General features: G+C 32.8%; 6 protein-coding genes and 1 pseudogene across 17 annotated transcripts; 2 read left to right on the top strand and 5 right to left on the bottom strand.

Annotated features, from left to right (window-relative positions):
* Positions 1 to 3,150: 3,150 nt before the first annotated feature.
* On the bottom strand, positions 3,151 to 4,050 carry LOC113862218 (annotated as a pseudogene).
* A 14,940-nt stretch (positions 4,051 to 18,990) lies between these two features.
* On the top strand, positions 18,991 to 22,283 carry LOC113861802. Of its 2 annotated transcripts, none has more exons than XM_027494832.1 (5): positions 18,991 to 19,182; positions 19,301 to 19,648; positions 20,613 to 20,702; positions 21,161 to 21,277; positions 21,928 to 22,283. In XM_027494832.1, exons 1-5 carry the CDS (start codon positions 18,997 to 18,999, stop codon positions 21,970 to 21,972), a joined length of 786 nt encoding a protein of 261 aa, XP_027350633.1. In that variant the 5' UTR covers positions 18,991 to 18,996; the 3' UTR covers positions 21,973 to 22,283. The 2 variants fall into 2 exon arrangements, with proteins under 2 accessions (XP_027350633.1, XP_027350634.1); XM_027494833.1 differs by having other exon boundaries at positions 18,997 to 19,182; positions 20,616 to 20,702; positions 21,928 to 22,062.
* LOC113861800 lies at positions 22,149 to 29,193 on the bottom strand. Of its 3 annotated transcripts, XM_027494831.1 has the most exons (5): positions 28,940 to 29,191; positions 28,773 to 28,824; positions 26,110 to 28,644; positions 25,438 to 26,022; positions 22,149 to 24,482 (listed from the first exon to the last, which is right to left on the bottom strand). In XM_027494831.1, the coding sequence occupies exons 3-5, from the start codon at positions 28,579 to 28,581 to the stop codon at positions 23,571 to 23,573; spliced, it is 3,969 nt and encodes a 1,322-aa protein (XP_027350632.1). In that variant the 5' UTR covers positions 28,582 to 28,644; positions 28,773 to 28,824; positions 28,940 to 29,191; the 3' UTR covers positions 22,149 to 23,570. The 3 variants fall into 3 exon arrangements, with proteins under 3 accessions (XP_027350632.1, XP_027350631.1, XP_027350630.1); XM_027494830.1 differs by having other exon boundaries at positions 22,149 to 24,500; positions 25,438 to 28,644; positions 28,940 to 29,193; XM_027494829.1 differs by having other exon boundaries at positions 25,438 to 28,644.
* Positions 29,194 to 33,019: 3,826 nt separating this feature from the next.
* On the bottom strand, positions 33,020 to 37,794 carry LOC113861559 (phosphatidylinositol transfer protein 3-like). 7 transcript variants are annotated; one of them, XM_027494463.1, is made up of 7 exons: positions 37,320 to 37,794; positions 36,494 to 36,576; positions 35,836 to 35,934; positions 35,324 to 35,500; positions 34,805 to 34,903; positions 34,434 to 34,676; positions 33,020 to 34,153 (listed from the first exon to the last, which is right to left on the bottom strand). In XM_027494463.1, the coding sequence occupies exons 3-7, from the start codon at positions 35,902 to 35,904 to the stop codon at positions 33,737 to 33,739; spliced, it is 1,005 nt and encodes a 334-aa protein (XP_027350264.1). In that variant the 5' UTR covers positions 35,905 to 35,934; positions 36,494 to 36,576; positions 37,320 to 37,794; the 3' UTR covers positions 33,020 to 33,736. The 7 variants fall into 7 exon arrangements, with proteins under 7 accessions (XP_027350264.1, XP_027350262.1, XP_027350261.1 ...); XM_027494461.1 differs by having other exon boundaries at positions 33,052 to 34,153; positions 35,836 to 36,293; positions 37,544 to 37,732; XM_027494460.1 differs by having other exon boundaries at positions 33,052 to 34,153; positions 35,836 to 36,293; positions 37,549 to 37,732.
* Positions 37,795 to 39,220: 1,426 nt separating this feature from the next.
* On the bottom strand, positions 39,221 to 47,190 carry LOC113861972. 2 transcript variants are annotated; one of them, XM_027495103.1, is made up of 3 exons: positions 46,795 to 47,063; positions 41,821 to 42,195; positions 39,221 to 41,583 (listed from the first exon to the last, which is right to left on the bottom strand). In XM_027495103.1, exons 1-3 carry the CDS (start codon positions 46,799 to 46,801, stop codon positions 40,106 to 40,108), a joined length of 1,860 nt encoding a protein of 619 aa, XP_027350904.1. In that variant the 5' UTR covers positions 46,802 to 47,063; the 3' UTR covers positions 39,221 to 40,105. The 2 variants fall into 2 exon arrangements, with proteins under 2 accessions (XP_027350904.1, XP_027350903.1); XM_027495102.1 differs by having other exon boundaries at positions 39,221 to 42,195; positions 46,795 to 47,190.
* Positions 47,191 to 60,773: 13,583 nt separating this feature from the next.
* Positions 60,774 to 65,888, top strand: LOC113862821 (COP9 signalosome complex subunit 2). 2 transcript variants are annotated; one of them, XM_027496049.1, is made up of 13 exons: positions 60,774 to 61,001; positions 61,508 to 61,702; positions 61,976 to 62,068; positions 62,738 to 62,816; positions 63,158 to 63,398; positions 63,486 to 63,560; positions 63,671 to 63,805; positions 63,980 to 64,167; positions 64,462 to 64,530; positions 64,662 to 64,752; positions 64,870 to 65,004; positions 65,402 to 65,514; positions 65,618 to 65,888. In XM_027496049.1, exons 3-13 carry the CDS (start codon positions 61,984 to 61,986, stop codon positions 65,706 to 65,708), a joined length of 1,302 nt encoding a protein of 433 aa, XP_027351850.1. In that variant the 5' UTR covers positions 60,774 to 61,001; positions 61,508 to 61,702; positions 61,976 to 61,983; the 3' UTR covers positions 65,709 to 65,888. The 2 variants fall into 2 exon arrangements, with proteins under 2 accessions (XP_027351850.1, XP_027351849.1); XM_027496048.1 differs by lacking the exon at positions 61,508 to 61,702 and having other exon boundaries at positions 65,618 to 65,887.
* A 106-nt stretch (positions 65,889 to 65,994) lies between these two features.
* Positions 65,995 to 68,076, bottom strand: LOC113863329 (dihydrofolate reductase-like). Its single transcript, XM_027496880.1, has 6 exons — positions 67,860 to 68,076; positions 67,033 to 67,125; positions 66,800 to 66,898; positions 66,639 to 66,680; positions 66,331 to 66,562; positions 65,995 to 66,254 (listed from the first exon to the last, which is right to left on the bottom strand). The coding sequence occupies exons 1-6, from the start codon at positions 68,073 to 68,075 to the stop codon at positions 66,040 to 66,042; spliced, it is 897 nt and encodes a 298-aa protein (XP_027352681.1). The 5' UTR covers position 68,076; the 3' UTR covers positions 65,995 to 66,039.
* Positions 68,077 to 71,306: the final 3,230 nt, after the last annotated feature.

Here is a 71,306-nt window from a genome sequence, read left to right as displayed (position 1 = left end):
ATGCAGCAAACCGCTTTACTAAAACAAAAACATAACCACATTATTTGTTTTGCCCTTTTGCATGATCTGGTTCTCCAGTAATATTTTTTGGCCGCTGCAATCCAATACAAATATGTGACCATATTTTTATTATTTTTTATTTTCAACTTTAATCTAAACATCATGCGGCATTTCAAGTTAGTATTGTAATTGGTGTTAAACCTCGCAAACAACCAACCACTTGACGGCAACTCGTTTCAATATTCCAATGCATAATTTAAGCAATATTTCGGGCGAGTGGTCACTTCATTTAAAAGAACTAACAAATGTACTTCGGAGGAAAGCGGGTCCACTCAAAGCGAACCACAAAGATCTCTAAAAGCCTTTGCATGTGGGAAAAAAAAGCCTTCGAATAAATAATGACCCTAACACACCACCCACATACTACCAGGAAACAACAAAAATGTCAACATCTGTTATTGGTATTAGTTTATGCTAACATTAACCTCCAGGATAATATACAGTGAGCAAGGTGAAACTCTGAAAAGCCATGTATGAAGTGAATAATACCATCGGCTAAATGCTATGTTTATTCCCATTGGCAGCTTCGTAGAAATAAGATATCCACATATAGCACAACAAGGGCTTTGTAATGTTACAGAACAATAAGAGCCCAACGAGGTGTTTTCTTTTTCAAAATAGTTGAATGGTGAAGTAGACCTCAAGAATCGCTAATATGTCAAAGCCTACCACTGCTCACACTTCAAGCAGTACGCAAAAGAAAAGGAGGGAGGTATGTGTAAGGCTACAGATGAATTTGGCCACATCTAATTATCTAATGATTTACATTATTACACAGTCTCTCGGAAAATCCTTAGCATATACAGCAATTTCCCAGAGGATTTGGTACAAGTTTTGCAGTAATGTTGATGATGATCTTCAAATAATGCTCACTGCCTAGGTGTTGTTGGTGGTGTTGATGGGTGGCTTTGCCCATAGAACCCTGTGCCACAGGGATCTGGATTCTCTCCAGTTCATGCGGGAACTGGACGTTCAGTTATTTTTTGGCTTAAGCAGATCTCATTCGCTTAAGCGAAAATAGCTGATTTTCATTTAATTATGTCAAAAAATAGCTTGGGCGAATTTTGATATTTTCTATTAGCTTAAGCTAAAAAAAAGGGCTTAAGCAAATGTTAGCTTAAGCGAAAATAAACAGCTTAAGCAAAAAATGGACAGAGAGCACCAGTTTTAGAGTTCAAAATAGCTTAAGCCACCAAAATTAGCTTAAGCGAATTAAGAATAGCTTAAGCGAATATAAAATAGCTTAAGCGAAAAATGGACAGAGAGCACCAGTTTTCAGAGTTGATATTCGCTTAGGCGTGATTAGAATAGCTTAAGTTATTACAAAATAGCTTAAGTAAAATTATAATAGCTTAAGCGAATAAGAATAGCTTAAGCGAAGGTGTAATAGCTTAAGCAAATATTGCAGAAACTGGAAAAAAAAAAAAAGTATCAGAACATAACAATAGCAGATGTAATATACTATATTCATCAGATAATGTTAGAAATTGCATTTACAATGGCAATTACACATAATTACAATTAACATTGTACAAAATACAGAAAAGCTACAAAATTTCTTAAAGTTGATCAAGGATTCAACGAGTTGTGTCATCCACAGGTTCCTACAAAAAGAAATGAAATTGGATAAAATATCAATCATCTTAGTAAGAAAAATAAGTTTGGTATTTAGGTAAATTTTGGATTTATATGTTTTTGAACATACCGTTAATAATGTAGTAAAATTGAAAGTATTGCTGAAAGTGTGTGGAGAATGATAAGATGGAGGTGCCGAATAATGGACATCACATGGTTCAGAAGGGATGGGTTGATATTCCTAAAAGCATTAACAAATTATTATACACAAGACAAATAATAATGGACAAATTTTAAATTTTGATAGGTGCATTAATACATGTACCTCAACATTTTACCTTTGGGATTGTCCTCTTAATGGACCAATTTTTTTTCCTTTTTCCTTGTAGCTCAACCCAACTTTTGAATCGTTTATACCTATTCCTCTTCATGCTTGGGCGGTGCTTGAAACCCTTTGGTTGTATACCATCATTGATGACTGATGTAGGGACCTCATCATTGTGACTTTCACCATGTTGCTCTTTTAATCGAAGTTGTGTGATTTGATGAGACACAACTTTTACACATTCATCCACCAATTGAGAGTATTGTTCTGAACTAGATACCTCTAATGCAAGTCTAATCATTTTATAAGCTAGTTGTCAGTATCGTCTTGTGATAGCAAGTTTAGGATCCTCCTGATCCTCTATACCTTTGATATTGTGTATAATTTCAGAACGACCCTCTCTTGTCCATCTCTTAATGATGTATTTTTCAGGCACAACCTTGACATCATTTGCTTCAAAAACCTTCAATGCATGGGAACAAAGGATGCCAAATGTTTCAAATTTTCTACAAGTGCAACATATAGAATTTGAGGTATGATTAAATGATACTATCCATGATCCATTTTCATTGACTGTAGTTATGACATATTCAAACAAAGGGGGAGATTCATTCCTTTTTGATATGCAGCATGCCAAAAATGAAGCAAACTCTTGTTGAAATAGGTTGAAAATAGTATGTGTGTAAATTTTACCCATTTGTAATAGGATGAGAGACATCTCATATCTCAACATTGCTAGTTTATGACGAGACTCGTACTCATATATTAGCTCATTGTAACGCTTGTCTTCTACCACACGTTTAAAGTATGCAAAGAACTGTTTAATGTTTACACTAGGCTTCATACAAGCCTTAAAATCAGAATTTATACTCTCACTTAGTTAAGTACTTCGCATCTCAAGTGTGAACACTTCCTTCATGTAGCACGCCGCCCATTTTTTCTTTTATTCCATATATTGATTTCATCCAATTATTCTCAAAAACATTGTATTCCTCAAGGATACTTCTCCAAGCTTGCTCAAACTCACCCACTATGTCAATGTCATACATGCATCTTTTAAAATCTCTTAAGAAATGACTTCTGCCTTTCATCAAATTACCAAGGTGTTTGATTCCATTTTGCATCAAGTGCCATGTGCACAAAGCATGATGTGTCTTAGGCATCACTTCCACAAGAGCTTTAGCCATTGCTTAATCTTGGTCAGTAAATATTGTTAATGGCTTTTTTTGATTATGTGCTTCCAAGAAAGTATCAAATAACCATTTAAAAGATTGAATCATCTCATCATACAATAAAGCTGCACCAAAGATTACTGCACCCCTAAAATGATTAAAACTAGAGAACAATGCAAGAGGCCTATTTGCGCGGTTGGTGCAATATGTTGTGTCCAAGGAAACAACTTCACCAAAACATTGGTAATCTAAGCACATCTTTACATCAGTCTAGAAGACATTTGTTATTTGCTCATTCGCATCCATTTGGTATGCATGAAAGAATGACGAATTGTCTAATAATTGTCGCTGAAAATATTGCATCAAACAACCAACTTCTCCATACACCATACTTCGTTGTCTTCTTACATTTAGGTAATTTTTGGCATCCAACCTAGTGTAACCCACATTCGCCCTATTTCCTGCAAGTGTTGTAGCAAGTTGATATGATGACTTTTGTTGTAAACTAGAACTCTCAGCAATATCAGTCTTAAATGCTTGAACCGGGGTTATCTTACGATGTAAAGCTAACATGTGAGTTGTCTCTGGAACTTGTAAAAGGTGATTATGTTCTTCTACAAACTCATGTATAATAAATTTTTTGTTCTTTCCCAAGGACACTCCAATTCGGGCATAACAATCTATCCTAGTCTCAGCTCTATGTTTTGCAACTTGTGAATCTCTTTTATCTCCTTTTCAAAGTTCTTCTTTACAACAAACATATCTACAACTTGTGATAACACCATCTTCTTTTCGCTTATTGAAGTATTGCTTTCTAATGCCAAAACCCTTCCTCCTACCATATTCACTCCAAAACTCCCATGCTTCATTAACACTTTCGAACTCTAAGCCAACTCTTGGCTTCCATCTTTCACACATTGTTGCCATATTTTTTGAAACAAAAATGTAAACCAATAGTTTTTTAAAATAACAAAATGTTCTGTCTCATCATTTTATGATATAATAAAAGAATTAGTTGAAGATGGAAAAACACACCTGACATGAATGAGTTGTTATGTATAGTGGAGAAGAAGATGTTAATGCTTGGTGGAAGTGTGCAAAATGGCCCCTAAGTTGTGTATGCAAATGAAGTTTTATATCCCAACTCTGCGTTTTATTTTTAATAAAGAGAAATGAGCGTGATTTGGCTTTTCTTAGATTATATGTGAAGCCTACTCTGTTTGCGCGCCAAAATATCAATAATTTAGCTTAACCGATTATATTTCGCTTAAGCTAATATAATTGGACAATAATATCAATGGCTTAAGCTAATATTTTCACTTAAGCCTTTTTTTTCAGCTTAAGCTATTATCAAAAGCTTAAGCGAATTGGGAAACGCTGACCATTAACTCAGGATTTAAAAAAAGTCACTTGCTCTTCCACATTTCATAACACCCAAGTGTTATTTCAGAAATCCCCCCCATTCCCCACGCCACTATCTTCACTTGCATTTCTAAAACCTCATCCTCTCCTTCATCCTTCCTCTCTTATTGAGGTATTGTTCAGGTACCATCTCCTTCATCTTCGGACCATTGTGCTTTTTTGAAAGTGGACATGCAGTACCTCTATCCTAGGTTTTTCGCTTAAGCCTTTTAATAGAGTTTTAGGTTTTGTGGTTAGGGTTTAAAAATATGATAGGCCTATGCTTTAAGCGATTATAATGGTATAAAAATGAAAATGGGTGCTCTCTGTGTTAGGGTTTTTCTATGCTTTATTGATTAAGGTTTTAGGTTTTCTTCTTCACTCCAAAACTATGTTACTCTATGTGTTATTCTGGATTACAATGGTGTAAAAATTGGGGTTGAGATTTGTTATTTGTGATTTCTTGTCTTCTATGGATTTTTCAATCTCTGTAAAAAAAGGCTTAAGCCCTATTTTTTGGCTTAAGCGAATAATAGTTGCTTAATCTAAATTATTTGATTTTGAAAAATTTGCAGATGCATTTTGTTTTATTTATTTTATGTAACTTTTTAGAAATGGCACCAAAGAAGATCCTTCCTCAAAGGAAGAGGCAACATCCTGAAGTGGTAGGGTCTGCCTCAGAGGATAATGAAGGCATGAGTACTCATCAACAAATACCAAGCAGTCCCATTTCTAGTGCTGGGTTTGACAGATTCAAGTTCAAGACCCGTGCCAAATATGAAAGATTCCTTCAATTAAAGCCTAGGGAATTGTTGGCAGAAAGAAATGTGCAGTTGCAAGAGAGAGAATTCACAGAGTTCAGCCAAGAAATTGGTAGAAGGAAATGGGATATATTGGCTAACATTCCTAATAGGATTGATGAAGACATAGTGAAAGAATTCTATGCCAATGCATGGCCACTGAAACCAGATCAAACTAACAGGATTTCCTGGGTTCGTAGGTGTTCAATCTCATATGATAGGGAGGCAATCAACAACTTACTGGGAATCCCCTTCCTTACAAGAAGGGGAGTTGTGCCATTACCAGCAAACAAAAAATAGCAAAACTGGATTCTTAAATCACAAGGTAGTTGAAACATTATGTATTCTGGGCAAATCCTATGAGACAAATCATGAAGGCAAGCCGCTGAGGTTCAAAAGGGGGAATTTGAAGACTTTAGCACAGATTTGGGCCTTCTTTCTGTTTGCCAATATTGCCCCGACCACTCACACATCAGACCTCCGCATGGCTCGAGTCTACCTTATATACAACATCATGGAAAAGATGACTGTGGATATTGCCACCATTATATCTGACGAGATTTATCAATTTGTCGTCTCAACTCCCTCTCATATAGCAATTGCCACAAAACCCTTGGAATTTTCAGCACTTATCACTGCTCTTTGTGCTGTCCAAGGTGTTCAAATACCTTACCGGACTTCATTGACTCATAGACTAAAAAAACCCATCAACGCCCAATTCATCAACAATTATTGCATCAACCAATTGGAACAGGGAAATGCAGCTTCTCAACCTTCTTCATCAGTACCACCAACAACATCACCGCTCATTCATAACATGACACCTATGGAATGTCGCCTCACATAACATCTAACTGAAATACAACATCATATGGAGGCCAATTGTCAAGCTTATACTCACATTTATCACCAGTTAACAACAAACCATCGAGCATATACACATCTCAATGAGTCATTCTATCATTTTACCCTACACCAACACCAACACCAACAAGACATTTCAACATTTCCATGGCCAACACCTGAAGAGTTTGCAACACGTGTCTCATGGCCTGGAGACACCCCTCCATTCCCAAATCAGCCCAACCAATGTGAAGTGTCTCTTACACATGAACAAGGGCAACCGGGAGCTGATGAAGGGGTCATACAAGAGCCTCAAGAGGAAGAACAAGGTGAAGAGGTAGAGGGTCATCAAAAGCAGCATAACATGGAGCAAGGAGATCAAATGCATGATGATGTTATTGTTGAAGAATAATTAAGCCTTTTATTTTCTATTTTCCTTGTTTCATTAGGAATATTTAACTTGATGTTTAATTTTAGTTTCTTTCCCAATGTTTTTTGTTTCAAGGCATGTAATGTGAACAACTTGATGTTAGAAATTTCTATTTATAATATAAAGATATCATTATCTCTTAAATTTGATTACATTTGATTACATTAGAATAACTTATGTTATGGAGCTGATGACCAGTTCCTAATATGCATTGTTATCTAATTTTTGCATTTGCTTAAGCATTCCAAATATAAAAATATGATTACATCTGCTACTGTTATGTTCTGATGCGTTTTTTTTCCAGCTTCTACAATATTCGCTTAAGTTATTACACCTTCACTTAAGCTATCCTTATTCGCTTAAGCTATTATAATTTCACTTAAGCTATTTTGTAATAGCTTAAGCTATTCTAATCACGCCTAAGCGAATATTAACTCTGGTGCTCTCTGTCCATTTTTCCCTTAAGCTACTATGAATCGCTTAAGCTAATAAAATAATCACTTAAGCTATTTTACATTCGCTTAAGCTATTCTAAATTCGCTTAAGCTAATTTTGGTGGCTTAAGCTATTTTGAACTCTGAAAACCAGTGCTCTTTGTCCATTTCTCGCTTAAGCTACTATGAATCGCTTAAGCTAATAAAACAATCACTTAAGCTATTTTACATTCGCTTAAGCTATTTTGAACTTTGAAAACTGGTGCTCTCTATCTATTTTTCGCTTAAGCCTTTTTTTTTTAGCTTAAGCTAATAAAAAATATCAAAATTCGTCCAAGCCATTTTTTGACATAATTAAGCAAAAATAAGCTATTTTTGCTTAAGCAAATAGGATTCGCTTAAGCGAAAAAATGACTGGACGTCCAGTTTCCGCGTGAACTGGAGAGAATCTGGATCCGTGCCAGAGTTCCTGTGAAATCCTCATGGGGAAGACTGTTGTTGCTGTTATGCTAATTGAGTGCTAGACATTGATAAACCCATTGCTACATGTGGAGGCAAAGGAGGTGGTGGTGGCAGGTTGTTTGATCCGTATCCATGAGGAATTCCCCAACCATTAAACCAGTTGATTGGACATATTGGTTTGATGTTTGATTTGCTGAAGAATAAGGTGGGGGAGGAGGTGCTGAATCAAATGCAGCTTGTAGCTGATTAGCTTGAGACATGATTTGCATGCTGACTGATGGTGTAAGTGGTATGTTAGCCAAAGATGGCTGTTGCATAGTGGCAAAAAAGGAATAGTTTGCCATATTAGAACTGTTAACATCAAGAATAGGCATTGGTTTTTCAAGTTTGGGTCTTTTCTCTGGGTTGAAAACAGGTAATCTCGATGAAAATTCCATAGAATTTAAACTACCATTTATAGAGGCAGCTTCTTCAGCTACAAGAGAAGAAAGAACAAATGTAAACATCTGGGCAGAGGATATAGAGGCTGCAAGCTTAGCAGCAACGACAACTGGTGCTGCCTTCTTGTTATCATCTTCATTAGTTTAGAGAGTAAATGATATAGAAGGTTAAGTAAAACTAGGTTGAGATGGATCTGTGTCTTCTGCAGCTTGGTTAAGCCTCTTCCTGATATTGACTGCTTTCTCAATCTGATCTCGTGCAACCTTCACAACATTAAAACAACTAATTAATATACATATAATACATGTGGAATCAATTGATGCTGATGAAAATCTTACACATTTAACCATTCAATATAAGCAGGATCTGGGGTTTCTCCTATCTATTAACTCATATACATGTATATTAAATTAGAATACTCTTTTGAGGGTAATTTGATCTTGTAGTATGTCTTAGGAGAATGATATGTGTCATTCTTCACTTCTTTTTAATTTTAGATTTAAATTCTTATAAATTAATTATACATATTGTAACATATGGAAATATAGTCTTATCATATTTTAAATTATTTGTTGGGATTAATTTTCTTATTTCCTTGTTATTCAAAGAATTGGTTATAATAGGTGTATTTTGGTAAATAAATTAAATATTTATTCAATAAGCTTTTACCATATATGAGGGCTTATGCCATAAATTTGACTATTTATTGGAACATGATGGAAACTAAGATGCAAATATTATTGAATATCAACAAGGAAATGTGACTACACATAACCAGAATCTATGGCTCCTATAGAAAATTCGATAGCACCAGAATTCTATCTTGTTACCCTCTCCAACAGAATTATAACCACTTCCATTTCTCTTCCTCTCCCTTTACTCTTATTATGTCTCTTTTGACTAACTCATACATTAAATTCCTTTTTTGCCCCCATTGCTTTTTTTTCTTTCTCACATACACCCTGCACACTTTAGGCCTCTCAGAAGGATCTAATAACTGATCCCCTTCCCTTAATTCATCACTTGGGTCAATAGCCCCAACAATACCTCCTGCTGAAACAGTAGCCTTGTCCTCAAGGTTGAAATGAGAAAATTGACTCTTCATAAAAAATTCTTCCTCCCACGTAGAGTCTTTAGCTGTAAGTCCTTTCCATTGAATTAGATACACCTTGAATAGGTTATTCGCCTCCATTTTGTCTCATACTGCCTAAACCTTTTCTAGTTCTATCACACTATCTACTGCCATATCCTTTGGCAAGTCAGGAGTAGCTGAATATTGGCCAACAGCCTTTTTGAGCAGTGATACATGGAATACTAGATAAACTCTAGAAGTGGGAGGCAATTGAAGCTTGTATGCCACTGCTTCAATTTTTTCCAAGATCTGAAAAGGGCCAAAATATCGTGGTGACAGTTTTGAATAAATCTGTTGGGACACTAAGGACTGTTTAAGGAAAACCCAATCACCAATAGCAAAAGTTAAATCTCTCCACCACTTGTCTGCATAATGTTTCATTTGCTCTTATGCTTTATTGAGATTGAATTTTAACTGTTTCAAGGTCTCATCTCTATCTTTAAGGTCTCTTACTACCACCTCTACTTTAGTTTCTCCATCTAAGTACCTCATCACTAATGGAGGCTTATGCCCATACACTATCTTAAAAGGAGTGACACTAGTAGTTATATGGAATGTGGTATTATACCACAATTTTGTCCAAGGCAGCCACAAATACTAATTTTGGGTTGTTCAAAAACAAAGCATCGTAGGTAAGATTCCAAAAAGCAATAGATCACTTTTGTTTGGTCATCAATTTTAGGGTGATAGGCTGTGCTCATTGTGAGGAATGTACCTTGTAATTTAAAAAGCTCCCGCCAAAACACTCTGAACAAAAATAGGATCTCTGTCACTAAGAATGGACAAAGGAAACCTATGTAGTCTAACAATTTCCTTCACAAACAATGTTGCAATAATTTGCGTCGAGTAAGGATGCTTAAGTTAGATGAAGTGGGCATACTTAGAGAGCCTATCAACTACCTCCAAAATGGTATCATTTCCTTTGGATCAAGGAAGCCTTGTAATGAAATCCATTGATATCTCCTCCAACACTTGATTCGAAATTGATAAGGGCTACAATAATCCACTTGGAAGGGTATCAACATACTTCATCTTTTGGCACACATCAGAAGATCTTATGAACTCCAAGACAGATTTTTTCATTCCCAACCAATAAAGATTGCCAACTAATCTGCGACACGTTCGATGATAACCAGAATGTCCCCCAATAACTATAGCATGAAACTCCTGCAATAAAGTAAGAATAAAAGTAGACTTGCAGAACGACCAATCTATTTTTGAAGAAAAGCACCCTTTTATGAAAAGAAAAATGAGGTCGGCTTTTTGCGTCCTTAGTGAGATCAGAAATGATGCGTTGTAGCTCAGGATCCATATCCGCCTCCTTTTAAAGTTTTGTGATTTGTTGCCAAATTGGGAAAGACATTAAGCTAGCCAATTCTTCTATTGACAAACAAGAAAGTACATTAGCAACTTTGTTTTTAGGCCCTGGTTTATAAATCACCTCAAATTGGAAGCCAAGTAATTTGGCCAACCAATTTTGCTGATCTGCCAAAATTACTCGTTGGTGCAATAAGTCCTTGAGACTTTTCTGATCTGAATATACAATAAACACTCTCTCCAACAAGTAATGGCGCCAATGCAGAACTGATAGGGCTACTACTATGAGCTCTTTCTCATAAATTGATTTTGAGAGGTGATTGGTAGAGAGTGATTTGCTAAAATAAGTCAAGAGTTTACCATTTTGCATTTAGACAGCACCCAAGCCCATGCCTGACGCATCACATTCCAAAGTAAAAGGCTAAGAAAAGTTGAGTAAGGATAACATCAGAGCAGTTGTAATTACCTTTTTTAGGATTTCAAATTCTTGTGAGCTACTGGTCCCCAATTAAAAGCTTCCGATAGTAACCCATCAATCCCAAAAATCCTCTAACACCCTTTACATCTCTAGGCTCTGGCCAATTTAGAACACTCTACACCTTAGCTGGATCCACAAACACCCATTCATTTGACAAAATGTGGCCCAAATACTCCACTTGAGTTTTCCTAAAGCTACATTTCTTTTTATTTGCAACAAATTGATTTTCTTTGAGCACCTAGACGACAAGGCATAAGTGTGATAGGCTGTAGGCATAATTCAGTTGTAATTGATTAATTTTCTATTAGAACTAAAATTATATCCTACAGTCATATGTAATCTATTCTATATAAAACATAAGTAATGATAAATTTAAACTTACTTAAAAAGTTTTTTCTAATACTTAGCAATTCAATTTATTTCTTCTCTTCATCATTATTTCATTTTCCTTTATTAACTTGATCTCTAGTACCGACATGGTATCAAAGCTTCAACTGATTTATGGGACCTGAAATCATTTCTTTCGTAAGCATAGTAATGACTACAGGCAGTTCAACCTTTGTGCCAAAGACCTTCACAAGTCCGATCTCGATCAAGCTTTATGAGGAAAATTACCTCACATGGAAGCACCACGCCTTATTCACTATCAAGGCCAACAAGTTGTAGAAGCATCTAGACAAAGAAAAGATACTAAGGAAGTATGCTTCAGAGCAAAATGCAGAAGCAGAACGAGAAACTACATAATATATGGAGTGGGAGCAGCAAGATCACCATTTGGCAGCATGGTTGCTAGCTTCCATGGACAACAACTTCACAAATAGAATGATGGGATGTGATTTTGCATATCAAGTGTGGAACAAAGTAGAGGTGTTCTTTGCCTCCAAGACTCATGCAAAGGTGAAGCAACTGAAGATGTAATTAAAGTTCATCAAGAAGTAAGGAGATAATGCTTTAGAATATCTTCTCAAAATAAAGAAAGTAGTAGATTCACTTGCATTTGTGGGAGCCCCTATAACAATAGAAAAACACATTGAAGTGATCTTGGAAGGGCTGAACAAAGAGTACAACTCATTCATTACTATGGTAATATTAAGAGCTGGCCTTTTTTTTGTTGATGAACTCAAAGCTCTATTAATGGCTCAGAATGATATCCTTGAAAGATTCAAGAAAGATGTCAATCTGGTACAAGCCAATGTTACACAAATGAATCTAAAAGAACAGAAACCATATCAGCCAACAAGCTTTGGCAGAGGCAATGGAGGAAGAAGAGGTCGTGACAAGATCAACAAAGAAAATAGAACGAAGTGGTAGTAGAACCAAAAACCCTAATGCCAATTATGTGGCAAAATAAGTCATATTGTTTGGTAGTGCTATCATTGATTTGATCAAGCATTCCAAAATCCAAATAAGATGGCAGCAAATGGACCACCTCCTCCTTCATCTTCCTTCCACAATCCACACGCTCTTCTTTCAACTTCTGCAACTCCCACAGACAATGCTTGGTATACTAACTCGAGAGTCACTCACCACTTAACCTTTGATCAAAGTAACTTGCTCACAAGCTCTGAATTTGATGAAGCTAACAATGTACAAGTTAGAAACAGCTCAAGTATACCCATTAAATACATTGGCAATTTTTCTTTACTTTCCACAAAGTCAAATACTGGATTCTGTCTTAAAAATCTGATGCATATGCCTAAAATTACTAAAAATCTCATTAGTGTATCCAAGTTTACAAAAGACAACAATGTTTATTTTGAATTCTAGCCTGATTCTTTCTATGTAGATTCTGAAATTTTTAGGGAAACTTTACTTCAAGGCAAACTTAAAAGACTATACATGTTTGATAATGTGCAAATTTCTAAAAATCACACTCTTGTTTTCTAGTACTATAGAATCTTATAATCTTACTCCTCTTCTTTTCTAGTTTCAAGTACTACCAATGCTATACAAGGATCTATCACTGTCTCAGAACCTACAAACATAGCTCCACTCCCTGAGACTATACCCTGTCATCCAAATGATTCACAAGTTTCTGATTTAGTGGCCATACTGACTCAACACTAATTAAATTATGTACAACAGCCATCTCCTCCTGTCATCATTCCTCTTAATAATCACCCTATGCAACCCAGGGCAAAATTAGGAATTCACAAACCAAAACTCTTATGTTGTTGTTGTACGTAATGACAATCTTGACCTCACTCAAACTGAACTTAGGATAGTCTCACAAGCTCTGCAAAGTCCATATTGGTATAAAGCTATAGAAGAGGAGCACAATGCACTAATGGCTACTAACACTTGGCATCTTACTACATCCCCTTCAAATGTGAAGCCTATAAGGTGCAAGTCGGTGTTTAGAATAAAAAGAAACCTTGATAGAAGTATACAAAAGTATAAAGCAAGACTTATAGTAAAGGATTTTCATTAAAGAGAAAGTTTTGATTATGCTGAAGTTTTTAGCCCAGTTATCAAACCCTCCATAGTCAAGGTTGTATTGTCTATTGCACTCTCTAAGGGTTAGGATATCAGGCAATTTGATTTTAATAATGCATTCTTAAGTGGGAACCTAGAAGAAGTTTTCATGGTGCAACCTGAAGGCTTTGTCCAAGCTTTTTCCAACAGTATTTGTAAATTTACTAAGGCCTTGTATGGCCTCAAGCAAGCACCCCGGGCTTGGTTCACAAAACTCAACTCTACTATTCTCAAGTTTGGCTTCACAAATGCCAAATCAGATGCATCCCTCTTCATCAAATTCACTACAACCTCAATCCTATATCTACTTGCATATGTCGATGACATACTTGTCACTAGTTCAAATCCAAATGAAGTTGCAACACTCATATCCCAACTAAATAATGTATTTGCTCTGAAGGACCTTGGTCAAATGGGCTTCTTTTTGGTATTGAAGTTCACAGATCTCTCACTGCCAAGTCTATGCAACTCACCTAAACCAAATATATTAAAGATCTACTTATTAAGGCAGGAATGAAGGATGCTAAACCCATGCGTACTCCCATGCTAACTGGCAAAAAACTCTCAACACATAGAGACACAACTTGTCCTATCCTATCTCTCTACAGGTCCATTGTTGAAAGACTCCAATATACAACCATAATAAGACATGACATATCCTTTGTTGTCAACAAGGTTAGTCAATTTATGCATAGTCCACTTGAGATTCATTGGAATGTTGTAGAAAGGATCCTTCAATATCTAGTAGGGATAGTTGATCATGGCCTGGTCTTCCATCCCTACAAGGAGTTGAGACTGCTTGCCTTCTGTGATTCAAATTGGGGGTCTAATGTTGATGATAGGAAGTTAACTTCAAGGTTTTGTATCTTCCTAGGTCACAATCTAATTTTCTAGTCAAGTAAGAAGCAGTAATCTCTAGATCAAGCACAAAGGACGAATTTAGAAGTCTAGCAGCTATAATAGCAGACTTGTCTTGGATCAAAACTCTACTGCTAGAACTAAAAGTCCCTTGTTCACTACCACCTACCATTTTCTGTAACAATTTAAGTATTGTTCTCATGTCAGCCAACCCCATCTTTCATCAAAGGTCCAAACATTTTAAGTTATACCTTCACTTTGTGCGAGACATAGTCATTTAGAAGCAAGTGTGTGTTTCTCATCTTCCCTCAATAGAACAAGTAGCAGATGTCCTCACAAAGTTCCTGTCATCTGCTATTTTTTTTCAATTTCTGAAGCAAATTCAAAGTTCTTCCTTCCTTATCACTCGGGAGTTTGAGGGGAGATGATAAGTTGTAGGTATAATTCAGTTGTAACTGATTAATTTTCTATTAGAACTAACAACTAGTTTTAGTTATTAGTTGCAAATAGTTAAGGAACTCTATCCTATAGTCGTATATAATCTATGCTATATAAAGCATAAGTAATAGTCAATTTAAACTTACTTAAAAAGTTTTTCCCAATATTCAGCAATCCAATTTCTTTCTTCTCCGCATCTTTGTTTCTGTTTTCCTTTATCAGCTTGATCTCTGGTACCAACAAGGTGTTGTACGTGGATCTTCCAATCCTTGCTATACACTAATATATCATTAAAAAAATACAAGCACGAAGTTTTTATTTGTATCCAAATCATTCGTAAATGCATTGTTAACACCATTACTTCTTCAACTTGAGTCAAGTTTTTATTTGTATCTACATATAATATTAGCTCATTCTCCTCCTCCAGAATTCAATTACCATAAAAAAAAACATCTTCAATGTCAAAGTTAGATTTTTTTCCTCGTCTTGAACTCTTAGTCCAATTTTGAGTTAGTGATTATAAACCCAATATCATTTATCAGCTTTTACTTTAAACTATTTTTTCATTGGTGTGAACATAAATAACAATAAAATTAATTAATAGTTTAACATAATAATAAAGTAGTCTATTTCATAATTTTAAGAAATTACTTATCATTCCAAAAGCATTTCAATCCCAATTAGATAAGTTACATGTTAAGTTCAATACATAAATAACAAACCTTTGCAATTCTTGATGTTGTCCATCATAAGATTTTCATCACTATATTGGAGTTTTGACTTTCAGTTCTGTAATTGCTATTTTTGTACCAAAAAAAACTCTTTTTTAGTTTTAAAATACTCCAGTTGACCATCAATCTTATTCACTATATTCATGACTTCTATCATTCTTTTTTAAACACTCATGTAATCTATGTTTAACTTCAAAATCATCTTTAAAATAAAGAGCATAATGCAAAATTAGATTAATATAGTAGTCTACAGCACGCAAAAGTTTGCAATTGCTTGTTTTATCTTTCATCAATTATCTCCTATAGTGACATGAAATTAGATATTAAAGAATAACAAAAAAATGAATTTTCAAACTAAAGTTATAAATTATTAAATTGAACTAATATTTTATATATATATATATATATATATATATATATATATATATATATTTTAACTCAATTGAAGTTGATTTAAATCTCTTCCTTGACTTGATCTATGTCCTCATAAATGAAATGAAACACATGTATGACATGTATTTTGAATCTACCATACACAATACTTTAATTAAAGGATAAACACTCCTCAAATAATTTATTATATTTTTCCAAAATTTGCTTTTTGTAAGTAGATTTTCAACCATTATTTCATCCTTAATTTTTGTAAAGTATTTTCTTTCTATTTTTTTGGATGTAAACATTCTCAATAATAATTATTTATTATCATTTAGACATCTTAAAGTCAAGTAAAAAATTACAAAACATTATTATCTAAAAGCTTAATAAAAAAGTTTCAATTAACAAAAGAATAAAATCATTTCCCCTGCATGTTAATTGAATATACAGTATAATAAAAACAATCAACTTTAAGGATGATAACATTTTTCTATTTTTCAGTAGATCCACTTGCAGCCTAAAAGTTTACCGCTACTCCTTGGTTATGCAATTGCCAAAGACCCTTTTCCGCAATCAACTCAAACCCTCCAACACAGGTGGAGCCTAACAAAATTAACGCAAGTCTTTAAAGCAATATAGTTGATTTCAAGTACCTTTACATGTGGGCGGATTCTAATATCCTCCCTTCTTTTGTAAAAAATAAAAAAAAAAGAAATATTTTGCAAAAGTTATCATGTATTATGGACCGTTGATTTTAATCGAATGGTTAAGAATGAATTACAGGATACCGATTATTCAAGTTAGATTTTTGAAAGGATACATTGGTAATTTCATACTTTTATTTTTTCTTCGTGTTTTATTCTTCTTTTTCTTCTTCTTGGTGTTGGTCATCTTGTTCTCTTCAGCGTTATGTTAAAAATTATATTTACAGAACAACAGGTAGGTGTGGAGCGTTTACAATGTTAAAAACATGAAATTTTAAATATTAAGTATGTATAAAGTTAAGATAAAAAGAACATCAAGTTGTGGAGACTCAATATAAAAAGTAGGGGATAACTGTATTACTACAATGAAATTGGTTGTGCAGGTCAGAGACAGTGAAAAAAGCAATGAATATTTGATAATTTTTGCAAGGGATCGAGAGTTAAAAGATGAACAATGGTTTGTGCGACCTTTACATTTGCATCGGTTGTGTTATAAAATCAATATGATTAGATGAACACCTTTTATATTTGCGCATGGATTCAATTTGCATCGAGTCTGTGGCAAGTCTGATGTTATTAAGCAACCACTTTATACATTTTCTGCATGGACTGTATTTACATCGGTTGTGTTGGATTTATGTCGCTAATTTTTACATCAGTTATCTGAGAAAACTCATGTAGAAATTACGTTTTAATTTTTTAAATATATTTTGTAAAAAATTATTGCTTCGCTCATCCAATTCAACTAATGTAGAAGTGACTTTTCCCAACCACGTTTCATGTTCTTCTAGCCATGTCTCATTGGAATCCAGATTAATAGGCCAATGCATGTAATTCAGAAGAAATTATAAAGGAAGTCATAGAGGAGAAATTTCATTTATGTTAATTTTATCCAACAAATTTCAAAGTTTAGATGGAAAAAAAAATTTAGGAATGAAGGAGGTTGAGAAAAAACAAGAGAGATGAAAATGGAGGAGTTGTAGAGGAAATTATGAAGGAAGTCACAGAGGAAAAATCTCATCTTAGTTAATTTTGTTCAACAAATTTCAAAGTTTAAATGAAAAAAAAAATTGGAAATGAAGAAGGTTGAGAAGAAATAAGAGAGATAAAAATGGAGTTGTCGTATAGATGAAGAGAAAAGAGATAAAGGAGAAGTAGTTATTTACATCGGTTATCCATGTAAAACTTACGTTTTAATTTTTTAAATATGCTTTGTAAAGAATTATTGCTTCGGTCATCCAATTCAACTGATGTAGAAGTGACTTTTCCCAACCACGTTTCATATTCTTTCAGCCATGTCTCATTGGAATCCAGATTGATAGGCCAGTGCATGTAATTCAAAGGAAATAATGAAGGAAGTCACAGAAGAGAAATCTTATCTTAGTTAATTTTATCTAACAAATTTCAAAGTTTAGATGAAAAAAAATCTGGGAATGAAGGAGGTTGAGAAGAAACAAAAGAGATGAAAATGAAGGAGTTGTCGTAGAGATGAAGAGGAAAGAGATAAAAGAGAAGTAACAATTTACTTATTTACTCTTCATTAACATTTTATTATCCAATGTAGTCATCTGTTCCTTTTGATTTTTAACCTTTTCATCAATTAATCTTAGTCATTCATTTTATATCTACAAATATCAATAGTTCAAAGTTAATTTCTTTTTACTTATTGAAAAGTATTGTATTTACTTTTTACAAAAGAAAGGAAGATATTAGAACCTACCTTACATGTGGGAGCAAATTTCCTGCTCTATAGCTTTTTTCAATCTTGAATGTCACTTCATTTTATATTTGTGTCTTACCAAAGAGCCCTAAAACATGTACTTTTCACAAGCTATATATGAATTGACAATTAGTATGCTACATAGATAACTTATAGTAAGGCTATATGGAGTAGTTTCGTTTGCTTTGTACTTAACTCATCTAACATATCTATTAAAGGGAGGAACGAAGATTAGTACTTTAACAAATTGTTAAAGAAAATAATCTTTCACCTATTAAACATAATAATATTTTAGGAAGATCTTAAAACTAATATAATGCAAATTATTTTAAAAATTAAACATGAAGCATGAAAAAGAAATTTAAGAAAATATAATATAATTATAATTTTAATTTTTATATATTTATTCTAAATATTTTATTTTAAAATATAATTTAATTCTTATCACATCAATTTTTAATGTCAGTAAAATAAATAAAAAACAAAAAATTAAATCAAAATTAAAAAATAAAGAATTTAATAAAAAAGATAGAAACAATATATTAATGAACAACAAGAATAGTTGTTTTATTTAATTTTTAATTATAACATTACCATTTTATTTTTAAAAATTATAAAATAACTTTATACAAATCATTAAAAATAAAGAATAAAATAAAAGTAAGGTAATAATAGTTTTATAATTAAAAAAAAGTTTATTGAAATTAAATAATTCTTATTGCATTCAAACGACCCGCAAACCCGAGAGATCTCGGGTCGAATCTTCCCTCATGGTTTCACTTTCAAAATGGAGGTACAGCCACAGAAGGTCGAAAATGCCGAAAAATGGAAGAGATTGGAGTGGTGCAGCTTCAAGATGAACTACACAAGCTATCGTGCATTAAATCGGAGGAAACACTGGAGCGCGTGCTGTGCACTCTCTGGATCACTCGAAAAACTGGTCTTCGCCCCTCCGACAAGTCCGATTTCCAGTCGCTCCTCCACCTCCCTTCCCCCTCGCAACTCGAACCCGTAAGTTTTCGTGCTCTGCACGCGTTCGTTTGAATTCAGATAATTTTTTAAAATTAATTATAATAATTATTATTATAATATTCTGACTAACGGTGCCAATAGTCAACGTCAAATTTAGGTGTTGGCGTGTCTTCGTTCCCTCATCAGGAAATGCGCTTATCAGAATCTCACCGGCGATGAACTTCTGAAGCTTTTTCCGCCGGATCTGCCGCTCGAACTTCAAAGCAATCTCGTTTTGTTGTTACAGAAGAACCGAGATCGGTGGAAGGAGGAGATATCTCCGGAACGGGTTAGAACCAATGTTCCTTCGGTTTTTCTACCTCCGTGGCCTCGCCATGACGGTGACTCCGTTCCTTCACTCGATCGCGCCGATTTAGCAACGGCACCGCCGATTCTTCCGGATGTTACTGCGTCGGGGTTGCTTCCGTGCTTCCAATGTGATAATATTGCTGCTTCTGATAACTTGGTAGGTACTTGTGATATTACGGGGGCACTTGGATAAGCAGTTTAATATATAGAGATTGCGTTTGGAAGAGTTTATGCAGATCACTAGGACTTGATTTTGCGTTTAAAAGAGTTTATGAAAACAGGGTGACTTGAAGATTTTTCAATTTATTTTAATACTTTTTTATATATCTTATTAAAATAAATTATTTTTAGCTCATGTGAATAAGTTTCACCACCTAATTTATAGTATACATTTCTTTTGCAATAAGAGTTTATTGATTAAATACTTAATTCAGCTGCTATATAAAATATACTTAAATTTGATCATGAAAACTAATTGAAATAAATTTTAAAAAATTATTTTGATAAGCTGAAAATTTAAAGTTTATTAAAATGAGTTTAAAGCAGTTTATAAGTTCTTTCAAATACCTCTTCTTAATATTAAGTAATAATTTTGCCAGAGTTTTATTTTGTAGGAGTTTTAATTTCAAACCACCTAGTGTTTTTTTCCTGTATACTCTAAAGAAATATAAGAGTAGATAGAGTGAAACGAGTGTAACACCATTTTGCTATAGAAAGATTTGGGACTGGTCTTGAAAGATGAAAATTGTCATTTTTGTCCTTGAAAGAAGATGAAAATGTCAATCAATTTAGTCCCAAAAATGATCCCCGAGAAGAACTAAATTGATCGACATTTTTGTGTTTTCAGGACAAAAATAATGATTTCCAGCTTTTAAGAACTAATGTAAAGTCCTTGAAAAATTATGTAAATAAAGAACTTAATTATTCATCTTTTCATCTTTCAAGACAAAAATGAGAACTTTTATCTTTCAAGAACTAATGTGACCAACCCAAGTTCTTCAAGGACTAAAATGGTATTTTACTTTTAGATAGTGTATCAGAGGGTTTTTTTTTTTTTTTTTTTTTTTGGGAGGGGGGCTATATATTTATATTTCCTTCTTTTTTGTTATTGAATATCATAGGAAAACCTTCCTTGCCTCAAATCAATGACTTGGACCATGGAGAATCGTGGCTCATCCCCTTCAGATAGAGTGGCTGTAATCAGCCTTAAGGTAATGAGGAAAAATGTTTCTTCTCTTAATTAAATATGCATAAGCTAAATACAACTATAATTGAGCAGATTGCTTCTGTACAATAAATACATGATTTGGTTGTTCATGTAGAAGAGTTATAACCTTCAAATTTTGGTTTAGCCTATGATTCTGTTTTGTAATTTGTAAGCTGAGTGCTGGACGTGTCTTCTGTATGCTGCTGTTGCACTTTTCAAAACAATTGCATGATTGCTTTTATGAGTTGCTATGGAACTATGTATGATGATGTATAGTTATTATGAATCAGAAGCTACTTTTAGAAGCATTTACCAAAAATTTTTTTAGCACTGTTACATATATTAAAGGGCCACATTGTACATGCAGTATTTAAATAATTTTATTGGTTTTTTCGTTGTGATATAACATTGTAATATTGTTATACTATGAAAGATGTACCTGTAATGTGTTTTCGTTTATAGCTGCATGATTATAGCAAGTCTCCATTAGGCGAAACAGAGGTAAAGTTTCAGCTTACAAGGGATACACTTGAGGCTATGCTGAGATCCATGCAATACATCAGTGAGCAACTAAGTGCTGTAAGATATCCTTCTATATTTATCATGATTATGATGAACGATAAATTGGAAAATTAAACCTAAAGTTATCAGAGTTTATTGATATGGAGAGTTTCCCTTGTATGAAAACCTGTTTGCTGAATACAGAATTTATGATAATGTCGGATAGTTTGTGGGTTGACAAAAGAAAGGAAAAGCAGTTGAGTCCATTAAAATTATGGATGCCGATTTGCTAATAAGAAATGAAGATGCTGAGCAATCTATTACTGCATATATGTTTTCCTGCCAAGTTAAAACAGACATTTTGAAGTTCATTTGTTAATTATATCCAGAGCAGTAAGCAATGCAACTCGATGGCATGGATGGTAAAAGTTATAGGACCACTAAAAACTTTTATTTATGTCCCAATGTAATTCTTTTGCAGGACATAACTAATAAATCACTTTCTGGTAGGTGAAAAAATGATAACTCCATACTGGACGTAATTTTAAAGATGGCAGGAATTAGGTTCCCGCAGAACTTATCATATATATACTGATCGTTTATTTTCAGAATATTGTAATGCTGTGTATACCAGGAGAGGATTCTAGGGAAATTACAGGAGTTATGTTTTCCAGACAAAGTCTTTCGTGTTGTATTTAATTTTGTGTCATTCTCGAATGTGTTTGCAGGTTGGGACTTCTTCCGGGCCAGTAAACAAGAAACAAAAGCAGTAGCAAGTTTTCCTGTAATTAATGCCGTAGCTCCTAAGTCACGATAGTTAGAAATATTAGGATAAATATCTCATCCTTTTAAAACAAGAAAAATAAAAAGTTAGTTAGTAAATGACCACACATATATGCTGTAATGGCAATTTACCTTAATATATATTGGATGCTATAACTGATTTCAATCCAAGTATTGATGATTCTTTTATTAATGCCATTGAGGAAACATTCTGGTAGTTGTAAAGATTTGAATTGGTGTGTTTATGATGCTCTTTTAACTATTTGTTTCTTTTGTAACAATAAATTTACAAGATCTTTTTCATGTCTTATTTGCCCTCTTTTTACATTTTTTTCTCACCTTGTGAAGGGCAAAGCGAACTGCATGAAAATTAGAGGACATGAATTTTTCACCTTTTGCCAATTGCATGGATATTAGATGATATAGGAACCCAAACCATTATCTGCATAGTGTACAGAAGAAAATTATAAATTCGGGACCATAAAAGATTCTAATTTCTAAACAACTGCAATCTGGTCCAAATGATGGAAGAAGCCATGGAAGGAGATTTTTGAAACTGAAAGGGTTCAGTCTATGAAAAAATGGTTCTCTAAGCGTTCTGGTATCCTTTTGTCAAACCTTTTTTTCATTTAAACGCCACGCGATGCTGGAACTTGGTAAGAATTGTATAGAAATCATTCTAGAATGTCCCAAAAGAACTAGATATCCAGAGCTGATATATCAAACAACTAGAAATGCCAAAACATTTGGGGGTCTAAAATTAGGATAACCAAAACCAAGTATAAAATCGTTTCAAAGAGGCATCAAATCCAACGTGCTAGCTACATTTTAGCGACTAACAAGGGTTTTGTTTTTGGTCCCATGTACGTATGTCAATTGAACGCTATATCGAGTACCTTATGGACTTTGGAACGTGTCTTAATAATAGCTTGACTAACGTGTATCCCAGGCACATACTAATAAGATGAAGAAAATTCGGGACTTGATGGGAAAATGCAGTAAATATTTATACACAAGCTCGATGGAGTCCTCATTATTCACCAATAAGTATCCAATTGATTTGGTCAATAGAGGCATAAAGCCAAAATTGACAACTACAATTACATTCTCCATTGCTCCATTAACTAAACAGATTATAATTATTGATATAATGATATTTTTTCTTGGACAGAAAAGTGATTATTGATGTAAAGGTGAAGAAATAAGAAGCCATAAAAAAAAAAGAACTGCTTACTATATACACAAACAAGTCCAATCACCATTTCTACAATCGAAGTATAATGTACAATAATCCTTGTTTTTTGGATTACACAATGTGCACAAGTCGGAAATAAAATCTCATCCTATATATGCCAAATTGCTCACACTCGGGGTAAAATTGAACAAAACTGCACGCTTCAAGAAATAAAACCAAAAAACTCATTCTTGAAGAAACCAATCCAACAAAATTTAAGAAACCTGACCTGACTACTATCAATTAGCCAAGACATGATGGTGCCACGGCTAGATACCCAAAATCCCATCACTGAAGAAAAAATGAAACAACATAAATAAGAAACTTACAATCTTGCTCAAAGTGACCTCAGAATCAATCAGAATCACTCGAGCTCGAGCTGGAGCTGGAACTAGATTTCCTACTGTGAGACTTTGCCTTTTTACCGGAGCTCCTAATGGGTATATCTTCCAATTTATCCACTGTAGTTCTGCTAATTTCCTCAGAACCGGTTGCCACATCAGATGATTCATTCACCTTGGCCGAGCCAACTTCATTTGATTCCACTTTGACTGAAGTCTCTTTCAAATCCAAAGGATTTGACAGCTCCCTTTGGTTATCTTCGGAGACTTGCTTTAAAGCAATATTAATATCTTCAAGTGATCTAGCTTCAACAACTTGTAGGTCTGAATTAACTTCAAGGTGATCTTTATCTTTAGATTCATCACTAACAAGCTGATCCTTAATCGTACTTGGAAGGATTACCTCTTTAACATCTACTCCTTCTTGAAGTTGCTTAAAAGCCAAGTTAATATCGTCAAGTGATCTTGCTTCAAGAACTGGGACATCCTGCTCAACCTCTGCTATCTTTACATCCGTATGAAGTGAACTAAGTTGATCATCTCTAGTTTTCTCATGTTCAATGTCAGTATGCAGTGATGCACCGGCATCACTGACACTAAAATCCCCAACAGTGTCCAATTCTGACAAGAATCCTTCATCAATTTCCTTCATATCATCTAATTCATCGATGTTTTCTTCAGTAAACTGAGACATGAAGTCCCCTTCTGAAGGAACCAAGTTTTCTGGGGCTTCATTTTGGTACTCATTTTTAACTTCTCCATGCCTATCAACTTCCAAATCCACTTTGCTAGAGGGTGAACTGAATTCAGGAGTCTCATATTTTTCTGAGGTCACAGAAGAGATGCTTAGAGGAAATTTATCGGTCACACCATGCCATTCTCCAGCTTGATCATTGGAAGTGCCAAAATCCTGTGCAGATTCAACCTGGATAGCATTAGAACTCTAAAGAATGTTAAAGAATTTATGTACATTGATTGTGTGTATGTAGAAATACTCAAAGAATATATAATTCAAACAATTACTACCTTGAAATACATTCTATCTACTAGTGCAATGCAACTGAATTTCACATACATACTTACTAAGCATCATATTTGTTTGACATCTATTTGCATAAGCCATCATTCTACAAAATTCCTATAGAAGAGTTTTCTTCTGTTTGGTGGAACAGAGGCTATAAACTTGTGTCATCACTAACAAATTTGACAAGAACAACCTATCTGAACTGGACTAATATTTTCTGGGTATTTAAGAATTGGCAGTCACAATAGGAGATGGGAGTTCATATTTTAACGATAATACAATGAAAAAGATCAGGAAAGGCCACAAGTTAATATGGGTTTGTTGGTAATGAAAATTGGAGGAAAATATTTGTTTTCCTTCTGGGTATCATAGAAAAGGAAAAATTGAAGGGTAAATTAACTTAGTCATGTCAGGGACTCTATGGGAAAGATAGATTCTGAATATAAGTTAAGCAGGTAAATACTTTTTCTTTCTTCCCCCATTAATGGAGAATCTGCAGGGACATGGAATAGAAAAAATGTGTTTCCTTGGAATGGAAATAAAATGGATAAAGGGTAGAGTGGTAGACCAGTATGGAACTATGCACCAATTATTGGAAGTACAGCAGTTACTGACAGTGACACGATCCTAAAATTTCAGTGGCAAATACTAATAAATAGCATGTTAAATCCCATATGGATTTACATCAGTATTGGGAATATAATCAATAGGATGTGTTAAAATCAAATAACACCGCTATTGTTCCTTTAGGACATCATCATGTGATTTTCCTCAATAAACTGGGTCCTTAAAGCAAACGAATTTCAAGGGATAAATTATTTAGATTAATGAAGGCATAAATTGTCATGTGACTTACCTGACTTTGATCATGATCACTGGAAGATTGTGCAACCACTAATTTATCAGAGCTTGACAGCTGATTCTCCATGTTAGACGGAGACTTCACATCAATTTCATGTTGATTATTGGAAGTGAAGACCACCATATTCTTATCCAAATCTTGGTGGATTTCAGTGTTACCTTGCTCCATGGGACTTGACAAGAAAACTGTATCCTGTTGAATCTGAATGTCATTGTTACTTGATGAAATTTTCTCTATATGTTCAGTTTCTTCCGAAGGTAGAACAGGATGGACCACTGGTACTTGCCCTGCTGCTGGTGGAAGCTGTAAATCCTGTGCAGCAGGCATAGATGAACCATTAGAAGAAATATGGTGGGCATCAGAGGCCACCGAATCTGGTATTTCACTTGCATCTTGGACTGACACAGACATATTTGCATTATGAAATCTTGATATTTCATTAGGCAGGGCACCTTCCTCCACGGATTCATTATCTGATAGATGTGACTTTTCAGAAGCCATTTGATAGTTTGAATCTGAAGAATCTACAGTGTCTTGATGACAAATTTCAGAGTCAGTGTGTATGTGGTCAGCTAGATCCTGTCCATGAACTAAGCCTGAATTAGTCACATCCTTTATTAATCCAATATCCAAAGACAAATTTGAATCTGTGGAAACAGGGACAACCTGAGGCTCAGCCATTGTAGATCCATTCTGATCAACAAAATTTGGGGCAACTGCAGATGACTCATTTGCAGTGACATTATTTATATCTTCAGATTTCTCAGACCTCCATTCACTTTTGGCTTCCACATGTAATTCAGAAGAGGCCGCTTCGGTATTTTCAGGACCAGAAGCATTATCTTGCACTTTGTGATCTTGCACTTCAGACTCTTTATCTGCCACATTAGCAGTCGTTTTTACTGAAGCAGAAGGCAATGCCCCCTCGGAAATCTCCACTGCAGAATCAAAAGAAGATACTGAAGGAAAAGATTGGAGCTTTTCAGAAGGAGGTGGACTAGAATCATAAACAGGTTCTACGTGTTGATTGTCTTCCACTTCACTTACATGATGGAGGTTTGATTCCTCCGTTGAAGCTTGTGTTGAAATTCTAGATTCTGAGATATGATCATCTACTTGCTGTGAATTTGACTCTCTTTCCATTTTTTCATCTGGTATGTTGTCAATTACTTCTGATACAGATGAATGGCTTGATCTACTGCTGCTGCTCTCCTCATCACTTGGTTCTCTTCTCAATTGTGTATCCCCTGCATCAAATTGCTCATGGGTTTCAACCTCTCCTGTTTCAGGATAGAATTCCATCTCCGAAGGATTCTCCACCCCACCCAGCACTATTTCAACTTCATCATGGTGAACATCACTCTCCTCAGCTTGTATCATCTCCACAGAATCATTTTCTCCAGAGGATTGGCTTCCATGTTCAGCATTATCAGAAGCATGATCAATGTTAGATATTAACTCAGTCTCTTGAGAAAGGTCTTGTTCACTGAATTTCCTGTCATCCTGATCAATTGAGCTCACAGATTCAGTATCTGGAACAGAACTCAACTTTGAATCACTTACTTCACTGGATTGCCTCTGAAATGAAGAATAGCTTGTTCCCTCTGAAGCCACCCTTTCAGATATAAAGACGGGTTTCCAATCATACCTCTCATGCCTGGATATCCCCAATACTGATGTTCCGATGCTGAAACTTTCATGCCGCCGAAAAAAGGCATCTTTTTGATTAAACACCGTGAACTCTTGTTGAAAACTGTCCCCCTTAAGATCAGGTTTTTCTTCATTTGAGTCATACGGAATATCAAAGGGGTTTCGTCTAGGCTGTAGAATAGATGGAGCAGAACCAGGAATGGGTGGTAACCCCATGGCAGCATAGGAGTCATCAGGGAAATCAAACGGGTTACACCTGGTTGTAGTAATAGGTGGAATGTTACAGGGAAGATCAGCACCATCTAAGTCTATTAGATTCTTCTCTGTCATCAATCTCCTTGCTCTTCTCCTAGCAATAAGATGCTCCAACCGTTTATTCCTTTCTAGTTCTAAATTTCCCAGATCCATAAGATTCTTTTGGTCATCCTCTGTCCACTTGATAGCAGACTTACTTTCATCCTCTTTGCCACCCTCCACTTCTTCCTCTTCATCATCGCGTTCATCAATATCATCTACTTCCACGTCACAGTGGTTTTCAGATTCATCATCTGATTCAACACTGTCATCATCACTTTTTTGAGACTTATCAGATGCAGAATCAGAACCATCACGGGACACATGAGCCGGCTGTGGGGCATCTACATCTAAAAGAGGGTGGAGTTCATCAAGCATTGGAATGATGTCAGCCATGGAAGCATCAGGTGAAGAGCTCTCTGCCCCATCAGACCCTGACTCCACAGATTCATCCTCCTCCTCATCATCGTTCTCCTCCTGTTTCCAAGATGAACTGGCCGAAAAGTCAATGGGATCTCCTGGAGTTTTCTCATTCTCAATTTCAATAATATCATCATTAACTTTTTGAACCAAGACATATTGTTTCTCAATAGCTTCATCATCACTCGAAACAATTTCAGACCTTAGGTTCTCCTCATGAACTTCCCTGCTCTTCCCCAACTCAAAACTATGGAACTCCCTTTCAACTTCCCCTTTTTCTTGCTTCTCAGGCTGAATATCCTGCAAGTTTTCCTCATTGGGAGGCACGTCAGAAAGCAAGCCGTGATCTTCCTCCCCCCTATTATCCTTCTCACTCACCAAACTTGCTTCATCAATGCCGCTCTCTTCTACATCACTCTTATTTTCTGAATATCCTTTCACAAAATAGCTCTCATCTCTGTCAGCAAAAACAATGTCACCCTCGGAAAACCCAGTTTGGAAGGACGAAATGCCATGAGTAACTTTCTCTTCCTTTTCAACTTCGGGCACATTTGATTGCCCAAAACTGAGAAGGGTCCCAAGCAGAACAGCAGTGCAGACCAAAACAGGGGATGCAGACACCAAAACAGAAAATAGAAAAGGAAAATATTTGTACAACAAAAGCAAGAAACCAATAAAACCCACAAGGAATGGATGGTTGCAAACTGATCCGTAACCACCTCCGATTGAAATCACAACAAGTTTCCTTATTTTGATCCCAATTTCTGATCCCATCTTCCTCTCTTTCTCTTTCTCTTTCTCTGTCTCTCACTTGATAACTCTCCCACTAATTAAAACCTGTTGTGATTCATCAACCATAAACAAACAAATGGGTACCCAGATAAGAAGATCCAATGATCCATAAACAACAGTTCCCACAAAAGAAAAAAGTTTCGAAATTTAACATAATTTAAGCTTAAACGTACCTCAACATGAATCAAAATAAATCCCAGAGAATCACAATGATCAATCTAATCCCTGAACAAAAACGAAAAATCCAGGATAAAAAAATGATGGATTATCACTGTATAACCAGTTAGGAATAAGGATATGAAAATAAAAAAAAAAGATATTTTGGAGAGAAATGACTCACCAGATATGATTGTGGAAATAAAAGAAGACAAAGGATAATTGGGAATCCTCTGCTTTTCTATGTTTCTTCTTTTGTTTACTTTATGAGGAAAACAGGAGCTATAGGAAGCTGAACGTGTGTGTTATGGCATTGGCTATGTGTATTTGATGGTTTGACAAAGAGAGTGTGGGGCGGCAAGAAAAGAAGAGAAAGAGGAAGATTGAAGGTGAAGGAGAAAGGGAAAAAAGAAAAAAAAAATGAAAAGGATAGAAAGCTATCATTACATTATTACAACTATTTTAATTTTTCTTTTTTTTTTCCTCTCCCTATGTTGCTTTCTGCAAAGAAACCTTTTACTCTGTCATGCTTTCTTGTTATGATCTGTGGGACATCTCATGGTGATTTGGGTATGGGCAGTCTCATTCTCATATTCAATTTAATGCATAACTGATCGTGTTCTTGATCTACCTTGCTGTCATGAGGTCAGGAGAATTCTCAAGTTCATATTTTACCCAAATTCAGAGTGAAAATACAATTTGATGGCTAGTAAACAATAATGCAACTATATTACAATAAATTATTAGTAAAAATAATCTCCAATAATTCATTTATAAAAATGTGTTAATTTTGTCAAATGTATTTTACGTGATATTTATAAAATTTGCATATAAAATAAATGATTGATTTCCAAAACCTGTTGAATGGAATTGATCGTTATACGATTTTTATATTCAATTTATCTATATTGAAATAACGGGATTTGTAAGTTATTTAAATGATTGTAATTAAATTTATCAAACAAAAATTAATTTTAATCTAAATTAAGTTTTATTCGGGATATGCTTATTAATTGTTTGGATAAGTACAGTGTAGTCTTTGTGATTATATAGAAATAGAAATGTGTTTTTTAATAGTGTTTTGGATGAGAGGAAAGTCCTAGATTCTATTATTTTGAGGTCCTGAAAATGACTATTACTTGTTAGTAAGGGAGAAGCTGTTATGTTAGCTGATTGATATTTGAACTCACGAAATTATATCCGTCTTAGCTTTGTATAAGTATATTTTTGCTTTATATTTCTTACCATGCTTTTTATTTCTTTAAATAAATAATTTTTTTATGTGTATATGAGTTTTGAGTTCCCCTTAAACTCTCTCTAATAATATTTATTTTACTTATAAAAAAAAACAAAGATAAAAATTTTATACTAATGAAAAAATTCATTACTCAACCCAACTATTTCATAAATAAAATTAATTTTTTAACATACTTCTAATGATACATAATAAAAAAAATAATACATAATGAAATTTATTAAAAAATTCAATAATTAATATTATTAACATATTAGATTTGTGATACTATATATTTTTTAATAAAATTTTCCTGTTTTTTATTACATGACTTTAAATATATATATTAAAAATTTGATAAAAAATAATAATAAAGAGTTAAAGATGAATGTTGGTCACGATCATTGCATCCTCGATTTTGTGACATATTATTATTATTATTTATTCCTTAAAACATGCCATTTTGTCAGCGTTTTGTTCTTCCAGGCTGGTGTGTTGGATCGCCAAACATACCCTCTTATATATTTAATTAATCTTTTAATATTCCTAACAAATGAAAATCACATTTGAAAAAAAATATCAAGCTCAATGAAAGGGATTTAATAAACAAAGAGAATATTAAAGTTGCATTTGGATGTGAAGAATGATTTGAAGTTTCTTTGAGTTAAGGTTAGAATATATTTTTAATAGTTTATTTATAAATTAATTTGTATTTAAAAAATTATATTTATCTTTTTATATAAATATTTTATCATATTTAGTTTCTATCATTATAATAATATTTAAAAACTGCAAACTTAACTCAATTATGGTAACTTAACAAATTATAAACTTTATTAATAATATTATAATAATAAAATTAAAATATATCATTATACTTGTATAAAAATATAATTCTTTAATATAAAAATTAATTTAATGAATGTTAATTATAAAAATTAAACTCGTATTTTAATTTTAATATAAAATTATGAAATTAATTTTAAATTATTGAATATGATTGAAATATGTGTATAAATTAATTTAAATTATATATTTTATTAAAATATGTATTTTTATTAACAAAGTGTTTAAATTAATTTTTTTAATGGTAAAATAAATAAGTTATTAATAACATAGAACATGAGAGAAAATTATTTTCAGTTTAATATATAGTTTCAATTTTAAGTTTTTAATGAATACAATTGTGTTAAATATTTAAAAAAAATCACATATAGTAACTTTATCTAACTTAAACATGATTATTTTCAATGTTATATTATTTCAAAAAATAATTATTTTTGTTAAAATTATGATATTTTAGTTTTTTTTTAATTTATTATTACTTTCTTGGTCCTTAGTGTCATTTGGATTTAATGTACATATGGGTAATTTGTTAGGCCATACGTATTTCTCAAAAAAGAAAATAAAAGTGACCATTATAACTAAAATATTCTATTAAAAGAATTGAAATCACTTTAAACAAGTTGAGAAATGTTTCAAAATATTATAACTACAAAATAAAAGATATTTACAAATTCATTTATTTTAAATTTTGTCTTGTTACTTTTTACAGTAAGATGATTACCGTTTAAATTAATAAAATATAGCTGAACCAACTTTTAAAAAAAAAATTACATTTTTCAATGAGACCATTAAACAATTAAGCTCCTTTTTTATATTATTTTTTTTACAAATAAAGAAAAAAATATTATTTTCAATCCTTAGAGTTGAGAATAAATAGCTAATAATAGTAAAATTTTATTAAAAAAAAGTATTTATTGTATTTTTATAATTTTAATATAATAATTATATACTTTTTTCATAAAAAAATTATTTATAAATACTTAAACTCAGCCCTAGGAACAAAATTCAAATTTTTTTTTTTAAAAAGTTTTGACCTAAAATTTTGAAGTTGAAATGTGACGAATTCAGCGTCGGTATTGCTTCTCATCGAAATACAAATAACATTTTAAAACTAAAATAATTTGACTTTAAAACTATCACGTTAACACGTTCATGTAATTTTCACGAAATTTACTTTCGTACTATTCAATATTATTAATTTATTTACACTCTGTAGAACACAGATATTTCATTGAATTATCCGATACAATACATTTAAGCAACATGCGAAAATTTGACGATTCATATAAACTCAGTGGCATTAAAAAAGAAAAACAAAACTCTTTCAGCATTGCACTTTCAAATTTCACCTTCTAAAATTTAATTGACACGACCAATTTTTCTCTTAAGATTTTAGTCAGTGAACTTTACCTCCAAAATTTTAATTAATAATAATAAAAAATTAAAACATGGCACCATTAACATTTTAGTATAAATGTCATTTACTAACCTAACCCTCTAAAGGTACTAAAATAGAAAGAGATAAACGACAAATTCAGATACTTTTTCGAATGAATCACACTAACAAAATGTTTAGACAGTGAGTTACATGTGAAATAGAATTTAGAAAGTCTTTTTAGAATTTACCAATAAATTACCCTACATTCAGTGTATTAAAAATATACTATAAAGCGAAAATTTCCTTGTTTTCCTTACAGAATATAAGATCAAGATGTTATATAAGCTAACCTACCAACAACAAAGGACCTTTGCAGAACTAAAGAACTCACTTTTGGTCTGTAAATTATACTAAGCCAGTTAGACACTCGGTGAAGGATCCATCAGCAACTTTTTCCTTTTTCCCCTCCCCCTTTTTTTCCTGCTTATGAGAAAAGTTTAGGGTAATTTGTATTAGAATCTCAGAGTACTAATCGATATGATTAATTCTTGAGTTAGATGTTTCCTGCAAAAGTCGTGCGCTTCCATTCCTGTAAAGGCACAACGCCACAACCACAAGCCTAGTCTAAAATGCTGATTTGATAGTATAATTTCTCCATCCAGCATCCTTGACACCTCATCATTCACTAACTAATGCATCAAGGACGAAAATGCTTTCTCTTTTCTAAAATTTGTGCTCGAAGGAACAAGTATTTTTTGTGTTAATATTTAAGGCAATGAACAGAGTTTGTGCTTAGGCCTTGGTACATGAAACGGTGATTGGTGGCATTTCTCATCATAGCTTGTGACATTTACCAAATAACAATCATAAATACACCTTACGATAACCCTGCTACAACATAGAGAGATAGAAGCATAGATACGCCTAAAAGGCTAACGTGCCCATATTGGATACATATCCATTACGGGCATGTTGACGACGCTTGAACAATGTGTTCATTGATGTCACCTATCTACTTCAAATTTCAAAGTAGGTAAGTTCTAATTAAAATTTGACTTCATGTGTTACTTGAGATTATATGTTCAAGATGTTTCATTTTGTGATTAAAATATTTATTTTTCATTTTTACATAAGGAATCTTGCCGTGTCATGTCTGTCTTATTTAAGAATGTGCAATGTTACCGTGTTGGTGCTGCATCGTGTCTGTGCTTCCTAGGAGGTACTGAGGGAGGGGAAAAGTAACATGAAAGAAATGTGTAACTTTCTACGTTCTGAATGCTAGTTAAAATTCTGATGCCAGATGAGCCAACTCAAACTTCCTCGAACTTTTGAGTGAAAAGGTGCATGGACCCAAAAGTTGATTTTTGCTGCTATGGACAGTGGGCTGTATGGGGCATTGGCCGAGAGTAATGGTTCAGACGTCACTTTCAAAGTACAGTAGATTTAAGTTCACTAGTTCAGGGTTTGTGTAAAATTTGAATGAGTAACATAACTAACTCAGCCAGTGACCTGTCTCTTCTGATTCAGTTCTCCAAGCATTTTTTGGGTTCATGAACCTCATTCTTGGGTTCATATTGGGAGCAGGACATCTTCCCGTGTTTAATTACATAATCTTCCTCCAACTTTGAATGAACAGCTTCATCACTAGATGTTTCATCCTCAGAATCATTGTCTCCTGCATGCTGTAATTCATTGAAAGACTTCAAAAGACTGGGTGACGATATACCAGAATCAATGACATCAGACAACCTTCGGTCATCTTCTCTCATTTTTTTAGCATAAGCTTCATAGTTGAATCCAACTGTGCTTTTCCCACCAAAAGAGGCTTCCAGCTTGTCCATGTCAAAGAGTTCTTCCATTATCTTGAGGCTCCTTGGGTTGTCAAGGTAAACAAATGTCACCTTTTTGTAAGTCTTAGGTTCTAGAAATGGTTTCACCATCTGTTACAAAAAATAAAAATAAAAATGCATGCTTTTAAAACATAAAAAGCAAACGTAAAAACACTGAATTTAGATGTCCATGAACAAATTTGAACAGAAAAGGAAAGCAACCAACAAAATTCCAGCTTGTATTACTACTACATGGCTGCATATAATTCACAGGACTCATCTGATCCATCACAGATCACTTGAAACTAGTATTATTTCACTCTAGTTGGAATACATTCTCTTACTTTTTACAATTTTGCAGTGACAAACAGGAAATATTATCATATCATACCTTCCAAAATGACTCGAACACTTTTGGTGGATTGTAAAAGATTGCACGGCCCAACCTCTCTGGGTAATGAGCCTGCAGAATTTGAGCAGTATCCCGGGTGACCTTTAATGATAAGCATGATGTGCTCCACCCTTGAAAATCAATAAGCCAAACCATCTGTTCTTGATTAGAACTTTGATTCAATATGGCATTCTCCAAACAGTAAACAAGGTACTTGATCTGCTCAGTTCCCGAGTTTGTACTCTAAATTGGATAAAAATAAAGTTTCAGTCAAAGCATTGAAACTTCAATAGTATTACCAATGACATCCAAAAAACAAGAAGGCAAATGAAATATGTGTGAAACAGTGAATTCTCATCAATTTATATCACCTGAATACCAGGTTTAATAACAAAAACAGTCCTTCCTTGCTTGTCCAAGTAATCAGCTCTATACAGCCTTCCTCTTGCAGCTTCTTGAACTACATCATCCTAATTGCATAAAAAGTAAAAAAGGGAAATTGCCTTTCAGTTGAACTAATCTAGTACAGTTAGCAACTAGTCACTATTTAAAACCATATAGTCATTCCCAGGAATTCTATCCTGTAATTGGGGTAAACAAAATTAAATATGAATTACGATGATAAAGGCCCTGAAATTGCTGGCTTGCATTGATAATTAGCATTACCATCTGTCCTCGTTATAGTCAATACACCTGTAAAACTAAAGCTGACTGCTTTTAATTTTTTTCTTTTAGTTTGAGTTTTTACACACCAACTGTGCTACAAAGCATTTATAAAACTAGGATATTTAATCAATTTTCATGCTATATTATATTCAGGACTGAAGTCTAATATATTCTCTTTCATTTTTCTGAATGAATTAGATAAGAAAAAAAATAGCATTTGATACCCATCGTATCTTCTCAGGCTTGAACTCCAGCTTCCATTTCATGGTGCCTTTCAACATCTTTGCAGCCTTCTTAGAATTGTAGTTTCGTGCTCTAAGGTACCTTAGCACTGATGCATCCGAACACAGAGCAGAGAACTTGTCGGCAATTGGACCAATTATCTTTCTGACTTCTCCGATCTAAAAGAACAAAGGAAATCAAACATTTTTCCACTTCAAATTTCCTCCATAAAATGCATTCACTACCATTAAATAACCCCTTAGCTATAGGGTAGTTTCCCTGCTCACTCAAATTCAAATAGAAACTAGAAAGAGAATCAATGATCCTTATTTGACAGTTCGGCATTGGGGGTTTTAAGAAAAATTAATTGTTTGTCTAACAAATAATATGAGTATATGCAAACTTTTGGATGGAAGAATATCGTAAGAGGTTGCGCTAGTGCACTGATATACGATAACAATACACATCGAATTTATAATTTGATGTTCATAAAATAGAGCTAAATGTCAAGTACCTTGGCCTGCTGCTCTTCCGCAGATAAAGTTTTTTCAGCTGCATCGGGTTTCAATTTTTTAAATGACATCTTTCCAAATCCCAATCAAGCTAAAACATTCTGAAATATGAACAACCAAAAAAAAGGAAAAACCTTACATCCAATGTTAGGCTTGAAATTAAAATTCAGCAACAAAAGTCCCTTAAATAGACAGATTCAACTTAAAAAGGCACATTGGTGTTAACTGCTAAGTTGGACCCAAAAATTCCCATACTGCAATTTCATCTGTACATCATGAAATGATGAAGCATTTTCAATTCATTAAACTTATATTGATAATGTTCTACTTATTTACTGACTGTCTCCTTATTATTGGATCATGTCGCCATGGTCTAAAGGGCAAGAAAATGTGATCCACTCATTTGTCAAACGGTCTAAACCTTTCTTAAGCATAATTTTTTCCCTTTGTGTGATAAATACTGCAAAGACATGAGGAAAAAGAATAAGATTTTCTCCTCCCCCCACCCCAACCCCGATTCCCTGAAAAAGAAAAGAATCAGAAAGAATTAACGTAGCAAACAAGACATATAATCCCTCTGTTTCTACACATTTGAAAGAAAAAAACACACACAAGAAAAACAAATTTCACCTTTTGAACTTAATAAAGAAAGAAAAATACCAGCACTATGATGTTATCTTTTGTCACAAGACCTTTAAGCTTCCGGGATGTTCTTTTTTGTCTTTTGTGTGACTAAAAATGATCTGCAATCCGTAACACAAATAAAAATGGTCATAACAGAGGGTATATGTTATTATAGATAACAAAATAAATGTCAATCCATGCCTGCTAATTAATATTGCATTCTGAGGACAACTCATTTAGCTCTTAAAAACTGAAAAAGTAGAAAAAGAATGCGTACGCATTTAGGCTATAAAGCTTCCTAAATATATAACCAGGAGGAGTAACTTGTAGTATTTTTGTTTTAAGCACTAATTCACAATCTTTCCCATCCAATTAAACTTCAAGTGAAACTCTTACTCGGGTGTCATCACTTATCTATTAATTCACATTCATCAGAAACCATCCTTTCCATTAACAAGAATATATTTAGCTCGAACTGTGAAAAATTCCTCAAAGTTTGAACTGCATGAACCAAACACCCTAATCCAGAAAGCATGAACTCAAAGTGCGAAAAACTCCTCCGCAAGAAAATATTTGTCTACAATTTATTTAATAGAATCTATTCGATTTTCATCAAACAAACAAGACACATCATTATCTGTATAACGCTTTCATTTCATGAGTTCTGTTCTTATCCTAAAACTGCACCAAAGAACCATCCCCTTCACTGCACATAATAACACTATAAAACAACAAATCAAAACACCTAAAAATTCAAACATACCAACACAAAGGAGTGAACAATATGGTGATGAATTCTAACAAGTATGACAATCAACAAAAGTGATAAAACAAACACGATTCAATTCTTTTAGTAATAAACCTTGTTTCACAGGTTCACGTGTAGTATAGTATTCCTTAGCACTATTATAGAATAACACGATTCCTCGGCGTTTACTTGCTTTGTTCTAACGTGATTCCAGAAAAACCGATAAAGTGAAACTCAACAAGTTTCGTATAATCCAACTCAGAAGATCATTAAATACAAAACCAATTGTTGCAGCAAAGTAATCACATAAACATCAATGCACTGTTCACATCTCAAACATTACACGAAATCAAACCAATGGGATCATACATAGGCTCGTCACGAAAACAAGAAGCTTGAACAGTGTGTGCATTTATGAGAAGAGAAAATAAATTTTTTTATTTAGTAAAAAAGAAGTTTTAAAAAAAAGAGAAGAATGAGGATCGTGAAGAAGAAGAGGAGGTAAGGAAGGACACGTGGCTAGCAAGGAGAAGGGTAAACGTAACCAGTGGGAAATGGGGAAAAGAAAACAAATAACGGAAGCTTACTTATGGAACAATTTTAGAAATTTTCTTTAAATTCAAGATTTTAGCCCAATTTCACTTGCATGTTAGGTTTGTTGTCCGGCTCAAATTCAGATTTGTTATGTAAGAAAATGTTTTAGAATATTCCTAACTTGTTAAGAATTTTTTTACCTTTTTCATCTTTATAGTTTATGAGTGATTAAATTAATCTCATAACTCACTCACGTCTAAACTATATATAATCAAGACCATCCTCAGAATTAAGAACATGCTAATATTATTTTATTAGAATCCTTTTTTTTAAATATTGTTTGGTTAAATAATATTTAAGGGAATGTAAGTGGGTTAGATACTAAAAAGAGAACTTTATCGTCTACAGTAATCTTACCCGACTTAAACATGATTTTTTTCAACTAATACTTACGGTATAGAAAAAAATGACATGCTTTGTTAGAATATGTTGATTATATTAACACTGAAATAAACAACCGGATGTTTTGTGTATGTTTAGAGTACATTGTCGTTCAGAAAAATCTCTGCATAATTGAGTATAATTTACTCTATTTTTTACACGGGTAATAGCGTTTGTTATTTTGCTTTCTAGATTGTGAATTGCAGACTTCAAGCACAAGTAAATCCTAATGGATTTTGTCAGTATGAGTGGAGGTGGTATGTTTTCTGATTAGTTTGGAAGACTCTGACGGAGGCTAAATGTTTGATCACCCAAGCTTAATTATTTGCTTGGTTTGGGACACGAGACATGTTCCTTTCCGTTAAAGCAACAACTGTTATTTGGCACTGATCAATTTAGCTTGTGTAATTCCAACGAAGACTAGAGGGAGAGAAGAATTCTTATGTACACTATGCGGAGACATCTATGTTGCATTAAATTTAAAATACTAACAAAATAATTGCTATATTTTCATGCTCAATTTCTCTTACATTAATTTTTTTATTCTATCTCTCTATCTCTCTCTTCCTTTTCCATTACATTATCTATCGCGTTTCTTCTTCTTTTTTTCTCTTTCTTCCACCCGTTTAATGAATGTCAAATAATAATTTTCCAAAAGAAAAATTATGCTTTCGTTCAGTTCTGTGTGTGTGTGGAAGAGGGCCACTGCTGAATAAGATAGTTTTAACATATTGAACGAAGATGAGAGCAAATCGAAGGGAAGCTAACTGATGAACAATACTTTGTAGCATGATAAATTGAAGATATTTTAGTTTGAAGTAGGATAGAAGGGTTCTAAACAACATCAGTGATTCTTATTCAAGTTAAATCCCAATGCATGCACGACCCAAAGTAGAAAAGCAGGCCTTAGATTAAACTAGTAAGCAGTATTGGTTTGTATATAAGCAAAGGAAGGTTGTTAGTATGTATGGTGTTAATCAGTGATTCCCTTTCAATTATCATTTGTAAAACATTTCACAGAACAAAATCCGACACCATCATTACAATTGCACCCTTTTAACTGGCATCAAGGGGTTTAACGCCAGTACTGATTGAAGTTGGATGGAAACGGAAGCACATTAGCCATTTACAGTAAAGGTACAACTCCATTGACTTGAGTGTGAGCTTGCCCATTGGCCGACATTTTTCTTCTTCCAAGGTTGTACCATGATGTTCTTAGTCTATCCCACATTAAGAAAAAATGGCGATTAAGAGAAAAAAAAAAAAAAAAAAAAAAAAAAAGGCCTTCAAAATCCCTCTCCCACCTGGAGTTGAAGCTTGAAGCACCACATATATGAGAAGAAGGAACGAAAAGGAGACAGGTCAATTTAAAAAATGAAAGAGAAACCCCAATGGACACAAGAAAAACAACGCATTTACTCTACAGAATACAGCTATATGCCCTGTGCACTGTGTACCATTCAGTTAGGTCTTGAACCAAGCAACTACATAAGCAACAGGGCATTCTAGAAGACCTTTTTCTCTTTACAAACGAATGATGTTATCAATAAAGTATGATTACTTTGATAATAAACTCATCACCAGAAAAATGAAATGGAAAGAAAGCTGTTAAAGTCATGTTTTGGCTCCTCAAAATGAAGGTATGAATATTCTTCACATACCCAAGATGCCATCAATCAAGTCTCAATATTTGTAGAAGATAGAGCAGCCCAACCTCTATCAACAAGAGCAGTCATGATATGCTCATTTCAGGGAATGCATTAGCCATTCCCCAAACCAATTGTTCGAAGAATACAAATTCTTGAACATCAGAGATAAAACCATTGACCTCCATGTTTTATTTACCACCCAAAAGTCCAAGCATTGCAATGAGAAACACGTTAAGATGAAGAGTTTTCATTTGAGATTGGACCCAGTTTGAAAGCTTAGCCTGCTGCAACAATTTCCTTTCCATGATCGTCTTCATGAATATTTCGCCTCAACCTTCTCAGCCATATGTCATAGTCCATGGGATATGGTGTCCCACATAGACTATCAACATAATCAGCAAAAGCTTTCAGCACGGTTGAGATGTCACCAAGCTTCTGCTGAATTAATCTCCTTGACCAAGATGTTTCTCGCCACTGTAGCGCTCCCTCTACTGAATCTAGATCAGGAAAAACTCCACCACATGAATAATAAAGCATATAAACTAGGCTTTCAGCGTCTGAAGCAGAGCATAGTTTCCCTTCCTGAAGTGCATAAGTAGATGAGAAATGAAGATTCATAGCAGGGCGATCCCTATCTTCAAGAATAGCATGGCCCCATCCGATTAGAACAAAATAAGGGTGCCTCACACCAGCCTTTACACAGATCACATTCTCTGGCCTGATGTCTCCATGCCGAAGTCCAGCAGAGGCAGCAGTTGAAAGTGCAGATAAGCAATCATGGCAACATCTGATAGCTTCATCCAAACCAAATTGGCCTGTGCGTACCATTTCAGCTACTGTTTCACCAACTGGACTGGTCACAAGAATAGGGGTCCCACACCAAGGGTGGTCACAATTTCCACCTGAGCTGGGCCTGCGACAATGACCAGGGTGTATGATCCTACCAGAAGCACTCAATTGAGGCAGAAATTTGCTTGAGAGACCTTTATGCTTCATTATTGTCAATACTTTAGTCTGTCTCTGAACCTGATACCATAAATTCATATCTTCCCATGCTGGTTCCAACTGGGAGGGATGAGAGCCCACATATAGAAACAGATTTTTTCCTGGATCTTCAACATAGGATGCAATGTAGTATGTCAATTCACCAGTGCTGATTACCTCTTTTATCGGATAACCCTTTTGCCACTCTGAATCTTCCAGCCATAACACGGATCCTTCTTCTAATCTCATTGACTCTTTGGAATCAACTTTGACAGAATCATCCTGAACTTCAACAATTTCAGGGGAAACACTTCGTTGCTGGTATCGAAATAGGCCATTTCCATTTATACTGGTATCTCCTAACTGCCTTTCAACTCTTCTTGTTTGGAGGCGGGAACTATGATCAGCAGCTAAATCTTCAACAGAGTGCTTGGGCATTCCAGCATATTGCATAATACAGTGGAAGGTTGCAAATAGTACCTGTAAAGCACCAATATCTCCCCAGTTTGCATTGCCAAGTTTGTTCCAGATCGTATCAATTGGAGAAACAGAAATTCTAGAATGATTTTTTACCCATTCAGCAGCACATTCATAAACATTATTCACATCAAAATTGAGCTTATTTACATCTCCTTCAACCTTTACAACTCCCCCATATTGAGAATCAACTAGAAGAACAAAGACTGTGCTTGGATCTGGAAAGAAAGTCAGTCTACTCAAACTCCTTGCCAACAGCATTCGAAGAGCATAAAATAGAGCTTCACCAAGAACTGATGGAGAAGGCTGGCGGTCACTGCCTACAGCAAGACCTCCAATATCAGGTCTTAAAAGTGCCAATTCAAGGACATGATCCCATTTTCCATGAGGATGTCTAGAATTATTAAGCAATATACCAGTGCCACAAAGACCTCCAAGCCTTCCATTAGCAATAGCCTTCTCAGCCTGATAAAACTTCAAGTTAGAATTATACAGACAAGCCACAGAAAAAGGCATGGGCTCATCTTGACTCCAAAACCCCTCCCACAAGCCCTTTATACTAGCATGAAGAAAATCTTCAATAGCAAGATAAGCTGTCGCTTCTACAGCATCAGATGTAGAAGCATGAACAGCATTAGGCATGCGTGTCAGCTGCTGAAATGAAATTCCTTCCAATGCATAATCAAATTTTTGAAGTTCAATCAACTCAAACGGAACATCAAATGCTTGCTGTTTTGATGCACATTTTTTGGTTACAGATTCAAACCAGTCTACAAGTTCTGCAGTCAAGCTATCACTTTCAACAAATTTATAGAAGAATTCCTTCTGATTCCGAGGCCTACCCCCAGATGATACACTGGACCTCTTTGTCCCAGACCCTACTGATTCCTGGTCTGGGGATCTACCTGTAAACAAGTTTCCAAGCTCATTAATATTGCTATAAGTATTCAATTTATATAAGGATAGTAAAATCAGACATTCATTAGTTTAAGCTCAAAAGATAACAATAATTCTCCCGTTATCAGGAAATTAAGAGACAAGAAAAGTAATACATAAACTGACAGTAGAAATTCAACATAGAAAAATAAAAAAGATGCATACATTCACTCATAACTAGATGTGAAAGCCCACAACCACTATAATTTATTGAAGTGAGATCAAAACGATCAAACATGACACACTGATAGAACTAGGGATATTATTACAAAGAATAGGGAAAATCTCCTCTGATTATATAGTATTGCAAAACTTCGAGGATCTGCATCTCCCAATGCCCAAATCTCACTCACAATTGACAATATCTTCCTCTCTCTCAAGTCTCAACCTCTCCTCTTATTCATAAGCAATCTGCCTGAATTCTTCTCTGTCTCTATCTCAGCCCAACAACCAAGAAACACTAACTAATTATACCTATAACTAAAAATGGGGGTTACCTGTCACACATCCTTCTGGAAGATTCCATTTAAGCTCATGTAATAACCACATATTTACTAACTGACCAATTAATTCTTCTCAAAACCAAAGTAGATGGGGTTAAGTTTCTTTTTCTTTTTTGATCTGGGGGAAGGGTGGTAAAACACATCACTTCCCTTTTTAACAGGTCAGTTTGACAAACAATACCACTTTTACTATCTGGTCAGATTTAACAGATCAGTTTATCTAATGTGTACTTTCTTTTAAGTCAGAAGTTTTAACCATTATTTGGTTCCAGATGTAAACAATTATCTACAACCCACAATAATTAGGGAGTTTCATTTGATAGCCTTTATTTTCAGTCACTGAAGAATTTCAGTAAACCAACAGCATAATACCAACGTAAGCAACCCAAGCCAAGCATCACCAACAAAGGAAAAAGAAGAACCAGATGAAGGATAAGATGCCCATCATTCAAGAAAATTGAATCAGCAGATGACAACAATTTGATCATAAGTCAAGAAGACTCAAATAGCAACAAGCTAAACATAAAAGTCCATCGTCACATAAAACAAAATATGGCAACCAAACGATTTCCAGAAGCAAATACCTTGTACACCACGGTTTTGGTTTCATAAAAACTGAGAATTGAAGAAAAAGGAAAAAATATTTGGAAAAAAAAAAAGATAATTCAATCCAATTAAAGTATATAATATATATCCCAAATGAAGGTCCTAGGCATATTAAGTTAGTTATCTGCAGTTCCCAGCTTCCAAAAAGTGGATGTTCATATGCTGCACAGCACACACATTAGCAGATGATGTTTCTGCTTTCTATATTTTCATGAGCTCTCACTGGCTCACTGCTTTATACTGACTACAAGTGCAAGTTCCAGAACAAAATAAAGCCAAGACACAGTTTTGCAGAAACTGTCATTTTTCTAGCTTAAAAAATCACATTACATAAGTCCATGACAACTACTCTTCTGTCCTTATTTGACTCTTGATAAACAAACTGTTGAGATTTTCTTGCATAGATCAGACACAAACATGAAAAAATTACCCTAGTATGTTACCCCTATTTTCTTACCCTTTATTACCATCTTTTTTCTTAATTTTTATTCAATAAAAGCTAGACACCTGTAGTCCTGTACTCTAGCACCCACAACCAAAGCAAACATATTATGGGTCATCCTCTTCACTAGTGGATCTTATACATAAGGCTTACTGAACTATAGGCGTTCTGTCTTTATAGAACCATTGACAGGGGCTCACAAGAATTCTCCAACCTTTCTACAGTTTGAGAGTAAGCAAATCACAGATAAACATGGTAAGCAGATATTTGGGGCTGCCCAATGCTTGCTAAGCTTAAGCCACTTTTGTGAAGACTGGAGATCAAGATAAGGAGAAATATGGTAAATGTTGAAGATCTACTTTTCTACAATAATTCTTTCCAGAAAAAAAAAATGTCAGGCTATCGCCCAAAAAAATCCCATTTTCACATCTACCAAACAAGCCCTATAAGCCAAAAATTACAACCCGAAATTCCACTTATAAACAAGGATAAGCAGAGATGAAGCTGCTGCCTAGCCTGCCTTGTCTTTTTTAATAAAAATAAGTTTTTCAACGTAAACTGCTTTTGTATGTGTGTGTGCATTTGTTCCTACTCATATTAAATTTTTTACAGTGTAAGCTGATTTACTTGCTTAACAATACAGCTAAATCGAAACAAGGGACAGGAAATAATTTACAGTAACTACTTCACACAGTAACGAGTCCCTTTCAAACTCATTAATCAGATTTCATTTTCCAAAATAGATCTTAATTATCATACATATATTACCATTTGCTAAACATCAAAGGGTCAAGCTGCACTTAAAGCATGTTACACTCATTTCATCCCCTCCCAAGACCCAAAAGAACAAATTCACCAATGTATTCTGAAATCATAGTAAAAATAACAATCTCTCTCAGAACCAAAAGTTCACAAGTAACCTTACTGCCTGCCAAGCAATTTCCTCAGTCTTACATGACAACTTGCTGCATGAGATTTCCATTCAATTTCAATAACAGGAAATAAAAGTTTTATTGCACCAAATATGCCAAAATATTTCTACTCAGTCCTCACAATATAACTCCATCTTTTATGAACAAATTTTCACTTCACATTATCAATTCACGGACAAACAGGAAAACAAGAATTTAATTTATTGGATAGTCTAATTAGATAAACAGGAAATATTTCTACCTGCTTAAGAAGAAGCAATTCCATTATTGTCATCTCAGTTTAAATAAATATACCATTTCAGAGTACTTCCCTGACAAATACTGGCTAAAATCTTATATACTAGAATATCAGAAAAAATAAACCCATTTAGGAGCAACAAAAATGAGAATACTAAGGTGGATGAGGGGATACACGATAAAGAACAGGATACGATATAATATTATATGGGGAATATTAGAGTAACTCCTATAGTGAAGAAAAATAACTGAAAATCGTCTAAGGTGGTTCATTCATGAGCAGAGAAAACCTTTGAAGACACCAATAAGGAAAGTGGATTCCATAGCTTTTTATTTCTGTAAAGAGGAGTTGAGAGAAACCCAAAAAAACCTTAAACGAAATTATTAAAAAAGACCTTTTAATTAATCAGATTTCTGAAAATATTATTTTTTACCAAGCTCAATGGCATCATGTGATCCATTTAACTGATCTCACCTGATAAGATAAGGCTTGGTTGTTGTTGTTGTACCATAAATCACAAGTCAAATTAATCAAAATTATATCTTAAAAGATATTATTGACTGATTAAATGACATGTATTGAAATAAACTGAAAAACAAAATAAAATTCCTTTGAAAACTCACGTAATATATGTAAACATTAAAAATTGAAACATAATTCATAGATTAAATTGGACTAGGATGGAGCAAGGAAGCTTAAATCTGCCCCAATTCGTAACCATTACAATTCAGCAAAATCCACTACCTTAACCAGTTTAGACCCTGTTTATCTAATTCTTTAGATCTAGGAAATCAAATTACCCCATTTACCCATTTCACTGCCATTTCCACCTCAACCAAGAACATCAAGAGAAGGGACATGTATAAAAACATAGAAGCCTTTTGAATAGTGTAATGTCAATCATTAAATTCAATGCAACCAGTAAACTCAAAATGAATCACAAATAAATTGAACTTTTTATGAACAGCAATACACAGATCGACTTGAGAGAGAAAAACATTAGTGTTCCAATGTAAACAGATCTCACAATCTATTACTGTTAGATGTTTGTCACAGCAAAAAGTCATTGGTCAGCAAATCCAAGTTGTATAACAACCACAAGTCCTAGAAGCAAAAAAGAGAAGAAAACAAATGTATTGCTCTACTATATCATTGTGTAACTAAAACTCTATATAAAGAAAAGTTTTAACTTAAACTATCAATGCCCACAGCTTCTTATTTTGCAAAACCCAGACGCATCAAATTCAATATAAGCACAAAGTCCCACAAGGCTCTGTAGATGCGACCATTCATTTCACGTTCCTGAAGAACTAAAGAACTATACCACAAGTTTACAGTGTGATAAATGCTACAACTTTAGCAAAATAACAGAAATATCCAAAAGTCCATTTAAACTTAAAAACTACATAGAGCTTCATCAACAAGGTCATACTTAAAAAAACCAAAACCCCAAATGAATAAGGGGAGCTAAAATAAATAAACATAAATGGTAAAAAGGCAAAAAGGTGATCCAAAATTCACAGATAGAAGTACAGCCCCAACTCCTATAGTTTCCCTTATGCTGCATAAAAAGAGTTGAATTTCATCATCAATTTCTCGAAGCAAAAACTCTCCACGCCCCCCAAAAGTTACTAATCGAACTCATAGAACGCCACCAAAACCACAATTGAAACAAATCCCCAAAAACAAGACACGAAAAAAATAGGAAATTAAAAAAACAAAGATAATGTGGAGCAAGCCGAGTCAATCTCAGAAGAGTAAAAGAATGAGTCAAAGAAGAGTCAAAGGAGTGAGAATTTAGGGTTCAGAAAAACAAGGAGCAGAAGAAGAAGGGATTGCGTAGTTACCTTGCATTTTCGAGTGTTATAAGTGGTTACAACAAAGCTTTCAGATCTTCCGCTCCTTTTCCTCACTCACTCTCTCTCTCGAAATTATATTTTATTTTTCTTTATTTAAAATTTATGGATTATCAGGTACGTGAATTAGAAGCAGATCGAACCCTGCTAGTGTCTGATCCAACAGGTTCTGGTGCTCCCGCTAGCTTCCACCACCACCCCATCAAAAAATTAAGAAACCATAGCAAAAACGAAAATGGTGTCTTTGTCCATTTTATTATCTGAGCTTTTCACTTTTTGAGTTCATTCATGCGCGTTACCTTTATGTATGCTCTCAAGTCTGAACTGTACAATACAATACGGGCATTACCTGTTGGGGGGTGTGTGTGTTTATTGATAAACAAAAAATGTGAGTATTCAATAATAATTATTAAAGTATAAATGCGGGTAATAATTCTTATTCCCTTGTTTAACAATTATTATTGCTCACCTCACATTCCGACCTTGTCTTTATTTTTAATTTTTAATTGAGGATACTGAATTGTCAGTGACTATTGTTTTCTTTTCTATTTCTGATCTGTTCTATTTAAGAAAATGAAAATTACTAAAGGAATATTAGTTTATTGAAATTTGAAAGCGATATTTTGTTCTTTGTTGTGAATTTTTTGGAGATATTTAAGTTCCAAAGAGAGGAAGAGTCAATGCGGAGTGGCTTTCATGAGGAAGAATTGGACCCCTACGGTTATAATAAACGGAGTGGGCATTGCCTTTGCAACAAAACGATGGGTTGGGTTTGGTTGGGAAGCAAAGGGGAAATGGTTGTGTATTTCTCATTGGCGTGTGGTTAGAATAGTGAAGGACTGAAAACATCCTCTTCAATGTCGGCCATTTGCCACATCTGTTATTTCCTTTTTTCATAATTATATATATATATATATATATATGAATTAGACTAATTGATATAAATATCAAACTTAAATATTTATATCGTTTAAATTTTTTTATAAAATATCAAATTTATTAATTTAAGAGTTAAATTACCATATATTATCTTTCTAACTTATGTTTAGAATTTAAAAATTGTGTTAAAATAAAGTAAACCGATGAATATTTAATAATTTTACTTTCTCACATTTTAAAAATATATATTACATTAATTTCTTGTATATTATTAAGATATCAAATAATTTTAAATTTATCTAAAATTTTGAATATATAATTTTTATGGTTGAAATTTTTAATTTAATAATTAATTTTATAATTAACTTATCAAATAAAAAGTTATTAAATAGTGTAAAAATAAATATAATTTATCTCTTCCATATAACTTACATCAGTGTAAATCGATATTTTTTGCATCCATATAAATTGCACTCACTCTTATATCATTTAATAACTTGTTGTAAGATAATTTAATTTTAAAACTAATCGTTAATAGGGCAATTTATCATAATTTAATATTGATAACAATTTATCATAATTATTGATAATATAATTATTAATAGGGCAAAAACTTTTACAATAAAATGTATCTAAATTAAATCATATTATTATTGGTGTTTTTATAATAAATCAAACAGTATTTTTGTTAAATCATTTTAATTATATTATATTATATTTTTACAAAAAATCAATAAAAATATTAGTAAAAATTGTTAAATTAATGTATATTTATATATAAAATATGTCTTTATTTTTAAACAACAATATATTTAAGAGTCATTTTTTTTAATAAGCAAAAATATATTATTAAGAAAAAGGAGTACTATAGATACTCTAACCCATATACAAAGTCAAGGCAACTGCTTAATACACATCAATGGCTTATTTAACCAATTTATATATACTAGTTGTCTCTAATTCAAACTCGCTGACAACCATTTCTAGGACCTATATTTGATAGCATCTATAATCTCCCCAACATCTAACACACCATTATTAAAGACAATATTATTTCTATGTAACTAAATGTTCCATATCACGGCTACCCAACTAGTTGCTACATAGCTCCACTTCTTTTTCCCACCCACAAAACCACATATATCCAATAAAAGATTCTGTAAACACTTTGGCATACATGCAGAAAAGCCCAACTAATACCAAATCGAATACCATATACTGCTAGAAATACAATAATGCAAGAATAGATGCTTCACCTCTTCATCATCTTGATTACATAGGGCACAAGATTCATTTATCAACAACATACCGTGGTTCACAAGCCCCTTACGTACTGATAAAGCTGGTAATAACAATTGCCAAGAGAACACACTAGCTTTTTTGGAAACAAGTGCCTTCCACATATGACGCAATGTCAACACCACATTGTTAGCAACAATGAACCTGCAGAAAAATAATTATGCAAAAAATCATATGCAAATTTTATCGTATATGCCTTTGATGTATTACAGTTCCACACTATCATATCTAGGATGTTGAGTCGCGACTGTACACCACCAATGAGCCCTATCAATTTGTGAATCATTGCCTATTCCCGCTAAAAAATGATTTGTCTTCGCTAGTGGAAATTTCACATCCAAATACCTTCAAAAAATCAACCATTTTCATTGATCTTGGATTCCTTGTTTGTAGCCACAGAAAATAGTCTAGGAAAAATTTCTGTAAGAGCAACACCTCTAACTCACTTGTCAACCCAAAACCTCACCGTGTTACCATCACCAATAACACGGTTTAAACTAATATCCACCCAAAAATTAGCTTGTTGACACACTCACGCTACATCCTTCCACCAATCTAACGCTTTTGGATCCACATCATTATGTCACATAACTGATGAAAATTCACTGTAACGTGCTTTGAGAATTTGTACCTATAAAAAATTTAGATATATTTAAGAGTCATTGATAAGTTAATATTTTAATATATTTTTACACTATATATACATGCTTGACAATTATTTTATTTTAACTATTTGCTAATTTTTATATTAATTGTGTAGTTTAACATTAGAATGTCACAGTTAGATTTTGAGTGCATTTTAAACCTAAATTTAATAAAAAATAGTGTCATTTTAAAATCATATTTAAAAAACCTTGAGTGCTACAACTTAGGGATCTTAGTTTTGACCAATCATTAACGACTTTTGGATCTTTGGAGCGCATCTTGGGATTAAGAACTATCTTCGTATCTTCTTCATTGGTGATTTCTTTAATTTGCAGTTACTTTTCGAATGATTAAAGATTGATTTATTATTTTTTTAGCTCTTTATTACATTATGTCCAATTAAATTCATAGTCAAAGTTATGATGGATCATTTACATGATTCTATGTGATCTTTGTGATTGATAATATTTTAATTTCTTTTCTTGATTGGTGTTTATCCTATTACGTTATAATTTGTTAGAATTGACAACTCTTAAATATGTCATAATTAATTATAGGGTTTTGTTAACCTAAGCTCATAGGGCTAAGTTTAAGCATCCACAAATTGAAAAGTTTTATAAAAAAAGTACACAGTTATTGTATTATAGTTATAAAAATATAATAAATAATCTTATTTCTAATAAAATTTTACTATTATTAGTTATTTATCCTCAGCCCTATGGGTTGAGGTTAACAAAACCCTTAATTATATTATAGGTGATCGTACACATATAGTTAATAGATATATAGTATAAAACAAGATAAAGAATTAAGTGGACCAAATTTAGTTTTTCTCTTTCAATCATTATTGAATTAACAAGATTATAGGCTATTTATATTTTTTTTTTCTTTTTACTTTGCATGATCATTGGGGATAATAGCTTAGAAAAAATATTCTTAACATTTAAATCATTAAGTGTTAATAGATTTATTTTTAGTAATTACCAATTATAAAAAAAATTAAAATTAAGATTAATCTAAAATTAAACATAGAAAAGTATACAGTTGAACTCATATGTCCTAGAATTTGTTAAATGTAATTCAAAAATAACAAGAAGGTAGTTATTCAATTGTGCAGTCTGTTTCTAACCATCTAGGTTTGTTAGTCTAAATCGAGTATATAAACCCTTAAGTGTGTAATTGTTTTTCAAGGGGAATAATAAGATTTTCTTCATCATTTCTCGAGTAGTCTCTATCCAAATGTGCATGTATGTGATATTCATGTTCCAACAAATTGGTATCTAGAGCACTGGTTCGATTTCATCATTCTGCTATGAAACCAAAGAACGTGCCTGATTGAAGTTGTGATCTTGGGCGTATCTCATCATGGTTGGTTCAAACGACAATGGTAGTTTTCCAGGGAATTTGCCAATCCTTGATGGTAAGAATTGGTCGCGATGTTGCATACAAATGAAGGTTTTGTTTAGTTTTCAAGATGTCGTGAAGATTGTCAAGAACGGGGTTCAAGAACCAACTGAGGGTTCCTCTTATGCTGTTAAAGTTGGATTCAAAGAACAAAAGAAGAAAGATTATAAAGCTTTGTACCTGATTCATCAGTGTGTGAATGATGAGAATTTTGAGAAAATTGCAAATGTCGTATTTGCCAAGGAAGCATGGGATACACTTGAGAAAAGTTATATTGGTGATGAAAAGACAAAGAAAGTGAAGGAAGGCAATAGATGTTAAATGAGTTTTTAAACTCAAGCTGAAATCTGATGGATCTATCTCTAAACATAAAGCAAGATTGGTTGTTAGAGGATTTCTTCAGAAAGAAGGTATTGACTACACCGAAGTTTTTGCTCCTGTAGCTAAGATTGAAACTATCAGGCTGGTGGTTGCTCTTGCATATAGAAAGAAGTGACCCTTACTGCAGCTTGATGTCAAGTCTGCATTTCTAAATGGACCATTAGAAGAGGAAGTTTTTGTTACACAGCCCCCTAGTTTTAAGGTAGCAGGAAGAGAAGATAATGTGTATGATAAATGCTTTCTATACTTGATCCTACATTGTAATTCATGAATAATAATTAAGAGTTTTAAGTTATTCATTGATAAAATTTACTATTATTAATTTTATTTTATTTATACTTCAGGAAAAAGGATCAAGAAGTGAAAGCTTTAAAAGATATTGAGAATTGAAACACATAATGAAGCCAGAGATATACAAGGGCAAGTACATGCCCGTGTATATAAGCGTGTATCTCACTGGTCGCATCAATTGAAGTGTATCATCAAAACCAGAGATGTACATGGCCAAAGTACATGATCGTGTACATGAGCGTGTACTTTTCAAGAAAGCTATGAAGTGCAATTATTAGAGACCAGAGATATACACGGCCAAAGTACATGGCCGTGTACATGAGCATGTACTTTTATGGAAAGCTTTGAAGGGCATCTTTTAGAAACCAGAGCTGTACACGGCCAAAGTACATGGCATTGTACTTGGGCATGTACTTTTAACGTGCGTCAGAATTTAAATTTCTGCCAGAAGATGAGCCATTGGGCCACTCATATAAAAGGGAACTTGGCACAGAAACCTAAGGGGGCGATTTTTGGAGACGAAAGACTCAGAGACGACAAGGGGATGAGATCAAGCGTTCTAATTCATATCTTTTGTAATTTTAGTTTCAAGATGTTTAGGTTCTAACTTTCCTTTAAGTATCTAGATGTAATGAATCCTAATTGACTAAATTTTCTGGAATTCTTCTAATGCTATTTCATGTTCCTTTCTCTTGGATTTAATTGAGTAGTATCAATTTTCTTCTATCTTATTTTCTTGTTTGAATTTGAGTACAATTCTTGCATGAATTTAACATTGCTCAATTAAAAAGACTTGAATGTATTTCTAGAGATAGAAAGACATGAGTTTTCTGTATTAGGATTAACCCTAATTATGGTATTCATAATGAACTTAATGCAACTTAGGAGTATTAATTAAGGAAGAGATTCTGATTGATCAATTGAGGGTTAGGAATCATTATCCTTAATAAAGGTATTGATTTAATTTAGAATTTCTTGCAGCGATAAGGGTTTGGAACTAAGTAGTTGAAGAAGAATTTCAGTTATTTGGACATTTAGGAGGATTTACAGTCTAGATACTTGCCTATTTCCCTTGAACACCTTTAGCCATAACTTTCTATAATTTATTTTCATAAGAATATTTGTTCCTTTTTAATTTATTATTATTTTACTTTTAGCAATTTCATCAACAAAATTTAATTTTCATATCTATTAACAATTACAAAATTAAGGAAGAATTTCTTAATAACAGTCCCTATGGATACGACACTTGGTATTTAAATTTTCATAATATTACTCTGACAACGGGTACACTTGCCCAGTAATTCGATTTTTACACATCAGTGTACAAGTTAAAGAGAGCTTTGTATGGACTTAAACAAGCTCCTAGAGCTTGGAACAAGAGGATTGCTGGTTTTCTGCTTAAACTTGGTTTTAGCAAATGTTCAATAGAATATGGTGTTTATGTGCAAGAAAAAAGAAGGGGTGAAGTACAGTTGTGTTGTCTTTATGTAGATGACTTACTAATCATAGGAAGTAATCATCAACTACTTGAAGAGTTTAAGCAAAAGTTAATGAGGGAATTTGAAATGACTGATCTTAGAGAATTGGCTTATTTTCTTGGCACGGAGTTCATGAGGACTAAAGAAGAAATCATTGTTCATCAGAGAAAGTATGTTACTGATATCTTGAAGAGGTTTGGCATGATGAACTCTAAGTCAGCAACAACTCCAGCTGAGTCTAATGTGAAGCTAACTAGTCATGATGCAAGAAATCCAGTTGATGGCACCAAGTACAGGAAAATAGTAGGATCTTTGAGATATTTGTGCAATACTAGGCCAGATATCAGTTTTGCAGTTAGTTTTGTAAGCAGGTTCATGAGTGATCCTATGGAGTTACATTTTGTTACTGTTAAGAGGATTCTTAGGTATTTGAGAGGAACTTTGAATTCTGGTATTTTGTTCCCAACAAGATCAACCCAGATTAAAGGTGATTTGCTTGGTTGGAGTAATGCTGATCATGCTGGTGAAAAGGAAGAAATCAAGACTGACACAAATTATCATTACAAGAGCATAATTGGATATATATATTCAAGTTTCTTAGAGCTCCAATCTCCTGGTGTTCAAAGTTGCAGCTAGTAGTTGTACTATCAAGATGTGAATCAGAATATGTAGCAGTATGTTATGCTGCATGTCAAGCCAAATGGTTGAGATCAATCCTAAAGGAGATGAAGACTCAAGTCAAGATACCAATGATACTTATTGTAGACAACCAATCTGCAATTAATCTTGCTAATAATCCTGTTTCTCATGGCAGAAGTAAGCACATTGAGACTCGTTTCCATGATCTGAGAGAGCAAGCTGCCAAAGGTTTTGTCAAATTAGAACATTGTCCAGCTGATGAGCAAGTTACAAACTTGCTAACCAAGCCAATTTTGAAGAGAAAATTCGAGGAAGCAAGGAATTGGCTTGGAGTTGTTGAATTTTGATATGAATCTCAGATTTTTGAATTCCAAGAGGGTATTAAATGTAATTCAAAGATAACAAGAAAGGTGTTATTCAATTGTTTAGTCTGTTTCTAACCATCTAGGTTTGTTAGTCTAAATTGGGTATATAAACCTTTAAGTGTGTAATTATTTTTCAAGGGGAATAATAAGATTTTTTTCATTTCTCGAGTAGTCTCTATCCAAATGTGCATGTGTGTGATATTCATGTTTCAATAGAATTAACCTTGATTAGTTTATTGTTATAAGTTGTTGTTTTATTTTATTTGAATTATTTTTATATTTAAATCCTTCTTTATTTTGTTTCATTACACATCTTTTTAATTCAATAATTAAACTAATATATTACTTGTATTGAGAACAATTTCTGTGAGATAATATTTTGAGCTTGTTTTTTGATAAATACAATTTTTCACGAACAATTATCATAAACAAAATAGCTTTCAAAAGATATTTTTTATTATGTTAATTTTTTAATTGTATAGGGTTTTTTTTCAATTTAGTTTTCTTTAATATAATAATTTACTTATTTTTAATAATTAAAATAAAAATAATTATATAATAGTGCATGCATGAATATTAAGTATTTATGATTATAGTGAGTTAAGTTTATAAATTATGATCTATTTAAGTTAGTAATTTAATTAGTTGTTTATTTTTAATAAAATATTATTATTATATGATATTTTATAATATAATATAATTTAAATTATATTATTTATTAAATAAATTAAAAATTATAAAGACTATAATTTATTTTTATAAACTTATAAAAATTGAAATAACTTTTATGAATTAAAAATTTATTCACAAAATTAAGTAACAATTATAATTTATAAAATTTATAATAAAATTAAAAAATATGTAAAGTAAAACTATTGTAACATGTAAGAGTGTAATTCACGTATTATTCTCGTTCAATTTTAATTACAAGATGTAGTAGACTTATCAAATTATTAAAGAAAAGTAACTTTGTGAATGTTTGAATTTCATTTGCAATACAGAGTATTAAGCATTTTTATTTTATTAAGTTTATATTTAACTCAAATTTATTTTGATATTCTCTTTTATAATTTTTTCATGCATAAGTTTAATAAGAATTTCATATAAAATTCAATAATTTCCCTCAATTAAGTCATGTGCAAATATGGTTTCTATATTATCGTTTTGTGACACACGGTTGATTTTTTTTGTATAAACAAAAGTAAAAATAGATTGAATAGCTTATTTTATTTAAATGTTGAATTTGATTTATTTATTTGAATTAACGTTATTTAAAAGACTATTCATGTAATAAGACTTTTCATGTAAATTTACAAATTTTTTAAATATCAACATTTTATTAAAGATAAATCTAGAGTAGAAATAGTACTTTAATCTGTTACAACTCTAAAAGGAATTAACACTCTATGTTAAACGATCATTAATCAAATTTACGTGTCCAATCGATCTTTTCAAAAGCCTTGTTGTAAGTCACTTCCAAAAATGATATTTAATAGAATCAAACATTTACTAACATTTAACAGACTATTATTGAAGAAAATATTATTCCAGCTAAACTAAATTGTTTATACTACTGCAAATCATATCATTACAACTCCTCTCCATTTCTTTTTTTCACATTGGATTCCATATATGCTTAGTAATATTTTGTTCAAATTTTCAGATAAGCAAAAACTGACACCTAAAATATAGTACCTTCTAAATTGCTTATTGTTCATTCTGTGATAACCCAACTCCTAGGTATGTGACCTGTTTGAGCATTCTTTCTAATTGTCTTTTCCTCATTCGGCTCAACCCGAAACCCCTTGTCCACTCTTGGATCAAGTTCCATGTTCGAGAGGTCTACTCTTAACCGAGAGAGACTATATTGATGTCCCTACTTGGATTGGACAAAGGTTTTAGGCGTAGACTTGCAAAATAGCACTCTCAGGCGAGCTTTTGATCTGCATGGACAATGATGATTCTGCCTCTATCAAAGGGGAATTTCATAGCGAGGTGGGGGATGGAGACTATTGCTTTTAGCTTGTTCAAGGAAGGGTGTCCTAACAAGATGTTGTATGAGGTATTTGCATAAACGACCAGGTAAGTTACCTTAATGCGCTTCCCTTCCCGTTCAGAATTGAAAAGGGTATACAGGTCTATATATCCATGAGTCTCCACTCTTTCTCTTGAAAATTCGACAAGTGGTTTGTCATACTCCCTTAACTCTTTTTACGGAACTCCCAACTACTTGAAAGTGTTTCAGTACAAGATGTCAGTCAAACTTTCCTGATCAATTATAGTTTTTCTAATAGTACAATTGTGAACATCGACGTTTATGACCATAGGATCATCTTGTACCGAGTCTACCCCTTGAAAGTCCCTATCTGTGAATGTTATGGGTGGGATTCAGACTATAGTCCCTAAGGAGATATTATTAACTTATCAGACATGTCGCATATGTCTTTTTCAGGCCAAATTGGTGGATCCCTTGCCAGCAAATCCTCCTGCAATGGTATTAATAACACGACAAGGTTGATTATCATGTTCATCGTGATAATCCTAGGGGCGTTCCCTTGACCTACTACAATGTCGTTCCCTTTTATCACCACGCCATCTAGGGGGATCTGTCCATTGTCCTTTCCTCTTTTTCGTTCGTTTGCTTACAAAACCTTGAAGGTGCCCCGCTTTTATTAAATCTTCAATGTGGTCTTTAAGGGTTGTGCATTCTTTAGTGGTATGGCCCCTGTTTCGATGGTATTGGCATGCTTTAGATTTATCTACCCGAGGAGGAGTGTTCACACGATTTGGGATCATTAGTATTTCTGTTGCCAAGACATGCTCGAGTACTCTAGACCAATTAGTGTTCAACGTTGTATAACTTACATATCTAGGCCCTCTTGGGAGTCATTCAACTTCGATCTTTCAGTCTTTATTTTTTTGTTAGTTCCTTGCACATTCGCTCCCATCAAATTCTCTTCGGGCGGGGACTTGTTTCATTTGAGCCTGGTTGCAGAACTTGGCCAACTCTTCCATTTACATGTATTTAGTTGCTCGACAACATAATTTGTCTAAGTCAGTAGGAGGTTTTTTACAGATACTGTTAACAAATGGTCCTGCCTTCAGGGCTATTGTGAGGTGGTGCATAACAACTATTGGATCTAGGTTCTGAATAGAAAGGGCCACTTTTCCAAAACTCTCCATAAATGCTCTAAGTGTTTCTTTCTTCACTTGATGAATGTTAACTAAAGCTACTGAGGTCAACTGATGAGGACGACTAGTAGCGAACTGTAGATTGAAGCATGTAACCAGTGTCGCAAATGAATCAATAGACGTGGGTAGCAGTTTGGTGAACCAATTGAGGGTCAGGCCTCGAAGCGATGTTGGGAATATCCGATATAGCAAGACATCATCATTAGTGTAGAGGCCTACTTTGATAGTGAATGTGTCGACATGTTCCACTGGATCGGAAGTTCCATCATATTTTTTCAATGCTATACCTTTTCAGGTGTCTAGTAACTTCGCTTCCAGAATTGATTGGACAAAAGGACTACAACTTAAGATTCTATCCTGTCTGATCGAAAGGCTAGTCCTTGTCTGCTGTTGAATGGTTCTTAGCTTCTCCTGTAGAGCTAACGACTCTTTCTATTCCTGAACAAGAGGTGTAACTTAGGAGGGAATGTAGGTCCTGATTTCGCTTCTCAAGTTGGTATTTTCCCTTCATAGTGCAGACAACTCAAGGGCATCCCTTTTCCAAAGACGTTGTATCTCCATCATTTTTGCCTTCAGCTGTCTTACTACTGAAGAGAGGTCATCTTCCTCTCCTCTAAAAAAAAACTTCCAGTACAGGGTGATTTTGCACCTGTCCTTTGTGTTGATGTGGCATTACCTATGGCTGGTTGGGGCCTTCTTGTTGACTCCTTGTCAGTACCATATCTGCTCAAGGTTGAGGTGATTATTGGCCCACAGTGGGCGCCAAAATGTTCATACAAAGGATACACTCGTCTTCTGTAATCTCTCTCCTTGTCCTCTGATATCACGTCTTTGTAGAATATTTCAGATTCTCCTTTGCTATGACGTAGGGGAGGATACCTGTAAAGACACTCTAATGGTTAAGTCAGTGTTCGATATTGGACAATAAATGCTATTTAATATTCTGAAGTCCACCCTTACCTGTCATTCTTACTTTCCTTTTATAGGCATGATACTAGGCAGGGTCAGCCCTAAATTTTTCTTTTGATTGTTTGGATAATTAGCCTTTTCTTTATTGGTTAATTACCTTAATTAGCTTGTTAACTTACTTTGATGTGATTGGAGGGGTGTGAGTGTCCTTCGTCCTGAAGTATGGCCGAAGGGGTGTAGGTACCCTTTACCTTGAAGTGTGGCCGAGGAGGTATTTAGTTTCCTTTATCTTTGGTAATAACCGATTAATGTCTTATTCAGTATAATTTATATTTTAATTTTAATTTTATTAAATTTTTTAATATTTTGTACTCTTAAATTTGTTAAAATATCATATTTTTGTCCTTTTTTTTTTACAATGTTAAAACTTTTTTAAAATAAAATAAAAAATAATATTTTTAAAATTATTTTAAAAAATTTGAAATATATTTTGAATAATGACTAATAGTAAATAGTGTATTATATGACTTATAAATAAATTAATAAAATGATATTTATAATAAATTTTAAAAATTATAATATTTATATTTTAATTTTTAATAAATTTTGTAAGTTAAGAATATCAAAATTTTATATATTTAAAACAAGTCTTTTAACTTTTTTTTAAGGAAAATATCTTCTATAAATATATTTGTAACAATTTCAAAAATAAGTTTTATTTTTATTCATATAAAATTTAACCCCTTTTTTCTCCTCAAATTTACTCTCTTTCATATTCATTTTGAAGTTAGTTCAAGCTTGAATTGCTTAAAAATAGAAAAAAGTCTTATCATAAAAGGATCTTTGGCTAATCTAGAAAGAACATCAGGACAGCTCCTAAAACAAGAAAGAACATACATAACATGAAACAAAATATTTGGTTGAGCAAAATTATTATTAAAGGCAAATGAGTTCTGATTCATCCATAAAAACTAAGAAAAAACATCAAATAATAAGTCCATTACAAATGAAGTACAACTATTCCTAAGTTGTTTTTGAAGAGGCTAAGAGACAAAGAGGGTCTTCAAAACAACAAGCTTTTGAAGTTGTTAAGTACCTTTATTAACTACTAAGTCTGGCTTAGAGAGATTCCAATCTTTATCTAGCAAGCCACGAGTGGACGCACTAAAAGAGACATTCCCTGTCCCTAGCTATAGCACGTTTAGGAACCTATCACAGAGACTGTGAGTGTGCCAAAAGTGGGACATTTCTCTTAATAATCCTTAAAAGGCTCAAGTAAAGATCTTCTTTTGGCTCTTCCTTTTCTAAACGTAAAAGATCAGCTACTCAGTTTCTTCTCTAAAAAGAACCCTCTGCCACATAAAATCATTTTTCTTCTATCTTGAGGCAACAAGTTGAAATATTGAGACCCTTGAAGTAACGAAGCTTCCCTGTTTTTCTTCCCAAATCGCGAATGGCAATGAATTGGTACAAAAGAGTATCACAATTTGGTGTGCATTCGTGAAAGAGGTGAACGAATTTGCTAAAAATGAACAAAACCTTGTAGAAGCCACAAGACCCATGATCCACTCGTCTATTCCATGTGTTGCTTCTTCGGTTGCAATAAATTTTCAGTTTTAAAAATAAAATATAATAGTATTATATTTTATTTTTAATTGTATTATTTAAATAAAAAATTAGTATATACTTAAAAAGTCCCTATAAGATAAATACTATTTAGTCACTATAGTAAAACAAGAAATCTGAATACCTCTTCGATGTAAAAACAAATATTATGACATATTAACATAAATAAGGGATATCTAAATAAAATTAAAATAAATAATCATTAATTATTTATTTAAACAAAAAGGTTTAATACAAGGCTGAATCATGAGACTCATTAGTTTAAAATAGTACCTATAAAAAAAAGAGAGTCAAAAGTACTCGCAAACATATTATTAATATAGTAGAGAAATTTTCGGAAGACTAATATTTTTTCTAACAGGAACATTCTTAAATCTTAAAAAGTTTTATTTCATCTTTTATTTTAATTTTTCTAATTTAGTTTCTTAATTTTTATGATTCTTTTATTAATGATTTGTTAATTTTTTTATTATTAACTTAAATTGTAATTTATCATCTTATATTTTAAATTTAAATTTTTTTTTTTTTTTATAATTAAAATATTTAAAATAAATCATAGTAAAAAAAATTATTTTTTAAAAAAATACTTTCATTTGAGAGTAAGTGACTCAATATCATTTAAATAAAGTGTATAATCAGAATTAGATTTAGATTAAACTAAATAAAAAAAATAGAACAAGTTAACAAAAAAATCACAAATTTTAAAATGAATAAATCTTATTTAAATATTAAAAATAAAATTATAAATAATATGGTAATTTTCATGATTCATTGATATATATCTTTTATATACATGCATTTTTTTAAAAGAAAAAAGCAATGTTTTGTTGTCCGAAAAATCCTTTCCCAACCTATAATATATGCTTAGAAGAATTTTGAAAGGAATTGTAAGCGAGCCTAGAACTAGAAGGCTGACCCAACATGCAATGAATCTAGGCTGAAACTCAAAGGCTATATCTCTACCCTTACACCTTCGCTTCACTCGCCGGATTCTCACTATCAACTCGGATTCCGACTCATCGCTTCTCACCACAAAACCCTAACTCGGATCCTCAAACTCACTCGATTTCAAACAACATGGCTTCCGGTACGCTCTCTTTTCCTCCATTTTCCCCAACACTTTCCTTCACTGTTCTGTGCCCTCGCAATAATCTTCTTCTGTTGTTTAATTTTCGTTTGTCTCTTAAGCTATATCGCTTCTTTTATTTGTATATTCTTTCTCGATTTGAAGAGGCTTGAAATTTAAATCCTGATTCGATCATATCCGTGATTTATGCCACGGGAAAATATTAAGGAACATTGGGAATTCTGAAGCTTTTCTTCGTTTTTGCGCAATTGAGCGCAAACGATGTCTTTGCGTTCTCAATCGATGACGATGTGTTGGTGGTTCATTTGTGTGCGGCAATACCGATCAATGTTGAGGGCAATTATGAGAATCCCAATGTTTTTATGTGAAACTCTGAAGCTTTGAGCGAAACATTGTTTTTCTATCTTTTGCGTGTTTTTATGTTCCTGTGGATTGCATTAGGAGACAATGCGACTGATTATTGTTTATGTTTTTTTATCTTGTGTCCTCAACATGTTTGCTATAAGAAACAACAAGAAAGCTTTATCCCATATGGTGGAGCTTCTCCTATGTGGTGCTTTGTTGCTAATCTTCGTGTAGATGGTTCCAACCTCGAGTAAAAGAGGGCTCAGTGTAGAAAGCTGCCAATTAACTTTAATTTGTGGAATCTTTATGACATGGGTTCATTGTGCATGCCTGCTTTTAGTCCTCTCCTTTCTGAGGTGATATGCATAAACCTTACACCACAAATTCCAAGATTTAAAATTCTACAATTACAGAAAGAAGGCTAATTCCACTGGATAGTTAGATGGGTGTTCTCCTAAGAAGTTTGCTAGTCATGTTTCTTTGATGTATTCACATTTCACAACATCAATAGTCAAAACATTATGTGACATTGACTTTGTGGTTTGGCATGAAAGGATTTAATCATAATAGTTGGTTTCGTTTTGATCAATTGATTTAAAGAAAATAAATGTTTGCTTCTGTTTTTGTAGATGCTGATATGGAGGACTATGGATTTGAGTACTCAGATGAGGAGCAAGAGGAGCAAGATGTTGATATTGAGAATCAGTATTACAATTCAAAGGGTATTTCCTACGATTATTATTACTTTTACTTCTTGTTAGTTGTTACTACTTACTACAAGAAGCAAAATAATTGCTGCTCCTGCCATTCCTTATATTTTATTGTTTAAGGTTTTTGAACACAGATAAGAAGGTTTTAATTGATGTAGTATATTATCATATTTTGACATACCCCCCATATAATGTTAAGAGAGACAGAAAAGTAGGTGAGAATATGCGGTGATTAGTTAAATTGAAATTCATCCGTAACCATTAAATAAGGGTACAAGTGCGAAAAAAATTATATAAATATGTCTTGAATATCAAAAATTACAAAACTTTTCAATCAAAACAAAAAAGTTAAGACAGCAAAACATAAGGAATGGACGTTGTAGCATTTATGAATTCATTGAATTGGGAAAAGTTAGTTTATTTTTTAGATCTTAGTGTTAGTCCAAAGCATCATGGTTAGAGCTACAAATATGATTCATTATCTTGTTTATATGGATTTAATCATGATGAGTTTCTTCCTTATGGAAATGAATTAAAAGTGAGTTGTCAAAATAATTTATAATATTTAAATTTCTTTTGCAAATTTGTAAAATTGTTCTTTTTTCGTAATTTATAATTTAAAGCTGGTTAGTTCATTTTTCACACTGACTTCTTAGGATGCTGTTTTTCGTTTGTATATAGGTTTGGTTGAAACTGATCCAGAAGGTGCACTTGCTGGTTTTGCTGAGGTAGTGCGCATGGAACAGGAGAAGGCAGAATGGTAAGAACTTTGTTCTGAGTGCTACATAATAAAAAAACATATGGATGTTTGAGTTAGAGAGCTTAAATGGTCATAATTTTTTTTTGTTCTGTATCCTTTTTGTATCATTAATTCCGTGATCTGTTACTGCTTCTTTTTTTTTAAGCAATAATGTTTCTCTTTCCATTTTGTTGTGTCAAGCAAGATTGCATTTAATAAATACAATGTACATGTTTGTTTCATGCCTCCCTTTCCTTGTTTATTGTAATCATTCATGTCATGCACAGTAATATGCTTAGAATCATTCCACAGTGATATAAGCCACTGTGTATCACATGCCATATTTATTTTACATTTACCAGGGGATTTAAAGCTCTAAAGCAAACTGTGAAGCTCTATTATAGACTTGGAAGATATAAAGAGATGATGGAAGCCTACAGAGAGATGTTGACTTATATTAAGTCGGCAGTGACTCGTAACTATAGTGAAAAATGCATAAACAGCATTATGGACTATGTCTCAGGTTCAGCTAGCCAGAACTTTGGCCTTCTGCAGGAATTCTACCAGACAACTCTGAAAGCCCTTGAAGAAGCAAAGAATGAGGTTAATCCATTTAGAGATTATAGTTGTCCCATCGAATTTACACTTAATCCTATCTTATGTTTATTTTGTATGTCACTCATTTTGCAGAGATTATGGTTTAAGACAAATCTGAAGCTTTGTAAGATTTTCTTTGATATTGGGGAATATGGGCGGATGAGTAAGGTGATATATTTTTATTTTGTCCAACACTCCATTTAATTTGAATGCATGTGTGTGTCTCTATTGGTATCCACTAGTATTGAGTAATTTAATTGTTTGTTGAACTCTGCCAGATCTTGAAGGAACTTCACAAATCTTGTCAAAGGGAAGATGGTACAGATGACCATAAGAAAGGAACCCAACTCTTGGAGGTTTATGCAATAGAAATTCAAATGTATACAGAGACCAAGAACAACAAAAAACTCAAGGTCAGTATTTGTTTTTGAAAATAAATTCTTATTATGCAATGGAGAGTTGTTCTTTTAAATCCAGAAAATCACATACTCTAAAACAAGGTTGCGATATAGTTTGTTCCTCTAAATTAGTCTTATGCTTATGAAGTTTGTTTACCAGTATTTATTTGTCTCCTTGGTTAAATGCAGCAACTTTACCAGAAAGCACTCACTATTAAGTCTGCAATTCCCCATCCACGGATAATGGGAATAATCCATGAATGTGGAGGGAAAATGCATATGGCAGAGCGCCAGTGGGCTGAAGCTGCTACTGATTTTTTTGAAGCCTTTAAGAATTATGATGAAGCTGGGAACCAGAGGCGCATCCAATGTTTGAAGTAAGAAACAAAGCTTTCTTTGTGTTTTTTTATTTTAGTCATTAGTTTTAAAAAATTTGTATAACAATTAATAAGATATGTATGCATTTCACAATTGTTAATTACAAAAAATGTGGTTAACTATGAATCATAAATTTTAGTGGCAATTTTTATTAATATATATATACTTGTCATTTGAATCCATCTTTTCCTGAGAATCACCATTTGTGCTTGACTACTTTAAAATAAATCACTCAAGGAGCTCTTTTTTTTGTGTGTTTAACACCTTGTAGCATAATTGCTATTACATGTCAGGTACCTTGTTCTTGCGAACATGTTGATGGAGTCTGAAGTAAATCCTTTTGATGGACAAGAGGCTAAGCCGTAAGTCTCTTGTATTTATTTTATTTTTATTTTTTAAAACTGTACTTGACCATTTTTTATCTCGCGCATTCTTTGATTCAATCCCCTCCCTCATTCATTCTGTTTTCACTGTCATATATTATGTATTGCAGATACAAGAATGACCCTGAAATTTTGGCAATGACGAATTTAATAGCTGCATATCAGCGGAATGAAATATTGGAATTTGAGAAAATCCTGAAGGTACTGTTATTGAGTCTAGCATGAGAATGAGAATATGTCACTAATTTGACCTTGAAATATATCTTATTTATCATCCAATATTTATTGGAATTGGATATTGGTTTTTTTTTTTTCCAGAGTAACAGAAGAACCATCATGGATGATCCCTTTATCAGAAATTACATTGAAGATCTGCTAAAGAATATCAGGACCCAAGTCTTGCTGAAGCTTATCAAACCATATACAAGGATCAGGATCCCATTTATATCTAAGGTAAATGAACTCCACAATTCTTGTATTTCAGCTTCATTTCTGACCTTTTCCTACCTCCAGTGCATCACATAAACTAATGGAATAGAAAAAGAAAATAAATATTCAAATACACCTTGAAAGGCATTCCCTCTAATCCCTGGTTTAAGATGTGATGTGATGGATGCTCTAATGTTAGTTGGGTAAGACTGTTCATTGTGAAGAGAATAAGCCAAACATTATTCTGTGGACTCTATCCTGCCTCTCTCTGTCCGCTGGTTCAAATGGTGAAGTTGAAAGTTGTTGCTTTTTTTTTTTTTTTCTGTTTGTAGTAATGTTTATTTGTTGAGCTGACTTTATGAGGCACTTAAGTTACGGCTAGTCTAATAGCTTTTATGTAATAAAACCTATTAATTTGCAGGAACTTAATGTGCCTGAGCATGATGTTGAGCAGCTACTGGTATCGCTTATTTTGGATAACAGAATTCAAGGACACATTGATCAAGTCAACCGGCTCTTAGAACGCTCTGATAGGTCAGTTTTTATGTTTAATTCCTTTTCACTGGATTTAGTCTATTCATAATTTTGTTTCTATAAAAGCCGGTATTTTTATTAACATTAAAAATGCATTGTTCAGGTCAAAAGGAATGAAAAAGTATACTGCCGTAGACAAATGGAACACACAACTTAAATCTCTTTATCAAGCTATCAGCAACAGAGTTGGTTAAATCGTAGGGCCAGTCGGGAGAGTGATCGGTTTTTTGTTGTCCCCCAGTATGCAGTTTTGTCATGTGAATTAACATTAGCTTTTATGGAGAGTTAGGGATGTGTATTGCTCCAATAGTGGAACCAAAACGTTACCCAACTTGTGATTCACGTTCTATTTTATAAAACATAATTGTTTGAAACATTCATGATTGATCCAAGGGAAATTCTTCTAATTTTATTTTAGTGCTGAAACAATCACGAGACCCCAAAACCGGTCCATACGAATCACGAGTCATACATAATACATAGTATATATAAAATTCTCACGCTTCCTCTTAGAAGTCCTGATCTTCAGGCTTGGGCCACTCCTGCTCTGTCAGAACCCTTGTTTAATTCCACCCCGTATGCAACCTTGTCTTGATTGGTACTATTGGCTTCTTTCCTGCTCCCCTTCTCTGACTTATTTTCTTCAATGTCTTTTTGATGCTCGTGAACCAAGACACCAACTTTTGGTTCGCATAGGACTTCGGCAATCCAATTTCTCAACTGACTGGTGGCCACCTCATCTGTTTGAGATAAGGCATGGAAAGTTCAGCTTCTGGAGTAAAACATAACTAAGGATCATGAAGAGCAATAGCATACCTAGTCGTGGGACAGTGTGACCTTGGGGATGTCTTATTATAAGGGGTTTGTCAAATGCAGAGGCAAGGTCCTCAGAAGGCATTTTCAACCAATCTTTGTCCCCAATGAAGTGAACAGATTTAGCTTTGATGGGGTCTTTGTATGCAACATCGCATATGCTGGGATCTCTGAATTTGCATCCTGATATTGATATAAACAATTTTATGGGTGGATGTTCCTTTAGCAACTTTCCCTGTTAATTTCATGTTCATCAGTCAGAATTTTGTAGTTGAATTTATATTATAAATCTAATGGTATTAATGACTTGCCTGTGCCTGATAACCTAACAAAAGTGCTGAAAGTGTTGCGCCCTGATTTACATAAAAGAAAGAAGAAAGATGAGTCAAGTATTTAGTTTTATACATGATTGGAATATAGACGGCTTAAATGCAGAAGTGATTGACTTTTAGAGCAATTATGAATTGTTTACCTGAGAGAAGCCAAGGAAACCATCAAAGGGACCGTTGGCTATAATGTAATCGCATAAGTATGAGATGCATTCTTCCAAGTTGAAGTACACTGTGAAGTCCTGAAACAAGAGTCGTGTATAAGTTCTGTTAATTTCAATTTCTTTTCCTCTAACCCAAATGCATGTGAAGTTTGATAATTTCATTGCTAAGCTATTAGCCAAATCCGAAATGTAAGAGAGGATAGTATTTCTACCTTCTCAAATTGAAACCACTCAAAGTAAGGTGGAGGGAAGATGCCTTCTATGTCAGACTTCCCTCCAGCAGGAAATTTACCGTCTGGGAATACCTGTCAAATTTAACAGTTTAAAAGCTTCATATCTGAGGTCTTGCGTGATATTTCCACTGTATCAAATCTTAATCATCGAATATATACTATTATAATATAAAATTTTATTAAATAATTTATTTTAATAAAATTGAACGATGAAATTAAACACTACGCACCTCTCATGTAAAACTTCACGAGACAATCCTAATCCATCTTACACATTGACTTTTTTTTTTTTTTGTTTCTTTTGCTTTCATATGTATATCTTTTGTACTTGGGGAAAAAAATAAGGACTAGAATATACTTACTGGTATGTAAACTATATTTGGCTTTTCTAAAGTGTATTTTAGAGCATACACTAAAAGCTTATATATAGTAAAATCACATAATTCAATGCTATAATTTTCAATAAAAAATTATTATTTATTATTTTTATTGTGCTTTGAATACATGTAAAAAAATTGTAGTACATTGAAACAAAATGCGTTAGCAATTATTAAGGAGTTCAAATTATGGCTGCAGTTATCACCACTAACAACAGTGCAGTATATACAGCAATTAAGGCTGATTTTACCATCTATGACACGAGTTCGCTGTCACTACCTTGTATACAATCAGTGTTTTGTTCTTAATAGTGATTGTTTTGTGCTAAAGGAAGAAGTTGAAATCTCTAAGAACAAGGGCTTAAAATTAAAAACTCTTGACACATAATTTACACTTTACGCTTGAACATTGAGAAAGACATTTATTACCATATCAAACTGAGTGAATAGAGAAGGATCCCATTTGCTGATTTGCTTTTTAAGAAAACTCCCACTAGTTCTGAATCCATGGAGGCACAGTATTTTCAGCTTCTTTCCATTTTCTCCTTCCATCTTTGTTTCTCTGTCTGCTGCACCACAAGCTATTGAAGTTGACTTATTGTAAGAGGTGAAATGTAAGTAGAGTTTGTCCATACCTACCTCCATTTTTAATGCACTCCAACAACCCTGTTGTTGGACATGGTGGGTGTTGCACGTGCAAGCTTCCTCTTTGTAGTGTCTGGTGGGCTGCTACATAAACTGTGACCATGAGTTTTCCAACTTCAGGAAACTCAAATTGATGAGACATTGGGCCTTAATAAGAGCGCAATTAATTGCCATGTTCCTATTACAAGATCCTAAAGTTGTATATACATTTGTTGACAAAAGTTGTTTAACATTCAAATTAAAAGTTAGCCATCATGCTGGACCCAAAAAAGAAAAGTTAATCATTATGAGATTTGATTATTTCAAACATCGATGCAAATGACTTTGGATTTGAATTCCATTTATTCGTTAACATATTTAGTAAGTCGTTTAAGAATTGGGGAAATAATGTGCATGCGTAGCCTCTTATCTCCTCTACATTTTGTTTCATTTATTTTAAATTAAGTGATGTTTTCATAAAAAGAAATTTCATATCAAATCATGTTTTAAGATTTTAATAAAATATTAATGCTTTTATTCAATTCTACTCTAAATAAATCATGAATATAATAATAAATTTTGAGTATTGTGTGAGTGAATTTTTTAATAAACAAGCAAAATAAAAATAAGGATAGTTTAATAAACTTATTTCTCTAATTAAGATAAAAGTAAAATTAATATAAATTTTTATTAATTTATAATGTTCAAAGTCATTATAAAAAAAAAAAAAACTTTTCTTTTCTAGTGTGTAAAAAATATTTATAATTGATACTTAAAATTAGAAGTGACAGAATGGGCTATCTGATCTATTTAGACTGATCCACAGCAAGTATTAAACTTCAGTAAGTTGGCTGAAAATGTTTAAATATAATTTGAGCTTGCAAAAATAATGTCTGAAACAGGTAAAGTTCAATTTTTGTAGGCTTTTACATGTTTAACCTGCATTGGACTTGATTGGATCAAATTATAAACAGTTCAAATTTAATTTTATTTTAAAATTTAAAATTCAAACCTTACATTTTATAAGACAAAATTCAGCTGAGCCTAGTTCAACTGAGCCGTTTAATCAGCTCTACTTAAAATTGATGCATATATATATACTACGTTTGTTTCTATTTATTTATTCTTAAGAAATTATTTATTTATTTAAAAGTTTAAGATAATATAATAGAATTTTTAATTAATGTAAAAGGTGATTATACAAATTTTGTACGAATCAGTGTATTTTTTATTGAACAAAATTTAAATTAAAAAAGTAAAAAAATAAGGCTTTTGACACAAAAAATGTTAGAGTATTTTGTGAATTTTTTTACTTATTATTCGTACAAAAATTTTATTCTACAAGACATTTCTCTATTATAATTATTATTTTGTATTATTGTTTTTATAAAAAAATAAATTTATGCAATAGAGTTTTTGAATTTTTTAATTATGTGAAATTATGTTAAGTAAATATATTTATGAGAATTTTAAATTTAACTACTGATTTGATAAAATGTATTTTTGATAAAATATTGTTAAATATGTTATTTTATTAAATTTATTATCTATTTTACATTCTTGTTTTTGTATAAATTGTGTGGTCCAAATTTATATTACTTCTATTCTTATTTATTTGTTTGGAGAGAGAAGAAGAATTTTGTTCTTTTATCTGTTTACGTAGAAGTTTAAGGCAATAATAATTATTATTCATCATTACACTTTTTATTTATATAAAATATTTATTATCTAAGGCAATAAGAAATATTTGTTCTTTCGGGCGTATGTAATTTTGAAATTATTGAGAATAACGTTTATATCTGAAATGTACGAATGCTAAAAACTAACACAAAAGTAAACATGTATGTAATTATAAATAGAATAAATAAATAATTTTTTTCTTCTCCTTTTTTAGATTTTTTTATATTTTAAATCTTAACGTATTTAAACTATCCAATTTATTTTATTTTTTATATAAAAAATTCCTTTTTACAGTGTTAATAAAATAATAATTTATTTTACTTTTTTCTTTCTTTCATTAGTAATATATATATATAGAAAAAGAAAGAAAAAGATATTCTTATACTAGTATAAGTCTAAAAAATTTTACACTCAATATGAGTCTTTCATTTAACTTAAATTTAATAGTCAATAAAATAATAAATTGTAACCTGTTAGATTTAAGTTAAATAAAAAGCTCAGATTAAGTATAAGAATTTTTAAAATTACACCGATATAAGAAAATCCTGCTTTTATATATATATATATATTCCTATTATTTTTCCTTTTAATGAAATAAAAAAACTTCCCTTCCAATTAAATTAAATAAACTCATATCCTTTCATCATATCTCTCGGTTAGTTGGTACTACAGAGTTTAAATTGTTGTTTAATTCTGATTATATGTTTAATGATAAATTATATTTATAATTTTTTAACCCATTTTTAAATATATCCTTTTTTTTACCTCACTTCCATGATTCATGCTTTCTAAAAATCCTTTTTGTTTGGCTTGGTGCATTTTGAGAAACTTTTTCTTTTAAAAAACAATTATTTATTTTAAAATTTAAAAAGATTATAAGAATAAATAAACAATTATTTTGAAATTAAACAAGAGCTTGATATTGGACCACCTAGAACGCAATTATATGCACAAACAAAAAGTTAATCATATGATAGTTGGCTAGCTTGGCATAGAGGGTTTGACTTAACCAGTGGTTACAAATAGCATCAACGCAAATGTCTTCCTTTTGATTTTATTTTATTTAGTTTACATAATTTTTTAATATCAATTCCATGGAATTGGTATGTTAAAAATATATAAAATGTTTTTTATTTAAAAAAGTAAAAACAATATTTTGGCTTTTAAAGAAATAAAGAATTTTTTTAAATATAAAATATTTTTATATATTTAATATATTAATAAAATCAATTAATAATTAGTTTGAATAAATTATTTAATAAATATTTATATGAAAAAATAACTGATAAAAAATGAATCAAAATTATTTTTATAAATTAGGATCAAGCACCGAAATCATTTTGGAAGCTCACTCTTGTAATTGACTTTTTAAAGGTATATAAGTAAATTTTAACCTATAAAAAATGTTCAATTAATTTATTTTTATTTTTAGAAATAGTTATTAAATATTGTTCAAATAAATTATTATAGAATGTAATACTGTAAATTATATTCAGTTTATAATCTTCTAAATTGTTATTAAAATTTGATTATGTTCTTTATCTTTCTTTTATATTCATAATGCGATTTTTA

The sequence above is a fragment of the Abrus precatorius genome, unplaced genomic scaffold (assembly GCF_003935025.1).
Source record: "Abrus precatorius isolate BTA unplaced genomic scaffold, Abrus_2018 Scaffold3, whole genome shotgun sequence".
In the NCBI taxonomy this organism is placed as follows: Eukaryota; Viridiplantae; Streptophyta; class Magnoliopsida; order Fabales; family Fabaceae; genus Abrus; species Abrus precatorius.
The sequence above is the reverse complement of the archived record's forward strand: the minus strand, read 5'-3'. Positions and strand labels throughout refer to the sequence as shown.

Excerpts from the sequence above, each read along its gene's own strand:
- LOC113861802 (XM_027494832.1), top strand. The coding sequence starts at position 18,997 with ATGGAAGAGATTGGAGTGGTGCAGCTTCAAGATGAACTACACAAGCTA. Across the intron at positions 19,649-20,612 it reads TTGCTGCTTCTGATAACTTG|GAAAACCTTCCTTGCCTCAA; the intron begins GTAGGTACTTGT and ends TGAATATCATAG. Across the intron at positions 21,278-21,927 it reads TCAGTGAGCAACTAAGTGCT|GTTGGGACTTCTTCCGGGCC; the intron begins GTAAGATATCCT and ends ATGTGTTTGCAG.
- LOC113861800 (XM_027494830.1), bottom strand. The coding sequence starts at position 28,581 with ATGGGATCAGAAATTGGGATCAAAATAAGGAAACTTGTTGTGATTTCA. Across the intron at positions 24,501-25,437 it reads GTGATCATGATCAAAGTCAG|AGTTCTAATGCTATCCAGGT; the intron begins GTAAGTCACATG and ends AACATTCTTTAG.
- LOC113861559 (XM_027494463.1), bottom strand. The coding sequence starts at position 35,904 with ATGTCATTTAAAAAATTGAAACCCGATGCAGCTGAAAAAACTTTATCT. Across the intron at positions 35,501-35,835 it reads CGGAAGAGCAGCAGGCCAAG|ATCGGAGAAGTCAGAAAGAT; the intron begins GTACTTGACATT and ends TTGTTCTTTTAG. Across the intron at positions 34,904-35,323 it reads AGCCTGAGAAGATACGATGG|GATGATGTAGTTCAAGAAGC; the intron begins GTATCAAATGCT and ends TTATGCAATTAG.
- LOC113862821 (XM_027496048.1), top strand. Across the intron at positions 63,806-63,979 it reads AGAACAACAAAAAACTCAAG|CAACTTTACCAGAAAGCACT; the intron begins GTCAGTATTTGT and ends GGTTAAATGCAG. Across the intron at positions 64,531-64,661 it reads GATGGACAAGAGGCTAAGCC|ATACAAGAATGACCCTGAAA; the intron begins GTAAGTCTCTTG and ends TATGTATTGCAG.
- LOC113863329 (XM_027496880.1), bottom strand. The coding sequence starts at position 68,075 with ATGGAGGTAGGTATGGACAAACTCTACTTACATTTCACCTCTTACAAT. Across the intron at positions 67,126-67,859 it reads TATTCACTCAGTTTGATATG|GTATTCCCAGACGGTAAATT; the intron begins GTAATAAATGTC and ends TAAATTTGACAG. Across the intron at positions 66,255-66,330 it reads TCACACTGTCCCACGACTAG|ATGAGGTGGCCACCAGTCAG; the intron begins GTATGCTATTGC and ends TATCTCAAACAG.